We start from the raw sequence: 64,227 nt of genomic DNA, 5'->3' as shown, positions 1-64,227 counted from the left end.
AGCCAAGAAAGAGCGGCGTGCGGGGCCGGTCGGAGCGCACACATCTCTCGGTGGCTGGCGGGCGAGAGAGTGCTGCGTCGCCGGCATCGGCGTCGAAAGAAGCCGAGCCGAAAAAAGTTAAAGTACAAACGTGCAAGCATACTAACCTAACCCTAGGTAAGGCATGTTAGAGCGAAAGACAGTAAACTCGAATGAGCCAAGAAAGAGCGGCGTGCGGGGCCGGTCGGAGCGCACACATCTCTCGGTGGCTGGCGGGCGAGAGAGTGCTGCGTCGCCGGCATCGGCGTCGAAAGAAGCAGAGCCGAAAAAAGTTAAAGTACAAACGTGCAAGCATACTAACCTAACCCTAGGTAAGGCATGTTAGAGCGAAAGACAGTAAACTCGAATGAGCCAAGAAAGAGCGGCGTGCGGGGCCGGTCGGAGCGCACACATCTCTCGGTGGCTGGCGGGCGAGAGAGTGCTGCGTCGCCGGCATCGGCGTCGAAAGAAGCCGAGCCGAAAAAAGTTAAAGTACAAACGTGCAAGCATACTAACCTAAGCCTAGGTAAGGCATGTTAGAGCGAAAGACAGTAAACTCGAATGAGCCAAGAAAGAGCGGCGTGCGGGGCCGGTCGGAGCGCACACATCTCTCGGTGGCTGGCGGGCGAGAGAGTGCTGCGTCGCCGGCATCGGCGTCGAAAGAAGCAGAGCCGAAAAAAGTTAAAGTACAAACGTGCAAGCATACTAACCTAACCCTAGGTAAGGCATGTTAGAGCGAAAGACAGTAAACTCGAATGAGCCAAGAAAGAGCGGCGTGCGGGGCCGGTCGGAGCGCACACAGCTCTCGGTGGCTGGCGGGCGAGAGAGTGCTGCGTCGCCGGCATCGGCGTCGAAAGAAGCCGAGCCGAAAAAAGTTAAAGTACAAACGTGCAAGCATACTAACCTAACCCTAGGTAAGGCATGTTAGAGCGAAAGACAGTAAACTCGAATGAGCCAAGAAAGAGCGGCGTGCGGGGCCGGTCGGAGCGCACACATCTCTCGGTGGCTGGCGGGCGAGAGAGTGCTGCGTCGCCGGCATCGGCGTCGAAAGAAGCCGAGCCGAAAAAAGTTAAAGTACAAACGTGCAAGCATACTAACCTAACCCTAGGTAAGGCATGTTAGAGCGAAAGACAGTAAACTCGAATGAGCCAAGAAAGAGCGGCGTGCGGGGCCGGTCGGAGCGCACACATCTCTCGGTGGCTGGCGGGCGAGAGAGTGCTGCGTCGCCGGCATCGGCGTCGAAAGAAGCCGAGCCGAAAAAAGTTAAAGTACAAACGTGCAAGCATACTAACCTAACCCTAGGTAAGGCATGTTAGAGCGAAAGACAGTAAACTCGAATGAGCCAAGAAAGAGCGGCGTGCGGGGCCGGTCGGAGCGCACACATCTCTCGGTGGCTGGCGGGCGAGAGAGTGCTGCGTCGCCGGCATCGGCGTCGAAAGAAGCCGAGCCGAAAAAAGTTAAAGTACAAACGTGCAAGCATGCTAACCTAACCCTAGGTAAGGCATGTTAGAGCGAAAGACAGTAAACTCGAATGAGCCAAGAAAGAACGGCGTGCAGGGCCGGTCGGAGCGCACACATCTCTCGGTGGCTGGCGGGCGAGAGAGTGCTGCGTCGCCGGCATCGGCGTCGAAAGAAGCAGAGCCGAAAAAAGTTAAAGTACAAACGTGCAAGCATACTAACCTAACCCTAGGTAAGGCATGTTAGAGCGAAAGACAGTAAACTCGAATGAGCCAAGAAAGAGCGGCGTGCGGGGCCGGTCGGAGCGCACACATCTCTCGGTGGCTGGCGGGCGAGAGAGTGCTGCGTCGCCGGCATCGGCGTCGAAAGAAGCCGAGCCGAAAAAAGTTAAAGTACAAACGTGCAAGCATACTAACCTAACCCTAGGTAAGGCATGTTAGAGCGAAAGACAGTAAACTCGAATGAGCCAAGAAAGAGCGGCGTGCGGGGCCGGTCGGAGCGCACACATCTCTCGGTGGCTGGCGGGCAAGAGAGTGCTGCGTCGCCGGCATCGGCGTCGAAAGAAGCCGAGCCGAAAAAAGTTAAAGTACAAACGTGCAAGCATACTAACCTAACCCTAGGTAAGGCATGTTAGAGCGAAAGACAGTAAACTCGAATGAGCCAAGAAAGAGCGGCGTGCGGGGCCGGTCGGAGCGCACACATCTCTCGGTGGCTGGCGGGCGAGAGAGTGCTGCGTCGCCGGCATCGGCGTCGAAAGAAGCCGAGCCGAAAAAAGTTAAAGTACAAACGTGCAAGCATACTAACCTAACCCTAGGTAAGGCATGTTAGAGCGAAAGACAGTAAACTCGAATGAGCCAAGAAAGAGCGGCGTGCGGGGCCGGTCGGAGCGCACACATCTCTCGGTGGCTGGCGGGCGAGAGAGTGCTGCGTCGCCGGCATCGGCGTCGAAAGAAGCCGAGCCGAAAAAAGTTAAAGTACAAACGTGCAAGCATACTAACCTAACCCTAGGTAAGGCATGTTAGAGCGAAAGACAGTAAACTCGAATGAGCCAAGAAAGAGCGGCGTGCGGGGCCGGTCGGAGCGCACACATCTCTCGGTGGCTGGCGGGCGAGAGAGTGCTGCGTCGCCGGCATCGGCGTCGAAAGAAGCCGAGCCGAAAAAAGTTAAAGTACAAACGTGCAAGCATGCTAACCTAACCCTAGGTAAGGCATGTTAGAGCGAAAGACAGTAAACTCGAATGAGCCAAGAAAGAACGGCGTGCAGGGCCGGTCGGAGCGCACACATCTCTCGGTGGCTGGCGGGCGAGAGAGTGCTGCGTCGCCGGCATCGGCGTCGAAAGAAGCAGAGCCGAAAAAAGTTAAAGTACAAACGTGCAAGCATACTAACCTAACCCTAGGTAAGGCATGTTAGAGCGAAAGACAGTAAACTCGAATGAGCCAAGAAAGAGCGGCGTGCGGGGCCGGTCGGAGCGCACACATCTCTCGGTGGCTGGCGGGCGAGAGAGTGCTGCGTCGCCGGCATCGGCGTCGAAAGAAGCCGAGCCGAAAAAAGTTAAAGTACAAACGTGCAAGCATACTAACCTAACCCTAGGTAAGGCATGTTAGAGCGAAAGACAGTAAACTCGAATGAGCCAAGAAAGAGCGGCGTGCGGGGCCGGTCGGAGCGCACACATCTCTCGGTGGCTGGCGGGCAAGAGAGTGCTGCGTCGCCGGCATCGGCGTCGAAAGAAGCCGAGCCGAAAAAAGTTAAAGTACAAACGTGCAAGCATACTAACCTAACCCTAGGTAAGGCATGTTAGAGCGAAAGACAGTAAACTCAAATGAGCCAAGAAAGAGCGGCGTGCGGGGCCGGTCGGAGCGCACACATCTCTCGGTGGCTGGCGGGCGAGAGAGTGCTGCGTCGCCGGCATCGGCGTCGAAAGAAGCAGAGCCGAAAAAAGTTAAAGTACAAACGTGCAAGCATACTAACCTAACCCTAGGTAAGGCATGTTAGAGCGAAAGACAGTAAACTCGAATGAGCCAAGAAAGAGCGGCGTGCGGGGCCGGTCGGAGCGCACACATCTCTCGGTGGCTGGCGGGCGAGAGAGTGCTGCGTCGCCGGCATCGGCGTCGAAAGAAGCCGAGCCGAAAAAAGTTAAAGTACAAACGTGCAAGCATACTAACCTAACCCTAGGTAAGGCATGTTAGAGCGAAAGACAGTAAACTCGAATGAGCCAAGAAAGAGCGGCGTGCGGGGCCGGTCGGAGCGCACACATCTCTCGGTGGCTGGCGGGCGAGAGAGTGCTGCGTCGCCGGCATCGGCGTCGAAAGAAGCCGAGCCGAAAAAAGTTAAAGTACAAACGTGCAAGCATACTAACCTAACCCTAGGTAAGGCATGTTAGAGCGAAAGACAGTAAACTCGAATGAGCCAAGAAAGAGCGGCGTGCGGGGCCGGTCGGAGCGCACACATCTCTCGGTGGCTGGCGGGCGAGAGAGTGCTGCGTCGCCGGCATCGGCGTCGAAAGAAGCCGAGCCGAAAAAAGTTAAAGTACAAACGTGCAAGCATGCTAACCTAACCCTAGGTAAGGCATGTTAGAGCGAAAGACAGTAAACTCGAATGAGCCAAGAAAGAACGGCGTGCAGGGCCGGTCGGAGCGCACACATCTCTCGGTGGCTGGCGGGCGAGAGAGTGCTGCGTCGCCGGCATCGGCGTCGAAAGAAGCAGAGCCGAAAAAAGTTAAAGTACAAACGTGCAAGCATACTAACCTAACCCTAGGTAAGGCATGTTAGAGCGAAAGACAGTAAACTCGAATGAGCCAAGAAAGAGCGGCGTGCGGGGCCGGTCGGAGCGCACACATCTCTCGGTGGCTGGCGGGCGAGAGAGTGCTGCGTCGCCGGCATCGGCGTCGAAAGAAGCCGAGCCGAAAAAAGTTAAAGTACAAACGTGCAAGCATACTAACCTAACCCTAGGTAAGGCATGTTAGAGCGAAAGACAGTAAACTCGAATGAGCCAAGAAAGAGCGGCGTGCGGGGCCGGTCGGAGCGCACACATCTCTCGGTGGCTGGCGGGCAAGAGAGTGCTGCGTCGCCGGCATCGGCGTCGAAAGAAGCCGAGCCGAAAAAAGTTAAAGTACAAACGTGCAAGCATACTAACCTAACCCTAGGTAAGGCATGTTAGAGCGAAAGACAGTAAACTCAAATGAGCCAAGAAAGAGCGGCGTGCGGGGCCGGTCGGAGCGCACACATCTCTCGGTGGCTGGCGGGCGAGAGAGTGCTGCGTCGCCGGCATCGGCGTCGAAAGAAGCAGAGCCGAAAAAAGTTAAAGTACAAACGTGCAAGCATACTAACCTAACCCTAGGTAAGGCATGTTAGAGCGAAAGACAGTAAACTCGAATGAGCCAAGAAAGAGCGGCGTGCGGGGCCGGTCGGAGCGCACACATCTCTCGGTGGCTGGCGGGCGAGAGAGTGCTGCGTCGCCGGCATCGGCGTCGAAAGAAGCCGAGCCGAAAAAAGTTAAAGTACAAACGTGCAAGCATACTAACCTAACCCTAGGTAAGGCATGTTAGAGCGAAAGACAGTAAACTCGAATGAGCCAAGAAAGAGCGGCGTGCGGGGCCGGTCGGAGCGCACACATCTCTCGGTGGCTGGCGGGCGAGAGAGTGCTGCGTCGCCGGCATCGGCGTCGAAAGAAGCCGAGCCGAAAAAAGTTAAAGTACAAACGTGCAAGCATACTAACCTAACCCTAGGTAAGGCATGTTAGAGCGAAAGACAGTAAACTCGAATGAGCCAAGAAAGAGCGGCGTGCGGGGCCGGTCGGAGCGCACACATCTCTCGGTGGCTGGCGGGCGAGAGAGTGCTGCGTCGCCGGCATCGGCGTCGAAAGAAGCAGAGCCGAAAAAAGTTAAAGTACAAACGTGCAAGCATACTAACCTAACCCTAGGTAAGGCATGTTAGAGCGAAAGACAGTAAACTCGAATGAGCCAAGAAAGAGCGGCGTGCGGGGCCGGTCGGAGCGCACACATCTCTCGGTGGCTGGCGGGCGAGAGAGTGCTGCGTCGCCAGCATCGGCGTCGAAAGAAGCCGAGCCGAAAAAAGTTAAAGTACAAACGTGCAAGCATGCTAACCTAACCCTAGGTAAGGCATGTTAGAGCGAAAGACAGTAAACTCGAATGAGCCAAGAAAGAGCGGCGTGCGGGGCCGGTCGGAGCGCACACATCTCTCGGTGGCTGGCGGGCGAGAGAGTGCTGCGTCGCCGGCATCGGCGTCGAAAGAAGCAGAGCCGAAAAAAGTTAAAGTACAAACGTGCAAGCATACTAACCTAACCCTAGGTAAGGCATGTTAGAGCGAAAGACAGTAAACTCGAATGAGCCAAGAAAGAGCGGCGTGCGGGGCCGGTCGGAGCGCACACATCTCTCGGTGGCTGGCGGGCGAGAGAGTGCTGCGTCGCCGGCATCGGCGTCGAAAGAAGCCGAGCCGAAAAAAGTTAAAGTACAAACGTGCAAGCATACTAACCTAACCCTAGGTAAGGCATGTTAGAGCGAAAGACAGTAAACTCGAATGAGCCAAGAAAGAGCGGCGTGCGGGGCCGGTCGGAGCGCACACATCTCTCGGTGGCTGGCGGGCAAGAGAGTGCTGCGTCGCCGGCATCGGCGTCGAAAGAAGCCGAGCCGAAAAAAGTTAAAGTACAAACGTGCAAGCATACTAACCTAACCCTAGGTAAGGCATGTTAGAGCGAAAGACAGTAAACTCAAATGAGCCAAGAAAGAGCGGCGTGCGGGGCCGGTCGGAGCGCACACATCTCTCGGTGGCTGGCGGGCGAGAGAGTGCTGCGTCGCCGGCATCGGCGTCGAAAGAAGCAGAGCCGAAAAAAGTTAAAGTACAAACGTGCAAGCATACTAACCTAACCCTAGGTAAGGCATGTTAGAGCGAAAGACAGTAAACTCGAAGGAGCCAAGAAAGAGCGGCGTGCGGGGCCGGTCGGAGCGCACACATCTCTCGGTGGCTGGCGGGCGAGAGAGTGCTGCGTCGCCGGCATCGGCGTCGAAAGAAGCCGAGCCGAAAAAAGTTAAAGTACAAACGTGCAAGCATACTAACCTAACCCTAGGTAAGGCATGTTAGAGCGAAAGACAGTAAACTCGAATGAGCCAAGAAAGAGCGGCGTGCGGGGCCGGTCGGAGCGCACACATCTCTCGGTGGCTGGCGGGCGAGAGAGTGCTGCGTCGCCGGCATCGGCGTCGAAAGAAGCAGAGCCGAAAAAAGTTAAAGTACAAACGTGCAAGCATACTAACCTAACCCTAGGTAAGGCATGTTAGAGCGAAAGACAGTAAACTCGAATGAGCCAAGAAAGAGCGGCGTGCGGGGCCGGTCGGAGCGCACACATCTCTCGGTGGCTGGCGGGCGAGAGAGTGCTGCGTCGCCGGCATCGGCGTCGAAAGAAGCCGAGCCGAAAAAAGTTAAAGTACAAACGTGCAAGCATACTAACCTAACCCTAGGTAAGGCATGTTAGAGCGAAAGACAGTAAACTCGAATGAGCCAAGAAAGAGCGGCGTGCGGGGCCGGTCGGAGCGCACACATCTCTCGGTGGCTGGCGGGCGAGAGAGTGCTGCGTCGCCGGCATCGGCGTCGAAAGAAGCAGAGCCGAAAAAAGTTAAAGTACAAACGTGCAAGCATACTAACCTAACCCTAGGTAAGGCATGTTAGAGCGAAAGACAGTAAACTCGAATGAGCCAAGAAAGAGCGGCGTGCGGGGCCGGTCGGAGCGCACACATCTCTCGGTGGCTGGCGGGCGAGAGAGTGCTGCGTCGCCGGCATCGGCGTCGAAAGAAGCCGAGCCGAAAAAAGTTAAAGTACAAACGTGCAAGCATGCTAACCTAACCCTAGGTAAGGCATGTTAGAGCGAAAGACAGTAAACTCGAATGAGCCAAGAAAGAGCGGCGTGCGGGGCCGGTCGGAGCGCACACATCTCTCGGTGGCTGGCGGGCGAGAGAGTGCTGCGTCGCCGGCATCGGCGTCGAAAGAAGCAGAGCCGAAAAAAGTTAAAGTACAAACGTGCAAGCATACTAACCTAACCCTAGGTAAGGCATGTTAGAGCGAAAGACAGTAAACTCGAATGAGCCAAGAAAGAGCGGCGTGCGGGGCCGGTCGGAGCGCACACATCTCTCGGTGGCTGGCGGGCGAGAGAGTGCTGCGTCGCCGGCATCGGCGTCGAAAGAAGCCGAGCCGAAAAAAGTTAAAGTACAAACGTGCAAGCATACTAACCTAACCCTAGGTAAGGCATGTTAGAGCGAAAGACAGTAAACTCGAATGAGCCAAGAAAGAGCGGCGTGCGGGGCCGGTCGGAGCGCACACATCTCTCGGTGGCTGGCGGGCGAGAGAGTGCTGCGTCGCCGGCATCGGCGTCGAAAGAAGCAGAGCCGAAAAAAGTTAAAGTACAAACGTGCAAGCATACTAACCTAACCCTAGGTAAGGCATGTTAGAGCGAAAGACAGTAAACTCGAATGAGCCAAGAAAGAGCGGCGTGCGGGGCCGGTCGGAGCGCACACATCTCTCGGTGGCTGGCGGGCGAGAGAGTGCTGCGTCGCCGGCATCGGCGTCGAAAGAAGCCGAGCCGAAAAAAGTTAAAGTACAAACGTGCAAGCATACTAACCTAACCCTAGGTAAGGCATGTTAGAGCGAAAGACAGTAAACTCGAATGAGCCAAGAAAGAGCGGCGTGCGGGGCCGGTCGGAGCGCACACATCTCTCGGTGGCTGGCGGGCGAGAGAGTGCTGCGTCGCCGGCATCGGCGTCGAAAGAAGCCGAGCCGAAAAAAGTTAAAGTACAAACGTGCAAGCATACTAACCTAACCCTAGGTAAGGCATGTTAGAGCGAAAGACAGTAAACTCGAATGAGCCAAGAAAGAGCGGCGTGCGGGGCCGGTCGGAGCGCACACATCTCTCGGTGGCTGGCGGGCGAGAGAGTGCTGCGTCGCCGGCATCGGCGTCGAAAGAAGCCGAGCCGAAAAAAGTTAAAGTACAAACGTGCAAGCATACTAACCTAACCCTAGGTAAGGCATGTTAGAGCGAAAGACAGTAAACTCGAATGAGCCAAGAAAGAGCGGCGTGCGGGGCCGGTCGGAGCGCACACATCTCTCGGTGGCTGGCGGGCGAGAGAGTGCTGCGTCGCCGGCATCGGCGTCGAAAGAAGCCGAGCCGAAAAAAGTTAAAGTACAAACGTGCAAGCATACTAACCTAACCCTAGGTAAGGCATGTTAGAGCGAAAGACAGTAAACTCGAAAGAGCCAAGAAAGAGCGGCGTGCGGGGCCGGTCGGAGCGCACACATCTCTCGGTGGCTGGCGGGCGAGAGAGTGCTGCGTCGCCGGCATCGGCGTCGAAAGAAGCAGAGCCGAAAAAAGTTAAAGTACAAACGTGCAAGCATACTAACCTAACCCTAGGTAAGGCATGTTAGAGCGAAAGACAGTAAACTCGAATGAGCCAAGAAAGAGCGGCGTGCGGGGCCGGTCGGAGCGCACACATCTCTCGGTGGCTGGCGGGCGAGAGAGTGCTGCGTCGCCGGCATCGGCGTCGAAAGAAGCCGAGCCGAAAAAAGTTAAAGTACAAACGTGCAAGCATGCTAACCTAACCCTAGGTAAGGCATGTTAGAGCGAAAGACAGTAAACTCGAATGAGCCAAGAAAGAGCGGCGTGCGGGGCCGGTCGGAGCGCACACATCTCTCGGTGGCTGGCGGGCGAGAGAGTGCTGCGTCGCCGGCATCGGCGTCGAAAGAAGCAGAGCCGAAAAAAGTTAAAGTACAAACGTGCAAGCATACTAACCTAACCCTAGGTAAGGCATGTTAGAGCGAAAGACAGTAAACTCGAATGAGCCAAGAAAGAGCGGCGTGCGGGGCCGGTCGGAGCGCACACATCTCTCGGTGGCTGGCGGGCGAGAGAGTGCTGCGTCGCCGGCATCGGCGTCGAAAGAAGCCGAGCCGAAAAAAGTTAAAGTACAAACGTGCAAGCATACTAACCTAACCCTAGGTAAGGCATGTTAGAGCGAAAGACAGTAAACTCGAATGAGCCAAGAAAGAGCGGCGTGCGGGGCCGGTCGGAGCGCACACATCTCTCAGTGGCTGGCGGGCGAGAGAGTGCTGCGTCGCCGGCATCGGCGTCGAAAGAAGCAGAGCCGAAAAAAGTTAAAGTACAAACGTGCAAGCATACTAACCTAACCCTAGGTAAGGCATGTTAGAGCGAAAGACAGTAAACTCGAATGAGCCAAGAAAGAGCGGCGTGCGGGGCCGGTCGGAGCGCACACATCTCTCGGTGGCTGGCGGGCGAGAGAGTGCTGCGTCGCCGGCATCGGCGTCGAAAGAAGCAGAGCCGAAAAAAGTTAAAGTACAAACGTGCAAGCATACTAACCTAACCCTAGGTAAGGCATGTTAGAGCGAAAGACAGTAAACTCGAATGAGCCAAGAAAGAGCGGCGTGCGGTGCGGGGCCGGTCGGAGCGCACACTTTTCTCGGTGGCTGGCGGGCGAGAGAGTGCTGCGTCGCCGGCATCGGCGTCGAAAGAAGCCGAGCCGAAAAAAGTTAAAGTACAAACGTGCAAGCATACTAACCTAACCCTAGGTAAGGCATGTTAGAGCGAAAGACAGTATACTCGAATGAGCCAAGAAAGAGCGGCGCGCGGTGCGGGGCGGGACGGAGCGCACACTTTTCTCGGTGGCTGGCGGGCGAGAGAGTGCTGCGTCGCCGGCATCGGCGTCGAAAAAAGCCGAGGCGAAAAAAGTTGAAGGACTGCACGTGCAAGCATACTAATCTAACCCTAGGTAAGGCATGTTAGAGCGAAAGACAGTAAACTCGAATGAGCCAAGAAAGAGCGGCGTGCGGTGCGGGGCGGGACGGAGCGCACACGAAAGAGCGGCGTGCGGAGCGGGGCGGGACGGAGCGCACACTTTTCTCGGTGGCTGGCGGGCGAGAGAGTGCTGCGTCGCCGGCATCGGCGTCGAAAGAAGCCGAGGCGAAAAAAGTTGAAAGACTGTACGTGCAAGCATACTAACCTAACCCTAGGTAAGGCATGTTAGAGCGAAAGACAGTAAACTCGAATGAGCCAAGAAAGAGCGGCGTGCGGTGCGGGGCGTGACGGAGCGCACACTTTTCTCGGTGGCTGGCGGGCGAGAGAGTGCTGCGTCGCCGGCATCGGCGTCGAAAGAAGCCGAGGCGAAAAAAGTTGAAGGACTGCACGTGCAAGCATACTAACCTAACCCAAGACATTGCCTTCTGTTATAAGAATTAAGTTTAGCTGTGCCACTGCAGTGTGCTGCATTTTGTATTTGCTTTTTGGACACGTTTAGTGGACATAACGATCGTTTCAATATCATGTTGTTATTTTTTTTTTTTTTTTTTATAGATAAAATAATATAAATCATTACATACAGATGAGACAGTATAAATTCCATAACAAATATTGATCATTTGTATCCATATTGTAGCATATCCGTTGTAAATCCCATTTGTTGTCATCATCAATTATATGTTCCATGATGCCATTTACCATTATTTTTTTAATGTTATTGTTATTTGTCTCCATCATTTTTAAAAAATCGCTTTTCTCTTCGACCAATACTGGACCAATTGCTTTGAAATTTTCAGTGGTTAAAGATAAAATTTTTCTGCAGAAGGCTATTACTTTTTTTCCCGCTATGACGTCATCAAAATTATTGCCATTGGGTGGCGCTACGTGTACATATATTTGAGCATAGCTCTCTTGTTGTATCTTATCATTATAATTTTTTTCTTCTGTTGTGATTACTGATTATCGTTTAGCGAAAATGTGCTGCATTCGTACAACAATAATGTTACCAGCCGTTTCGGAATGGAACGGTGGTACGTTAATCGTTTATGTTAGGCTAGTCTCACTATCCTTATTTGTCACCCTTTCCAGTGTTTTGTCTATGAGTGGCTGTTTTGAGTGTATTAAAGCCATAATTTAGGTTCTTATAAATGAACAACACTTTTTTAAGGCGTTCTATGGGGAACTGCAGGAAAGGTAAGCTATATGATAAATAGATACCAGGCATAGTATATTTTCAATTAGGCAGGTCCGGAACAACTTCACTATTTCCAAGTTCTCAAACAACCATAAAGTAAATGTATGTTTATTGAATAAATCAGATGCACAAATACATAAAACCATATGATGATGCAATGTGTTTAAAAACAAGGAAATTGCAAGGCAATACGGAATGGTTCGGTTAACTCATTTTCAATTGTTTTCATTGAACTAGCTCTGTCCGTTCATCGTCTTCCCGGTTGCACCATAGTAGTCATGAGGTAATGTGTCTAAACGAAATCATAACGTCAAAATGAACAAATCATATATCTCATATGTATGCTGATTGTAGATGAAAAATAAATAATAATAATCAACAATGAGATTTTGAAATTACAAAAAACAGCGATAATCTGATAACGCTTGTCCAGTGAATAATTTGGATCCAAGATGCTTGGTTCTAATTTCTCCGCCTGGGGTTTTTCATCCAATATTTAGAACGTTTTTTTTATATAATTTGTGCACTCTTGCGTTTATACAGAAATCAAATCGAATCTTACCATTACATCTATACATGAGATTTGACCAAATCACTTTCTCTTGTGAAAAACAGAAAACACCAAGTCTTCCGCCTCTCATGGTTTCGTCGAAAATAACCCCCGAGTCAGTCACCTATAAATAAAATACATTCAATTAATTCTGAATTGTTCGATATAAATGATTCATAACGTTTCCCTATAATCAAGCAAAATAGTGCAGTGTTGGATTTCTTCAAATTTACAAAAATAAATTTCACATATTTAACTTTATTATAAAATTATCATTATAAAAACGACATCAAGTTTGTGTGCTTGTTGACGGTTAAGCACTCAAATAGTCATATAAAATAGGGTCAGTTATTTACAAAGTTCGTGAATTTTGCTAAAATAGAAATTTGCCGTAATGTTTTTTTCTGTAACTATAAATTTCAGCGGCTTCTAGCCTATAACACAGACCTTCTGGCTTCCTTTGAACATTTTCAATCGTATGTATCCAACGTCAGGTCGGTGGAGTAATTCCCATCTATATGCTGTTTGATCTTCCCATCCCATGTTTATTGGATCACTCCAAAGAAGTTTTACTTGACCGTCAGTATCGGCACTTTCCCATAATGCGTTCCTAAGTAATTTTCCTGGACCTGTCCTTGATTTGATGGCCTGTATATAGAGTAAAATTGTATTAGTATAGTTGCCACGATTTATTATCAAAACGTGTTGGTATATTTGACAGTGGTAGGAGCCAGGAGCCAGGGTTGCAAAATTTTACAAAATTTATTTTTTAGAAAATTTGGGTCGCTTTAAAAAAGGTTAGGAACCACTGGTCCAAACTATAATCAGCGTGATTGAATACCCCTGCTATAAAGAAGAATAAATTTGTCTGCAACACTGTATTCTGCTTTTCGGCACACGCTCAACTTCGTCTATTTAGTATACACTTCTTGGGAATAAAACACGACAATTTTATTATATTGAATATGCCATAAAACTTATTCTGCGTTATTGTGCGCCTAAAACAGTTTGTGTAAATAAAAACAAACTCACTTTTATCTGAATACCGGGTTGTGCTATAGCTCTGAATGGTGATGTTTGCCAGTACGTTTGTTCCGATTGTTTCCACATCACAGAATAAAAATGGCTGCTATCCTGGAAAAATATATTTATCGAAATAATTTGACAATGCAGTACAAGTTAGCAAAGGTGATATTGCATGACTGAAACAATTCTATGTGCGTAAAGTGTGATAATCATCAAACAAAGAAGGGCGCGTTGTCCTTCCGACCAGCACGTTCACTTGATTGCGTTAGTATCGCAGGTAAGGAACGTCGACTGAACTATTTTTAACTCTAGTTACCACCTCGACTGGATTGTGCTAACGTGGCGCTCTTGTTTGGTGAAAAATCGTGGATGACACTACGCTTATAGCAACGAAAAAATCTCATTTAAACCATTTTGAATATGCAACATCGGTATTAAAGCAGGATTCAATAAATGGTGTGTCTGTTTAGCTTTTACGTACCTGGTATCCAAATATGAATCCGGCATAATCATCATCTGTTTTCGTGTTAACGAAAAACGTTCCATAAAAATCCAGACCATTGAATGCAGTATACCCGATGGCCAATCCAGGGTCACTATTGAGAGTTTGTACAATTTCTTTGCCCTAAATAAATATTTGAACATGTGAATAACGAACCTTATGAAAAATTATGAATTAAATATTGTGCTTTGCAAAACCGGTACGTTGCATACTGCGGAAGCAAGAAAGGAAATATACAACTAATAAGGTACGCTTCGCTTTCAAAAATAAAAAAAAACACATGAATACTCTCATTAAAACACAGTACATTATAGCAACATGGACCAGTACTTTTACATTTCAGGTTTTATGTACATTTTGATCAGCTGCAACAGAATTTTACGAAACAACTTACGAGACGAGTAACAAATACACCAAATAAAGCAATACTGAATTATACGCAACCAGCCTGACAAGTCCTGCTTAAAACAATATGGGAATCATTTTGACAACTCATTACATGTTACAATAAAAAGTGTACCAGAAAAAAACTTGCCTCATTTTGAACAACCCAGTTTGGATCGATCTGCGCATCACCTAGTGGATCGAGGATAACTTGCTGAAAATATCGGAAATCCGTGCGTTGAATTTCCGCATTTTCCGGACAAACATCAATTCTGTCCGGTATCTTATCGTAGTCAAAATCACCCTCGCACACATCACCCACGCCGTTAGCTAGATAAAATTTGTTACAATTAGGTAATCTTGCGTGCTTCGGCGTGAAAACTTTTTATGAAGAAGATCACAGGGACCACATCCATGCCTTTGAAATTGCTTAAAGTCGTTATTATAGTATATACAGGTTTGTCCATGGAAAACGTCCAATGGGATGGAATGGGCACACAATTGTATTTCCCATGAGACACGTGGGACACGAAAACCGTATGATTTTCGGGGAAATGATGGTAAAACATTTCGTTATTGATTTCGTGTATTTGAGCATAGCTCTCTTGTCAGTTATAAAGAGCAAAATATATTCAGCATGAATAAATATACTTTGCGGGGTGGCTGATGGACACATGTATGATAGTTATATATGAATATAAAGTTAACAAAGTCCGTAAATTTTGTTGTTTTGCATGTCTCTTCGTACATGTAGTCCTATTTAGTAGACGCTAAACCTAAATTCAACAATTTTTGTTGAGTTGTATTCCAATGGGAATCTCATGGGATGGGACAGGCCTAATTGCTATGGAATGGGATGGGAATGGGACAGCAAAATATGTCCCGTGGACAAGCCTGAGTATATAGAGTCACGAAAATTACAAAGAAAATAATAGACATCAATTTTCAGAACTTTCCTTTCGTGAATACAGTTTCTAAAACATATGCCGGTCATGGCCATTGCTAGATAATGCATATTTTATCGTCTTCTGAAATGTGATGTTTTGAAGCGCAATGATACTTTTATAAAGATCCTACATAGCTAATTATATTAAATTAAACTATATAAGCTAACCATCAGTGTCGACTTGATCAGAGTTTGGTACTAATCTGCAATTATCTGGTCCAGGAAGTGTAAAATCCGGAACACCGTCACCATCGTCATCTTCATCACATTGATCACCTGGTATTTAAAAGAAGGTTATTTTGAAATAGTTTATGAATTTTAATACAGGCTTGTAGGTAGATTTTAAAACCGCTTTAAACTTGACTAGCACAGTAACATTCGATACGTAAAATTTATACACACCTATTCCATCATTGTCGGTATCAAGTTGCCCACTGTTAATAATATCCGGGCAATTATCTTGATCATCTTGAATGCCATCACCATCTCTATCCTGAGGTTGAATTAAATGATTTGCATGATAATTATTAGCAAAAAACTAGCAAAAAAAATTGAACGTGATAACTCTAATTTGATTTGGTAGTTATTTTTTTGACAGGATTTATCACCTACACGATCTAAAAAAAAATTCGGTCAGTGGAATAGAAAAAGAGAGAGAGAGAGAGAGAGAGATTTATTTCCGAATATAATCTATCAAAAATGTACAGATTACAATGGATGGAAAAACCAATCATAAAATATACTCAGAAGAGGGCGGGCAAGACTACCAGGTCAACTATGTCGGCCGACCCTCAAAGGAAAATTCCTATTGGGACAGGACATTCAGGAGTCATGAGGAAAAAAGGCTGCTCATAGATTTTAATTAATTAATATTGTTAGTCGCAGTTTAAAACTGTTTCAGGTCCTACTTCGAAAAACAGAATCTTACTTTCCCGTCATCACACAAATCTCCAGTTCCGTCATCATCTTTATCGTCTTGATTTGGGTTTTCGGTTTGAGGACAATTGTCGCAATCGTCGCCTATGCCGTCCTTGTCTATATCATGTTGATCGTTGTTTGGGAATCTGGGACAGTTGTCATAAAGGTTGGGAATACCTGACAAATATACAATTTAATTTGAGTGTCATATAATTGATCTTGAGTCTTGCTGCACATTAACACAAATATATTTCTGTAACGTTTCGTCTGACCAAGATCAAATTTCCTCAGAAATACATAGTTCAACTATAATAACCAAAAGCAGTTGCAGAAATATACATGCAACTGCTTTTCTTGTTATAGTTCAACTGTGCATGACTGGGGAAGTGCGATCTTGGTCAGGCGAAACGTCACAGAAATATATTTGTGTTAGTGTGCAGCAAAACTCTTGAATCACTTAGGATAGTTATCTTTATTCTTGCTACGGTATCTACGGCATTATATGCATACGTATCCACCGGCACAAAAACATAGAAGAAGGATAAGTAATTAGTCCCGCAGAAACCAAATCATTAGTGAAAGTTATATATATAATTGATATGTTAAATTTCACATGTGGGCAAAGATGCCTTGTAGAATACAAAGCCAGTGTCTTACCATACGGACGGACGCACTACTTATTGTTACTATCTTAGCCAATATAAGATAAATCTATGAGTGATCGTTTTGAACAATTCTGCTTACCATCTCCATCGATATCGTCATCACAAACATCGCCAGTTCCATCTGCATCGACATCTGATTGGTCGGAATTCGGGACGGTTTTACAGTTATCACATACATCTCCAACACTATCTGCATCTGAATTTCGCTGATATTCATTCACGTGGTAGGGGCAATTATCCTGGAAGTATTGAAATCGTAATATTGAAATATCGTACTTGCGCGGGAAAGTAAAGTATTGGAGTTCTAGTGAATGACTGAATGAGATTAAAAACAGTATTCGCTCATACCAAGACAGCGACACAAGAAATTATAAGAAAATCACCTATGACTAATTAGAAAACACATCAATACTTTATGAAGGTTATTATCAAATCTGCAGGGTTGCAGACACGCAGACTTAAAACTATTTTATGTAGCCTATGCTAGCGCTGCCATTATGTTCGTAGATATCAACAGAGACGTGCATATTTGTTATCAAATGTTTAATAGTGCAGTCTGTATTAAAAACAACTGAACATTATGGTGCATCTAACCAGTTTAAAAATCCCTGCGATTTTTGCGACATTTCAATAAGATTACCTCTATATTTATTACGTCGTCGTTATCAATATCTTCGTCACATGCGTCTCCAAATCCATCTCCATCTACATCCTCTTGGCCACTGTTCGGTACGTTTTTACAGTTATCTTTCAAACAAGATGCGTCAACGCAAGGCAAATCATAGTCTGGTCGTCCATCCAGATCACTGTCTTCGCCGCATGTATATCCATTACCAGCGGTACCCACTCTACACTGTATAAAACAAGAGATTATTGAACAAAAATTTGGAAAATACCCGTATAGACATACGTCGATCATTAGGGTTGCATAAATCGGTTGGATGCACATGTTTAAACCGAACAAAACTACGTCCCTGAAAAAAGAATCAAAATATATAGGTATAATAGCGCCCCATCTTCATTCAATTAGGAAGAGAATGATCAAGTAGTTGAAATAGCACCACCCAAGCAAGCTCATTTATCGGTTCAGTTCACGCCCAATAATAGACCAATCGGAATGGACGTTTGAAATAAAATTTTGACTTCAACTTTATCTATATAAATCACGCGCTACACGGATAGAACGAAATGCAGTTTATGTGCAGTGCACTTTCCTAATAAACATTGCCGTTTCTTAGAGAGTTGATGCTTCGTTTGCGTCTAAGACACAAATACCATATACATGGTATTAAAATATCATCTTGGTAAATTTAGCTTAGGTTTCATTACAAATTCTAACGTAAGTCGGAGCATTTCTATATTGAATGCGGTGTCGCATTAAATCAGGATTATAGTGCGAATCAGATACCTCACATACTGCACCATCTCGGTGGCTTTGGCATGTCGCATTGACGTGACATGAACTTTTTTTTCCGAAGCCGCATCTATGACTCAATTTGCATCCTGATTCTTGATCTCCTTCATATCCAGCTTTACATGGCCCACAGGAAAATGAACCCTGAAAAGTAGAAGAAGAAGAATTTATTTTTATTGAATCTCATTTATATCTCTTGCCAATGTGCGTTAGGTATTCAAGGCTAGCAAGTTGTAGCAAGCAGCAGCAGCTATTCCGCCATCTTGACAATGTCATTACAATAAGTAAAAACCAGAATGCACAATTTTCATTAGGTTTCCTATTTTCTCTTAGGTACACTTCCATTTGGCATGCAGATTTAAAAAAAAATAGTTGTTAGTAATATACAATTCGATGCATTGATCTGTTTAGTACTCTGCGATTGATATATATACATACAGTGGTACCAACCTAGACAAGTGCATGCATTGCTAAAAATATAATATATTTGCTTATTGCGATTTTACGAATGTGTAAATTTACCATAGAATTTATGCATTCAGAGTTGAAAACGCATCCCGCATTGTCTTCTTGACATTCGTCAATGTCTGTGCAGACTTGCCTGAAAAAATTCGTGGTTCTGGTTTGAGTTTTATGAAAAATACTATATTTTAAAACGAAGTAAATATGGGAACATAAGCGTTAAAGATACTGCAGTTGAAATTTAGATGGAATTTAAATGTCGGAGTCAACAGCATTCGCCTCCACTTTTTATCATTGTCTTGTGTGTGTACATTGCAGACTAGATATTACTCATACTGCTAAATGATCCAATACTTAAACATGTCATGCATTAGGCTTAATGAATTTAAAGGCGCAACACTTCACAGACCAACAGTTTATGGGCCCATCATGGATGATAAAGTTTGCTTATACTCTGTACGTCTTATAGTATTACTAATGCTCCTCGAAATAGCTAAGACAATAAATGATACTACCGTGTGATTTTACCTAAACTCAATGGCAACGTCTCATCATATTCCGGATGAAAAAGCGAATAACACTCGCAGCTAATGAATGACTTCTTGTCACCAGAGAAAGGTGGAGAGATAAGCTAATTCTTATCGTTAAGTCTTAATTTTTACCGCCAAAATTGGTAATTAAACACACTTTTTTGTCTTATTTCTCGCTTCTTCTAGTCCGATGCCCTCTCTGCCTTGGCCAGTATATCCAGGCGGACATGGTGTACAAGTAAATCCGGGTACGTGGTTTAGACATTTTGCGACTGGTGAACAGGGTTCTTCTTTGCACTGGAAATTGTAAAAGTTTGTAATAAGATTATCCGGAGTTTTTATATTGACTCGTTATCAAGGTAGTGGAATCGGATAGTGAAAGTTTCGACTCATATTGTTTGTATGATGAAAAATCCAACAAAGAATTTGACATCTTAATATATCAAAGCTGGCTTAGAATCGGGACAAATATATATTTTGGGAATACCAAAGGATTTTCATCACACCAAATTAATTAGCACACTTTATGAATGAAATAGGAAATGTTGAGTATCCCACGACAAATAAAAATAACGTCTTCGGTTAGATTCGTCTTCAACATATACCTTCAGACGTGCTCGGCCATGGTCTTGAAAACAGGCTTTAAACATTCACCAGAGTTGGTGGAGGTGGTAATGCCGATTGAGAATACTCATCAGTATAAAATTAGCATTTCAATATTTTCCTCAGAAATTCTGATTGGTTTATAGACTTAATGGCAATGGCTTAAAATGTTAAAGTGTTTTAAAATGTTTTTAGACTTCGGAAGAGTCAGCATGGACCCAACTTCCAATCTTCTCAAACCACTGTTACTAAAAAGACTCCGACGTGTACAAATTCCTAAATAACTGATAAAACCAGGGCGTTTGAGAATAACTATTTTAATAGCAGAACGGAAGATACCTCATCTATGTCTTCGCATATCTTCCCGTCGCCCGTATATCCCTCAGGACAAGGTCCACATTTTACGCCACCATTCGCCCCATTATTGATGCATGCAACGCCTTCAAAGCAGGGGTTGTTGAGGTCACATTCATCTTCATCTATTAGATTATCCGGTTGAATTCCTAAAATGTTTCATAAACAAATGAATGCTGATGGCAAATTGACAGAAGGGTTCGTGTAATTTCAGACTGGAAACCGATGTAACAGTATCGCAAGTGTTTAGAAGAAATTACATTGGCCGCAAACTATGGTCTATTACAATACTAAACTCATTTCTTTACATTTAATTAAGACTTACCACACGCTTTACACTGCATCATTACATTTTTTAATTGTTGCGCCTCTCTTGTCATCATTATTATGCTTTGTTTGAGTTCAGCTACAACTCTTGTAAATTCCTGTAAATCTTGTCGATTCATTCCTCCAGTATTCGATCCCCCATACACGTCATCACCTTTTAGCAAATAAAAGTAAGTGAAATCTTGTTAGATTATCAAGTAAATTTCACTGTATTCTATTTTGGCATATTGTCATGGATGGCATGTGTACCAAGATGACGTACAACCCTAACCTGGTACACATACTATGTTCAGGTTGTGCGCCTTCTTGGTACACATATTACGGCAGCACCTGCAAAACTTTCATGATAATTGTTGTATACGAAACGAAATCCAAAACTATATCTGTTGAAGAGATCCTTATTAGTACTTACTTGGAAACTCATAGGATTGAGCAAAAAATGAACGATAAATCAAAAGTTAATTTATTAAAGTGAGAGAATGATATCTGGCATAGAGATACTAGTTGAATTGCGATGCAGATATTTAAATTATTACTCGAAGTTCAATAGTTTCGCTTTGTAAAACCCATGAATGAATATTATTTTCAGCTGTATTTGTCTCATATCTCGGACAGATATGTCACTTACATATGATTCGTCATGTTGCGTCACGAATTGTATCGTTTCATATGCTTCCGATTAACATGTTTATAAATATTTAATAAAAATGTAGTAATATATATATATATATATATATATATATATAAAATATTTATCAAAATATAGCATATATTCTCTGTCACATATCGGCATTCCACTCAATATGCATTTCGTACCGCTTTGGTACGACTTGATAAAGACTTAAAAAATGGGATATTTTCGATTATATATAATATATATATATATATCTTACAAACTCTACATGGGAACGCACTTCCAGCTCTATGTTCGTCTCCTTGCACCTTACAGCCCATTTGTTCAGAAACAGTTGTAATATCTGTATCGTAAAATAACAGCATGCTTCTGGCCGTAAATCTAGCTTGTCCGATCCTATCACGCGGCCCAACGCGGACCTGAAAATATAATAATTAATAATGGTTGGTATGACTTACAAAGTCTTTTCGAATTCTTGTAAACTACGTCCTGCTTTGTTGCAAAATTAACATACGAAGAACTAAACGAAATGTGAACACTCGAACGAGGAATAAGCAATTGTTAATCTAATATAGAATCTGGTGCGGTAACTTAAGAATCTGATCTCACCTCAGCTGCAATACTTTCGGACGGTAGATTAGCTGCAACAGATGGCACATTCTCTGCATTATGACTATGCTTGCAATTAATGTATAATTGGATGCCACTGGTTGAAGATCTCTCTTTTATTGAAGAGGAAATCGCCAGAATGAAACTGTAATATCCAGGTTGATTGATGCCGACTTTACGAAATTTAACAGACGTGTATCCACCGTGGTTGTTCAGATACCTGACTGAGACTTTAAAAACAAATCTGGTTCAATTTTTCTAATTACAAATAAAGTAATACGTAGTTGTGGAAACATAACGAACCATAATGCTGTAATACACTCGGATATAAAACTGCTATAAAATAATATTCAAATACCGGCAGATAAAATATACTACTGTCGTCACTTCTATTTTCAAACCTTTGACGCGAAAGCCTCTCAAACAAAATACTTTCTTACGAAAAGATACAACAAATTATAGTAGAAAGGAAAAATTATACAACTAAATATTTTAAAATCATAGACATGTCGTCAGATTCTACAACGCCTTTCCGGAGGTATACAGCATTTGGGTCACTAAATAAAAGTATTGTAATGTCTTTTTGTTAACAAAGAGATACAATAGCTTTCCCAACGTATTGTAATACCAAACAACTACACCAATCACTTTTCAGCTCTTCTCAGGATGTTGTCAGACATCTGGCCGTTTGAGCATTTCACGGCATTTACAATACATTTGTAATTGTAATAGAAACTTCCATTTACGATGGCCGAAGGAATGAGATACTAATTTCGGCTGTAGAATTACTGTCTCGTACTTAGTCATAATGAATGACCAAGTTTCTAAATTAAAATAATATTTCAAAATATTCGATCAGGCCGAATGTCCAGAATGCAAGGCCAGCCACTGTAAATCTTACCCGCATCTGTTCCTGCGTCTACAAGGAGTTCAAAGTAGATTATGCCTCGGTTTTGTGAAAAATGTCTCGAAGAAAAGACTCCAATACGCTCCATTTCGTCAATGGCAAAAATCGTAGTTACATTTTTGTCGTGAATCTGAAAGCGCAAAATGGAAATCGTTCGATGCTCAAGAATATGTATGGCCATTCATGAACATTCTCGTTTTGTTTGTTATTGTCCAAACGTTGAAGATATATACACAGTACTAACGGCGTATGCAGTGTGAGCAAAACGACATAATTATAAACGATGAAATTTCAAATTTCTATTGCGAAAAACGTCTTTAGGACATGATATGATAAAGACACTAAGGTATGTATGTATATATATATAGTACGTGGTAAAGGCATGATGTATAATCAAAAGCAAAATAGACTCATACCACATATATTAAGAAAAGTGTCTCTAACATATCAAGCACTGATGAAGTTATCTGGCAAGAAATTCCATAAGTTACCCTACGCCGTTGTTCTCTATATCTTCATCAATTTATCCGGTGACAATCAACAAAACTTTTCATTTCACTTTCATTTTCATTCATTTTTACCTCTATTGATTCGATTTAACGCAACTACTAGTCACAGCAGTGCAGCGACAGATTGGGAAAATGAGAACTACACATAGCAAGACTATTTATTATTGAAACGGCATTGTGTAAACTAACCGATTCAAAGTATAGTTGAAGCTTCTAAATATCATTTTTGTAAATTAATTTCTCCATTTACCTCAATATCACCAACTAGAAAAATGCTATCATATTGTTTGAAAACTTGGATTACTTTTCGAGAAATTGTAATCTTCTGTGCTGGACGAGAGGATGATGTCATCAACAGGTCGATCTCTGCAAATGAACAATAGCAAGTTGACACTGTCGCAAAATTATAATTTCAAGATAACATATCCCGTTTCAATTATTCCATTACAACTTTTTATTAATCTTATGAGAGAATTTTTGCGTTAAAACATAATATTAAACCGAACTCAAATGAAATATACCGAGCGAGGTTTAAAATACAGGCTAAGACGCCTATATGACCTCGATCGTTAATCTTTAATAGTTTCCAGCAAAGGAAGGATAACAATTTAATAATCTTTTCTAATAATTGTGTAACTTGCATCCTGTCCAACACAGTGCTATATTAAACACTGCCTTATTACGTTCTCGTCGTGAGACATATTTCAACTCGCTCCCTACTGGATCCGGAGAACTTTCTTACCAATATAAATCTTGGTAAAAGACAAATACTACACGATACAAGCAGGTGATGTGAAAGGTCGCCAGAAAACATAGTATCGTAGAGGCTCAAATCTAGTTTAGATTTGTATCAAAGATATAGTCAACGTTTTCTAGTGATTTTTTATGGGATTTAGACTATCATAGAGTTATGGATATTTTCCAAGCACAAAGATCTATACGTATTAAACAACAGAAAACGCCCCAATATTTTGTTCTTGTTTAATTTTAGGAATACATCACATCCCACTCTTTAAATATATATCGTACGACGTCATTCTTTGCAGTTTGCTATAAATACCGTGTCTTCGCTTGTATTGAGAAATATAATATCAATCGGTACCAAAGTTTCTCCATTGGGCTATTAAAAAAGGCCTCGGTTTCGTTCTATCACTCGCTAACCAGACTTTAGTAGTAAACGAAAAAATTAGAATTGTTGTTGAGATTATGGAAAATGTATCAAAGTTTCAAAACTCACCGGTCAAACTTGTTGGAATGCCATATGACGCTTGCAACCAACAAAACATCAAAAAAATCAAGTACATTTCGCCAAATCCTTCGCTAGCTCAGGGTACAAAACAGTTGTTGGCTGTATTTGAAGTCAACTCTAAAAGTGCCAACTTACTCCTTTTGAAATGAATATATACTGCATGTGGCTGTCTGTCAATAAAAAAAACAAGGTTTCATTTGGTGCCGCACCAAGAAATTGATTATACGGAGAAATTTTTACACCTCCTTGTAATTTTTAGCATAATGTCGCCGCGGCCATTAATATGAATTTATTGTACGCTGCACAATAGCTCAACATGCTTTATTAAGCCCCCTGCTGATAAACTGTGACACAAAGTCGTAAATAAAGTGAGGCGTAGCGGGCTAATAAAGCCGCAATATAGTCCAATATTCTGAAAGTCTTTTCAGTATAGTCGATCCATTTCGATCTCCAGTGCAAAACTAATATATATATATCTGCAATAAAACCACAATAATCATATACTTATGAATGCTGGGGAGAGTCCATAATTCCGGAGGAACATAGATAAAACTAATTCTACCGCTATCTTGAAATTCGACAAGCTTAAAAACAATTATGGGCCAATTGTTACTCTAGTGAAAGTCTATGAGTCTTTATTGTACCAACTCATAGTCCAACTAGATAGTATATATATATATATATTATTTGTGGTATATAGATCTTCGCGGAATCGACTAGAATCGATTCCGATGCATTGGAATCGATTCTCGAAGTTAAAACTTGTATTTCAAGCAATGAGTAACGTTTTGTGGCAACTCTTTTACATATATATGTATAGGTATAAACTGCTGTACTGCTATGTTGAGTTGCTACGACGCCACAAGCTTCACGATATATATATATATATATTGCTAGAAGGCTTTGACGTTTATTCATTTATAAAATCTCCGAGGGATTCTTTTTTTATGCGATTTAGTCTCCTGTGACAGATTGAATACCCATACTTCTTAGTTTTGGCATTCTTGTCCGTCCATATATTCAAAAATCGCTCTCTTGTTTGATTTCATATGGTATAGCTTAGGTGGGTATGTTTTCTCGGAAAGATATGTCGAGGAATCGAGAATCGGATGGGAATCGAATACTTGAAAGTAATCATACATAGCATCCTTACCCATGACAGAGAAATATCATTTGCCGGTTTCGAAGTCTGCAATCTACACCAGGCGTGGTTGGGGCTCCTCACTAGGGTTTTGGTTTTTGCCCATTCTAAAAAAAACATTCTGTTTTAAAACAGGGGATCGTTTTAAATCAATTTTTTCTGTATTTTTTATTGAAATACCATTTGCAACGCCGCGAAACTATGCCAAAACGTTGCGTTCTGGCATCTGTACCCGCTGCCGGAATTATAATTTCAAAAATGTAAGTGAAAATTCTTGGTTTGACTTTCACTTCTATCGCGTACATTTATCGCCAAGTTTGTATCTACACCAAAGTCATGAGATTTAATGAGAAATGTTATCCGAGATACCAGAGACGCGTTTTAGGTAAGAAAAATCATGAAGCTTAGCTGACGAGCCTAATACAATTCAAAAACATTTGGATCAAGGACAGCCTTCGACAAAACAAGTGCGTTACGACAATAAAGAATATACTTAGATCGACGGAAACCTACTGATTTGAACGATGAGATTTAGGCGATGCTAATTGTAACCTCTCCGATGCAATGACGCCACAACTAATCTTTTGTGACTTAATAATAAGGATTTTGAGTTTATGTGTTGACAGTTTTTCACTGAAGCAATATTATTTCAAAAGCAATATTACGGTTAATACCGTTCGGCTAATTTATGCTTAGCATACTTTGTTCTTAAGGTAAAAGTGATGAATTGAACTACAGCTTAAAAAGGCGTGTATGGGCATCGATATTTGTGACGTTTCAGAGGCTTTATTGCGAATGAGAAGCGCTTGGCAAGTTTTTACATTCATTTTTCTTTAACCTATTTAATACGAAAAAATCAAATAGTACAGCCATTCTGAACAAAACAGGCAAAAGAAACTTGATTTAAAACAATTGTTTTTTCTCTCGTTCAGATTCAACTCATTGCATCCTGTCAATGCTGTTTAGTTTTATTGAAATCGTTTCTGTTTAAGGATATGGTTGCTGTATATAATTTCCTTCTACATTTTTTGAATGGAATGGTGTTGGTAGATAAGAATACTTACGTATAATTAAATCTTATACGCACGTTCCTAATTACCATTTTGTTTTCAAGATATCGGTTAACTAAGACAGTACTTTGTTTTAATTGACGATGTTCTTGCTCTGCGCAACACAAATCTTGACTCTATGATTCGTCACAAAATTTCAAGGTTGATGGATATTTTCTTTGATTATTCGCTGTTTGAACCAGATCTACAGATTGAAATGTACCTTAGAATAGCAAAATAGTCTAACTTTACAATCATCGCCAATTTAACAATCTATCTATGCCAGAGGAGATCGAACACAACTGTGTTACCGAAAATTGAACATTGAAAACCATCAACCACACTATAAAGATTGAGTTCAGAGATGATACATCCATCTCATAAAGGATTCGAAAATTGTACTTTTGGATATACCCAGTCATGATTGCTAGCGGATTCAATAAATTATTCTTAAATCATTGCGGAATTCCTCGATGATCTATTTTATGACCTCTTGGTCTGAATTAACGATTTGTCTGATTGCTCAAATTTTTGACCAAGCCTCTTCCCGACGTAGCATGGCCCTAGTCACGTGAGTTTCGAATATTTTATTTTTGAATAGAATTTCGAACCGTAATGCTCCGATTTGAATATTTCCAAATATGATCTTATTCAGTATATATAACATCATATTATCGCTAACTTTCTTTATATTTGTAAGAGCTATAGTATAAATCGTGATTAAATGACAATAGTGAACTCAAAGAATGATTCAAGTTAGTAGAAAAACACATTGAATGGATGTATCTACTACCTAATATATTAGGGCTGAGAAAATATATTGTTTGCTACATAGAGCTGCACCCAATTACATATTTACTATATCACATGAATCTATGTTTGCAAACGATACCATGTAAATGATAAACGCTAGGTAAATGTGCGTTGATACAGTTTGCGCTGTTAAAAAAGAAACAATGATTACAGAGGAAATAATTTCGTAGAATAGGATTGATTCTTGATTGCGATTGAAATTATAACGAACTTTCCAGAATCATTTCCGGTTAGCTACTTCACCGCGCTGCGAAACCGAAATGTAAATGAATTTATATTAAGAAACTATTTTAAAAGAGATCTTCTGAAGCGCACTCGGCCATGTCCCCCGCAAATAAATCAACTGCTATCTTGACATTTCATTAAACGCTCATTGGGTAAATTTGAAATTTTTCAAGGGCTAATAACTACAAAGTAAATCAAATAATAGTCTTGAACGCATCCTGATTTGAAAGATATCCTGCAAGCTTTAACACCCGTTTCAATTTACTTATTCAAGTACTTGAATTGGGTGGTAACTGACTCAGATGACCGTATATGGTCGTAACGTTATCACCAAGTCATATACCGAAAACTGCATTATGTGTTGTTTTGTTATTGTATCATTAGGTTTTCTGGTTTGACAAAAAAATAAATTCTCTCTCCCTCTCCCTTCAAAATTATTCATTAAGATGTATATTTCAATTTTATTATTAAGGCACAGGACAAGTGTCATGATCTCTACATTTTTGCACATCACGTTAATGCATAGATGCCAATATTGCCTCCCAATTAAACATACATAAAAACACTAATATTTCAAATTTTGATTCACCCACAAAAATGTGCAACTTTCGTAATTTCGCCTGATGTCACCTAGATTTTTCTACTATTTATTGTTCTAATAGTTTCATTGCAATTTATAACAAGTCATAGAAATAATCTAGTCCTTGTCCAATCTCCCAAATTGATATACCAGTTCCTAATGTCTTCTTGGCTAACTTTAGACGCTCTTCAATAGACTGAAAACAAAATTTTAGATCACGTTTCAAACAACTGTATCGAAAAGACAACGATTTTATCTTATGTGACAAAATTAAGAAGGAATCATGATACTAACTAGTATTGATCCGAACGGTCATTCAGAAAAAATATTTAATTTCTTTTGATTGTATAATATTTTTCAGCGTCTTGAAGGAAAACGTTCCAGTGGTCACAGGCTGAATATTAAACTATCACGTAAAGATAATTTGGGGAATATTAAAAGATGAATATCTTCTAATATAAATGTCTTTATCAACTGAAACAAGGGGAAATAAAAACAAAAACATGTTTGGCAAGTTTCAAATTTTCTCAAGTGTATTTGGGGTAATTTAATCAGCATAATGTATGTGCCAACTAAACCAGATAATTTTTATAATACAGAATATATTACATTGCTTTTCATTTTAACATCGCCTACTAGGTAGCTTTTCTCTTCTGTATTTTTTTGTTTTTTTTTATAAAGATAGAATGGATAATACGCTATTTTAGCGTTGCAACTTACCTTCAGAGTTGGATAAAATAAAATTCCTTTTCCCGTCTGTTCATTCCCAAAATGACTGTAATGTTCGGATACTGACTTTTCCCATATAAGGTCAGGTTTAAATTGATTCAAAAATTCTAAATATCTGTATAAAATATAGTTGCTTTTTGTAGAGAAGATTCTCATGTGACAAGACAAAGTAATAAAACAAGAGAGCAAGGCACAAATATATGGACTCAAAGTGGATTTCCCTTGCTTACTTTCAACAGGGAAATCTACAACGAGGCACATTTTTATGTCAGAAAATCCGAGCATAACAAACAGGCAATCTTGGCGTATATTGTAATAACTATCCAGAAGACAGTGCCATCTTTAATTAACAACTAAAAATTTGATAGTCACCAATTCTAATTTGGGAAATTTTTGTCCAAAAAACAGCATAAGCAACAGCAAAAGTAGCTACCTTAAACAAAGTCACAATAGTAACTCAAAATTCATGAGAAACTTTGGTACATAAGAAAGGATATTTAATCAATGTTTCCATAACTCCTGGTTATAAATTTATATAAAAAAAACTCAAACTGCAAAGCAATGATGATATTTGTTCAAAATCCAACCAAAAATAAATTAGATTCTAAACACTAAATATCATATATGTAAGACAGTGAGGGATGCAGCAAAATTAGTAAAGAAAAATTAAGAATACGTATACAATAATAATACTTACTGTTTTCCGACAATAGGTGATGAACCACTGGATGAATACATATTGCCATAAAAATTTAAACCCAATAAAATTTTATTTCTATTCTTCGCTTCAGGATCAAGATATTCCACACAAGCCCTCACCCAAGGTAGAGGGGATGACGGGCCTGGATAACCTTGATTGACGGAGAAATCATATGTCATCAAACTGAAGTAGTCAACAACACCAACAAGGGAGGAAAATTGTTTGCTATCGAAGTTAGTTGTCATCTTTTTCCTGTATAGAAATACAACGAAGGTTTATTTTGTAACAAAAACAGTTATATTTGCCTATTTACACTAAAAAAAAACAATAACAATAATTTTGGTTATCTGAATTCTTAATATATACCTCCATTGAATAATATTAAATTAAAATTTGCTTAAACTAAATGCCCACAACATCCCTAATCAAATGATAATATTGTACTGTTATTACTTAGTCTGCACACCGCTTGAATTGATTTATATACCATTTCTAAATAAATTGTTGTGAATGACCAGAGTTCTGGTGTAAGGGGTTTATCATTTTCCACAGGGAATGAAGCTGGAAACAAATTTTGAAATTTAGAAAAAAAATCGAAGTTCAGTCTAAATTTCCAATCAGAACTAAAAAAGGTTTACAAATGCAAAAGTTTGAAGTTGCAATGAATTTTTTCAAACGGGAGATCAGGAGTATAAATCTTCATTGAATCTACATAATGGAGTCAAATGATAGATCTTTCCCATAGCACTAGTAGAAACTTCAATTGTCTTAATAAGACTTTAGATTGGTACCTCTGACCTGTAGTTGAGAATGTCAAATACACCAATTACAAAAAAAAGATTGCTGAATAACTCACTCTTTATTCAAGGCAGCAGGGACCACTAGAATGAGTATCATGTTGTTTTTGTGGAACATTTCAGCCATGTGTGTGACAACGTGAACAACTTCCCTGTCAAATAAGCAGTTTGCAGTTGACAGTTTTGCATTTTTGTGAAAAATTCAGAAAATTTATGCAATATAAATATGATATATGCAGGTCAAATATCTGTACTGATTTTAAAACTTGACAAATGGATTTTAAAATACCAAAAATGATAGGGATTTTTTTTAAAGATAGTTATTAATAAAATACATTGTGGGCTTTAGGTACAGAAATTCGAAACTTTGATTAGAATTCAACCCAAGTAACCCAAAAATGCCATTTTTACTATTTATAAACCAACAAATGTCAAAATTCTCACTTGGGATTTTTTTCCCCTATTTGGCTCCATAATTCTATCACTGCACCATTCATTTCATTCTCTTGCAAAACGTCAATTATTGATTTTGACATAGATTCAATTTCATCTTCGCTTTCAAACAGTGAGTCGTAATCAGACTGTGACCACTTATCAAACAACACTCTTGGCACTGAAATGAGTATGTTTATTAAATTTGTTTAATAAATTTCCAATGCAAATTTAACCCTCTAATTAATAAGAACTCATTCCAAAAACTTTTTTACTTAAAAAAAACTTTTTTACTTAAAAAAAACATTTTGCAAGCAATGTGAACTTAAAATGGTAATACACCAGAAAGGCATAAGTAGAGCAAAACTTCAATTATTTAGTTTACGCCAAACAATGGCAATAAAATATTGATAAAATAATAACCGTATAAATGTATATTCATTAGTGCTAGTTTTCCCTTCTAATACGTACGAAGAGGAATCTCTTATTACCGGTAAGTACTAAATGAATATTCACCAATTTTGGGTGGACTTTCTTTTTTTCTAAGTTCTGTCAACCAACCTGAAAAATATAAGAATGAAAATATACAGTATATTATTCTTCATACAGTGATACCTTGGCAGTCGAACGACTCAATACTCGAACAATTCGACAGTCGACCGAAAACAAGAGCGATGCTCATATATAAAAACAAAACGCCAAAATAAAATTGTATGGGTATGTTATATGTTGCAATAGACTACCAGTACGACAATCTTCTTGACCAATGCGAAAACAGAACTTCCACAAGTTCCCAATTTTTTGTGACTTCATCGCACACACAACGAATCCCATAGAGCCCACAGAAAATTGCCCAAACATATAGTAAAAACTTAAACGAAAGTGTGTGCTTGATGCCTAGCATGAGCCAAGTCTGAACGAAACACATATATCAGACCAATTGTCATAAAAGCAAAAATTGGTACCTAATATATAAAATGAATTTAGACTGGTACAAGTAACTGACTAATTGGTTGCTGCTTACTGGTATATATTAATGAACTACATACCATTATCAATATCATGAGTTCCTTCAACATTGTAAATTCCTCTTTGTTTACGTTTGATTTGAAGCCAGACTGGAGATATCATAGTAAATTTCCCAAATCGTTTTGCCACATCATATCCATGGTTGTTCCACTAAATTTGAAAGCATGATTTCTAAATACAATAAATTAAATACGACTTTTCCTAATAAAACAAATTGGCTAGATGAGCACATAATAATATTATACTTACGGGAGTAACATAGGCAAGCACTTCCCCATTATCAAATCTGCGTTTATTTACATGTTCTGTTGAATATTTTTGATGATTTTCAAGAATATCATAATAATTCATATTTTCATCAACCAATTTTCTTTGTAACACAGTGGTCGTTGGCAATTCCTCTGTCGTCACCTATGAGCAAAGTTGGATGAAAAATTGATAAAAACTTTTGTACCTTGTAGAACAATAATGATTTCATACATAGTTATCAGTGAAGGGCTTATATAGGAACTTATCTTAATTGATATAGATTGAATGAATGCAAATCAGAGTCGACTTTCATTCACTATTATTCATATCCAGATCTTGTGTAGGAAAATTGCCAAACATAATGAAGGATACAAGCACACCCCAAACATAAATAATAAAAGAGCTGAGAAGTGCCAATTTTAAATGGCGTGTGACCTGCAAAGCAAGTTTTTAATTTAGTTAAATATGGTTAGTTCGAGTAATTCCAATCCCTTTGCGTTGCAAACCTATACCTGAGTCCAATTTATTATGTATGCCATGACTTTACAACAGCGAAGCAAACAACGCGATTCACAACGCCGTCACTTGCTGAGCTGCGAGCAATTTGAGGAAGTGCAGATCAGGCGCTTATAAATTAGTAAGAACGAGCAATTGAAGGTAAGGCAATTATATAGCAGTTTAGAGAACTTTACCATTAAGACATACAGAATCTGAATGAGTTTGGGCTCCACATATCAGTAAATTTTGTCTAAATCTAATCTAGAATAAGATAGATTTGACAGCAAACTATTCGGAAATGAAACTTGGTGAATTTTCCCAAAAACATCTCCAAAAAAACTTTCCACATTTGAATAAAGTCATGGCACTTTTTGGCTCAACATATTTGTATGAACAATTTTTTTGGTAGCACTTTCATTAAAGCAAATTTGGAATAAGGAGCCGGGAAAGAAGCAACTACAAATTTCTCACTGAATTCGTTTCGAGTTGACAATAAATTTGAACTGTTGTCTTCAGAAATTTATGTGTCTTAACTCATAATTTCTACAAGGATCCCCAAATAATGCCATAATATCAAGAAAGAAATGGAACTATTTTTGGAAAGCCTATGTTAAATAAAGGTGCAGTACACGGTTTCACCCATTTTTTTATCTGACCCTTCTGTAATACAGTTTGCACAACTCTGGTCTAAATGACAATTTGTTTTAGAAAATCGAGAATGAGAATCATAGTTTTTCCATGGTTTGAATGAAACAAATAGGCTATGAAATTTGTAAACGTATTTATGACAATAAATAGTTGCAATACTGATTTTGCAGCATAGCAGAAATATATTTGTGAAATGCAAGAAAAATTTAATTTTGCAGAGTAACAGAAAATAAGAATATTGCTCAATCTGAAGATGATTAAAATAGAAGGCTATATATCAGTGGTTCCCAAACTTTTTAGAGTTGGGACCCACTATTTTTTACCACAGCTTATGGCGATCCACTTAACTTTAATAAATTAATAGAACATTGGAGGAAACAAATTTAATTTCTCAAATTGAATTTTCAGTGAAGCTAGTGAGAAAGATGAGATTGTTTCTTGCTATTTTCCATAATAGACTTGACATTTATTTCAATTTCATATAGTTTTAGACGTAAAAAATTGAAAAGTTGCAGTTTATTTTGAAATTTGCTTTGCCACCGATCCTAATAACCAGTATAACTGATCAAAGCTTTCTACATCTTTTCACGACCCATTGAGTTTCCATTTGCGACCCACCAGTGGGTCACGACCCATAGTTTGGGAACCGCTGCTATATATAGTCTTTCGCTCCACCTAAGCAATATCCAACCTGATTACCTTATCAAATGTCTGTGTTTTCTTTTTCTTCTCCTTTGTTTTTTTTGGTTTTGACAATGTTGCATCACCATAATTCTCCAGCAGAAGATTCAGCAAAAGCAAATGGAAAATAAAAAATCTCATGTTTTGTATCAAGGCTATATATATGTTAAAACAAATCAAATGAAAAGAATACTCGTCATATTACCAATCATTAATTGTCACCATCCAATAGCATTCCCATTGTATAGTAATAGTAGCAGTAATATACAATTCATTCGGATACACATTATCCAGTTGGTTAAGATTATAAAATTTTAAGATATTATTAGAATCATAAATGTACAATTGTTACAAAGAGAAACAAAAATAACAATTAGAAAATGAATAATTTACATTGTATTTAGTCGCCCGATAAATATTATCTACGATGCACGTGGCCGATCCTAATATTAAATCAACTGATGACTATAGTCACTTTGATTTAAAGTTAAACGCCAGTCGTGTACCGCCATTTTATTGCCAGTTGTATTGATTAAAATTTACAACAGTATTCAGGTATTGAAACAATCTAGTATGGTACATACCGATAGAACATTTATGACAGTATGAGAAATTTGATCGTCTTTCTAGAATTTTATGTTCTCTTCTATACCGAATGACTTCAATTAAAACCTACGTAGGCCTACCGGTACACTTGCTCTCATAAGACATTCCGTCTCATACCGGTACGGTACTATCTCTGCATCTAACAGATGTTACTCTTGCCTCTTGGTCTCATTAAACATATCTGCACCAACGCACATTTATCATTTTCACCCGTATTCGCATCCAGGACCGTTGCACCTGAATACTTTTGCACCCACCTGCCCACGGACATTTGCACCCATGAACAATTGCACCCGCAGATTTGAGCACACACATACATAGGCTACAGATACTGCACCTCCGTACATTTAACCCCGCGTACATTTGCGCACGCGTACAGTTGCACCCATTATATATTATACCGCGGTTTAGGGTGGACGTGTCACGGCTCTGAGGCGCCGTAGAACGAAGATAACAACTCAGTTGGTGGACTTGAAACATCGAATCGGAACAGATTGCACTTGAAATGATGGACAACGAAAGAACAGGATTCGAATAATGTGGTCTACGTTGGCAGCTGTCATTCAATATTCCGAAATAACTAAGGAAGTATGAATAGTTAAGTATTTTATATGAAACTACGTTGCACCTACAACAATTCTAAGAATTTGATGCAAAGGCCATGTTAAAACAACACACGGTACACACCACCCAAATCGGATTTTATTAATAATATAGAATTTATTTATTAATCTTGCTGATACTGTTTTTTTAACCCAACACAATATTTCGCAGTTGTTTACCTCAATCAAGTTATTGATTTGCTTCAAATGGGGTTGATGTAAACTAATCGCAGACAATAAGCATGGTCATAAACAGTTTTATATTGAAACTCACTATGTCTGTAGTGTGTTTATGTTACACAAGTTAGACGCCCAAACGATACACGCTCGTCTTGGCGCGGCGGTGTTGCTCAAGTGGCTAAGCGTTAGGAATACGCTCGCCACCGCACCTCTAATTACTCTGCGTGGGTTCGCAGGTTCGAATCCCATGCAGGGATGGTTATGTGCAAGAGGATTGCTGGACTCCTCGCCGTCGTTGGGTGGTTCACGCAACCGCTGGTCGGTTACGGCTTCCTCCACCACCAAGTCCATGCTTCCGAAAACAAACAATACAAGAGAGCTATGCTCAAATATATGGACACGTAGAGTCACATAATTTTGATGACGTCATAGCGAAAAAAGAAGTAATAGCCTTCTGGAGAAAATTTTTATCTTTAACCACTAAAAATTTCAAAGCAATTGGTCCAGTATTCGAAGAGAAAAGCGACTTTTTAAAAACGTGTCAAGCGGTACTGAGTTAGCAGTCAGGCAGCATCTTACCTGTACCGGTACACTGTAGGCCATATACGGTAATTGATCACAGAACAGTTGTTCCCTTGCAAATTTTATGTTGTTTACACTTTAGGACAGATAATTGATCACAGAACAATTCTTCCCTTTCAAATTTTATGTTGTTTCCAGTAGACTCTCATCAAAATAAACAAATATACTAGGCTACAAGTGCTACAACGCTTGCATTACTGCACTGGTAGGACCGTGAAAGAATAAGTTCAGAAGTTACGGTAATTTCATTGTGGTAAGACACCGGTACCGGCACCAGTACCAGTATCGTACTTACGTACTGAGCTACCAGTACCGGTACCGAACCTGTAGGTCTGATATTCCGTTCCGCATACGATAGGCTATAAAACTTGCATTGCAGCATTAGTAATACCGCGGAAGGAATAAGTCAATTTCACTGCGTTACGGCACCGGTATGGCAACTTACCAGTACCGACCTACAGTAGCTGTAGTACTGAGCAAGACAATCGATCGCGAAACCGCTTGAAATAAGTGTAAAACAGTGTTCCCATGAGTAAAAATAAATACCGCGAAATTTTGTATGAAATATCATATCTCATAGGATTCATATAAAATTTAAGAATAAACAAAAGTAATAGCCTTCTAGCGAAAAAATCAATCTTTAACCACTGAAAATTTCAAAGCAATTGGTCCAGTATTCGAAGAGAAAAGCGACTTTTTAAAAACGTGTCAAAGAACAAGAACAAGAACAAGAACAAGAACAACAACAACAACAACATAATATTGAAACGATCGTTATGTCCACTACGTGTCCAACAACAAGAACAAGAACAAGAACAAGAACAAGAACAACATAATATTGAAACGATCGTTATGTCCACTACGTGTCCAATAACTAATCCCATACCCGACTTGGAATGGTAACCGGACGAGAGGCGTGGTGGATAAGCCGTCGGCTTTCCTCTCCCCGGGGATAAATATGTAAATCCTATTCTATCCTTATCTTTCCTTGTACATGTTTGTGTGTGTACACTGGCTGACTGGCACATGTAGGAACTTTATTAAAGGTTTTGTCAGTTTTCCCAATCTTTTGCGTGTCCATTGTTTTTCGCATATTTCTTTGGAGGTAAATCAAAATATACTTATGAAATACCCAAAATATACTTATGAACTTACCCATGAAATTTTGCACGCGTAACCAATTACACCCATTAATACCAGTTTTATTGTCATGTGCGCCAAAACAAGGACATCCTAATATATATTATGAATAGTAATGAAGACGAACTCTGCAAACCCAAACGCGATTAATTCTGATTTTCATCCATTTAACTAAGATCGAGGAAAACAACCCGCATCGGTAATATCTAACTTTATAAACGAATGCGCTCCTATATTACCGGTACGTAATACACAGTTGTTTCGAGTATTTTGTGTTGTAATGGACCTTTCCCCGACATCAAAACATCCGTATTCTCAACCAATCACAAGCGAGCAGATGTAAACAAACATTCTCCGCTGAAAAGTCATTAGTGGTGGTAGCCTAAAAGTTGGGGGTTCCCGAAGTATGCGAACCAAGATGGCGGACATCGGAATGTAACATGTGTACTAGGTTAGGGTTAGGCCATAATTTTAGGTATAAATACTACGGGAGGCTCTTGGCTAGTCTTCGAACTGATAATAGGACTAAAATAAGGAAAATTGGAAAAAAATTATCGCCTAACCCTAACCTGTTACCCATGTTACGTTCCGATGTCCGCCATCTTGGTTCGAATACTTCGGGAGCACGCACATTTGCTACACTATTTAGGCCAGTGATTCCCAAAGTGGGCGATATCGCCCCCCAGTGGGCGAAAACGATAAAGAGGGGGGCGAAAAAGTCGAAGGGGGCGATAGGGGGGCGATTTCGCGGAACCCGTTTTATGTTCGGCGCTTTTAATTCTGTACTCTGTGTGTATTCGCAGGCTTGAATCCTGTGGGCGATTATCACACCCGAAAGAATTTCTAAACTAGTCTTCGCAGTAAGGTGCGGTAGGGCAAAATACGGCCGGAGTAAAATAATCTGGCCCTGGACGATTTACTGAATGGACCTTTCCCCGACCTTTGACCGCGGAAAATTCTTCCCATACTTTACCATTATAAAATTTTCGGTGCTTATTTTAAGAGTGGTTTCACGAGTTGTTGCCTGTAAAATGGGGTATTAGTTTCAAACTATCTTTCTAATACATACCATTATACAATCTGTTTTTTTAAAGTACCGATAAAGAATTTTAGCCTAGTCTATCACAGCTATTTCTACACTAACTTTTGATTGCTGTATTCAAACTGAAAATCATAAGAAGACAAAGTAATCATTGACTTGTTTGATTTATATATTTAAATTTTCGAAAAACAACTAAAAACTAACGAATATAATTCAAAAACGCGAAAATGAGGTAATGTTCACGACCACGCCTGAAAATCTGTCTGAGTGAGCGTGCCTGAGTGGATGCGAAAGGGGGCATTGTTACGTTTTTTGCATTTTGCTGATTGGCCAATGTCACGAAGTAAACAAGGAAGTCTATGCCCAAGGTAACATCCAAACGGCGGTTTTGACGATAATTTTTTTTTATTTATAATCTACGCTCGAGGAGTAAATAACATTTTTTTACGTAACAGAATTTATCGTGAGACACGTTTAGACTACATTTCATTATATCCTAAAATTTCTATTGAACAGCTACTCGTTTAACGAGCCTACAATTTAAATATAATTAGACAAATGGAAACACGAAGAAAAGTTGATGCTGAGGGCAGGGGTTTAATAGCGGAGTCGATATTCGAATAATATATTGCAAAGAAAATAAAATTCATATTCTATTCGAGAGATTCATCACTGCTTAATTTTTGTAAGAATGTATCTTCTTAAAGAAAATCTTTATTAAAATTCCACAAATCATGCCAAAATATTTACTTCGATGTTTGGAAGTGCATATTTGTGCGAACAATTATTTTCGAAAATGAACATTACAAAGAACAAGCAAAGAACTGGGATTAGTGATGCCCATTTAGAAAAAGTTCCTTGGCGTCGTAAAGCTATCCAGCGTGATGCAGCAACAAGACAGTGTCACATTAAATGTCACTGTAATATTTTTTCAATACGACTGAGTTGAGTTCACGAATTGTCGCAGTTTTCGCGCGCTGTTCCGTTTTTAACTTTCAAAAAATATATGCGACCCGCAAAAGCCTAGCAACCCTGAATTTTGTCCTGCAAGCAACATAAAATTTGCCGACCCCTGGGCCGTAGCCGATAGTCGGTCACGGCTTCTTCCACATCCGAGTCCATGAATCCAAAAACAAATGGCTGGGTAATTATGGACTGGTGATCGGACTGGAGGCCGTGGTAGGATGAGGAATCGGGGATGAATTTCACCGAAGTATTTTGGTGCAGGTCATCAGGCTGTACGAATGAATGAGATGTACGAAAATCATTATTATAAGTTTGGGAAAATTAACTTTGTTTTCATTATTTTAATGTGAAATGGGGTGAATTTAGGAAGTGAAATGCTTATAAGGCAAGAGTACACGGCGGTTTTTGAGGAGGTAGAATCCTGGATTCTTTCATTTCTGACCTATTATATGGGGGAAGGGGGTTTTCAGCCGTGCTACTATTGCTATCAAAACAACGAAATCGCCTTTCCACCAGTAAACGGGGTAATTTTAGAAATAATAAAAACTCGCTGAAGAACACCAAGCTCATCTATCTCATTAAAAACACTATAAACTATGATTTGTCTTTTTATTTGGTCTATAATATATTCGTTTCTGACTTTACATTTTTTGTATTGCCGGGGGGCGATGAAGTTGTATAAACTACTTTAGGGGGGCGATGGACAAAAAAGTTTGGGAACCACTGATTTAGGCTACAAGTCGAGTTCCAATTGTTTCTCGACATTATAGATTATTCCATAAATAATGGTAGAATGGATGGGTAAATTGTCAATCTGAGGGGGCATAATGCGCTGCTCCTAATACGACTATGCATTGTGCCCAATGCGCTGCTCCTAATGCGACCTCACTGTGCCCAATGCGCTGCTCCTAATGCGATCTCGCATTGTGCGCAATGCGCTGCTCCTAATGCGGCCTCACTGTGCGTAATGCGCTGCTCCTAATGCGCTGCGCGCAATGAGACTTTTAGGCTACCAACCCCTCTCTAAAAAGTCGCTCAGACAACTTTGGACGCGTTCCGCACAGGTTGCTGGCGGTTTAGGCAGATCTTTGTCCTTTTTTTTTCGCTTTTTGTTTTCTTCACAGGGCTGCGATAATTAGAAAGCTGTAATACTGTATGTTACTTGTTGCAAATCACGTTTACGAAATCTGTATATCTATACTAAAAGGCTGTACCCGTTGCATGGGCTGACGGCTAACTCGTTCTAACCTCCACCCGTTGCATGCACCTTACTTACAGGTACGGTACCGTACAGGTCAACCAACTGCTATTTCGAACCAAAAAATAGTAGACAGTCATGCTGATGCAATCAAGAGTACCGGTAGCCTGCCGTATGTCAGTACGGAAGAATTTGCCTTCAATACGATGTTGCATTTTTAGGAAAAACAGAATCTATTAGTGAATTATTTTTGTAGACTAACTATGTGTAAACGCTGCGCATATGGTATTTGCCAGTCTGACAACCTGTACGGTGCCCCTGCCGTTCAAATGGAGTAAGATTTGTGCCTTTTCCGAAGCCACATATTGACCGCCAAAAAACAATGAGGTGGATAAAGGAATGCAACAGGCCTCACAGTCAATTCAACCTAGGAAAAATTACCTATGATATATATTCAATATGTTAATTCTTATATGAAATGAATTTTCATACAAGCACTGCGTTCCATCATGCATTTTCATGGAGGCGATTAAGCAACTGATGAATACCTTGACCCTATATCAGATTCTTGTCGCCCAACAAGAGCACCATCAAATTGTGAGGTAAGGATTACTTATACCATAATTTAAATTTGGATCATAATTTAACAGGATCTATCACCAGATACCTCATTTGATACAGAGACATGGAAATCTGACGAAAGTGAGAAAGGATTGTCAAGGATCCAACCAGATCTGCCCCCAGACTCTTTAGTTGAAACTACCTCAAGTGCCGCTGATGAAAATGACAGCGCTTTGTCAGACAGCAGAAAAATGTAAGCAAGCATCATCATCATTTTATTTTGGTTCTCTGGCATAAAACAACACAAAAAGCCAACATACAAACAAAATGCAGAGAAAACTGGAAGTCGAGCATAACTTAAAATAGATTTCAAAAAGTACGCGGCTACCCACCAGAAAAAGAAATAATAATAATAAAAGGGCACGAAAGAATTAACAAGATTCAGAATCGGGCAACACTTTTAACGTAATTCAAAATGAGAAAACACATACTCCTTCCAGCATTGGTGCCATATTTGCTAACTGTAAAAATGATGAATAAAGAAAGAAAATCAATATTGAAGACTTGGGACTTCATGCAGAATCTTTTACAATCCATTGGTGATAAAATGATGTTACTTTATGGAGTATGCTCCGCATGCATGCCATGTCCGGTGTGACCCTGGTGATCGTAATATCATTTTTTGTGCGGACTGTGGTGTGTGATATATACTTATTTTGCATTTATCACTGTCATATAAATTGCAACTTGTTCATAATCATCTGATAACTTTAGAACCGAACCAAGTGGTGGGTGTTTGCCCATCTGACTATATAACAATGAGCGCAGTTCTTCCATATTATCAGGAGATGAAACCAGACAGCTTTAATAAAATAACTCAGCAGTAAAATCATTGTGATACATTATGTCTGTCCATGGAATTGTGAAATGAATTTAATTCTATTATTTTGACGTTCCATTGTTGTGCCTAAAAGCATATATCTGGTGTGTATTTTTATCCTATACAACACAATATCTGGAAAACTGTATAATTTGTAGTAATTTTCTTAGATTTACTTGCTTGTTCCTTCATCATATTTTTTTTATAATCTGTTATATTCTATTTCTACACTGAATGAATAAACTATAGTGTAAAACCTATGTTTCAATAGTATATTTGCACCCATCAGGCTGAGCTAATAAATCTGTGTTTCTATGATAGGACATAAACTTAAGTGCCTTCACTGTGCCTAGGCCTAGCATGTACAAATTGCATCAGAGACTTGGTGACTACCCAGCGACACCACTATTTGAAGATGATGTGGTGGCAGAGACTCCTGAACTTATCTATAGCACTTGGCTTTGAACTCCAGCGTTGAACCAAGATTGACGATTGAACGAACCATCATGAATGTATCTGAAAAAAAATATTCATCTGTTCATAATTACAGATTGCTGTAGTTTGTGCAATGTTTCTAGAAAATGTATTTAAAAGACTTTTTTAAACTGCCCCTGCATTTCATTTGTTTCTATACTAAGCCCACAAATTCAGTCCTAACTTGGACGCTAACTATTAGTCTATGAACCATGGGATACGGTACCGGTAGTCACGCAGGTCTCTCAGTCTTCTGATATTCTTCAACCATATAAGTTTAAATATCACCTTTCAATAAAAAGTTTTGTATCCTTCTCCGGCTCCGGCTGAAAGAAAAGTTCTTGTGGAATCAAGTCCATAGAAAAGTCATCTCTGAGTGATTCCATTTTTGTATGTTAAATAGGCTTTTGGAACTAAGTCAGGTACGGTAACGGCAATGTGAAGGCGGAATAACGTTAATAATAGATCACTTGACAATATGTTATAACTTCAGAAGCACGAAAATACCGCCATCACCAGTGAAATGCCATTCGAAGGCCTTTAAAACTCTATCGCCCTACGCAAGCCTGAATATTTGCAATGTTTGTCTGAGCAATGTCATTGGTCTGAGCAATGACATTAAACAACATGATAGGCAACTCTGACGTCACTCCATAAGACTACAGGCGAAACATTATATTTCATGATGCGCACCAATGCACGTATTTCTCGTCGCCTTTCGCGTCCGTTTTCCGCTCGCTTTTGCTACTCGGCGTCTTTTTTACGTGTAGTACCTGTCTTTTTGCGCCTGTAACGAAACAAAATAATCTCTATATCTAAGAAGTTTTGCTTACTTGGAAAGCTGGAATAAAAGGCAAGCTGTAAAGAGCAATTTGGACATCATAGACGTTTTTTTTTTATCAGAGAAGATTACAAACGCGATAGCGGAAAGATTTGTGTGGAACATTGTGCAGATAATGACAAAGTTCAAAGTTAGTAATTTTAATGTTTGCGCTTAATCATTGAAATTTCATTTAAAGAGGGTGTCATACAAAACTGTGCTGCGATACAATTCCATAACACAAAGTTTGCACCTATCGAACTTGCTTTTGTAGGTGAATTTATTAGACATATTACATATTCAGTTAATCGTAGGTAACATTGCTGGTACATAATGCATCGTAGATAGGTTTGTTTAAATTTAGGAATTTAGCTCATAGCCCACTAATTAATATTATCTTCTATGCAGGAGGTTGCAGGGCTGAATTCAACTTGCAGCCTTACCGATCACCTGACGATGCTCATTTAGTTTGGCTCGAGCAAGTCTTCTTGAAATGCTTGTGTGGATGGAAACTACCTATATTTTTTGCCTTCCTCCGATTTTAGACAAATTTATTCTGAGGGATTTCGCATATAATTCTCACCGATTGTTGGCTGTTTATAATTCCTATTGATTGTGAATTCTGATTATAACAATGAGTTGAAAATTTTTTTACCTAATTTACTGGCACCTTTTTCTTGTCAATACTCCAAGCTGAGGTAATAAACATGACAATACATTTATGTCATCTGGAAGCAAAATATGCACACTAATTAATAGTTTGGCACATTGAGATAATACATCATGACAGAAAATACAAGTTAAAGATATGTATGACCATCACATGGTAATTAAAATTAAAAAAATTAACAGGGGCTGTGGAGTATGAAAAGTTCAAGACAAAGAAAAGAACAAATGTTCATAGCTCATGAACTCTCAATTTTGCCTCCATTGCTTTGTGAAGGCCAATATATTTCGAGTGGCTGAATTGGTTTACCTTTATGATAGCAACGATTTTGTATTTAATATAGCGAGATTATTTCAATTTAATTGAAGTGATATAATTTCCCAAAGCAATGCTTGAATCGTCTAGAATAGATCAGTGGTGTCAAACTCATGGGTTTTCGAGAGCCGCATTGCATTTTGAAAATTGTAAAAAGAGCCGCAAACAGTTTTTGATAATGTATACTTAAAAGATATTTTAAAGATAGTTTTAGTTTGTGACATATATTGTGATGCAACTAAAGAGTTGGATTAAGTTTTATTATTTTCTTCAATTTCAAATGCAATTACATATTAATATTTGCATTCCACTATTATTGCAACATTTGCAAGTTACAGTATTTATTATAAAAAATCGTAAAATTCTATGTACAACCATCAAAATCATTTTTGAACAAGCTTTGAATAAGGAAAGAATAATACATACACTAAAAATAACTTAATCTAAATATATGAACCTAAAATTAACAAAAATACTACAGTATAAACTCAATGTTTTAATAATTACATTTGTCCTGGCGTTTGGCATCTTTTTTGTGTCACCAGCATACTAAGGCCAGTCTGAAATGATTTTATAGTACCAACTCTAACTAACGAGGCCACATGATCATGGGTTTATCTGGATCTTTACGAATGTTTAATCAATTCCAGTAATGTAAAAAAGTTACTTTTATCATTTCATGTATAGATCAGTAAAAAAACAAATGACAGATTTTTTCGACAAGACATTTCGCACTACATTGCGTGGCATAGGATTGCTTGAATTATTATTGATATTGATTTTTAGTAACTAAGTCGTTGTATAATTATATTAATATACAAACACATGGAAATTTTCTGTTCGAAGTTGGTCTTCGAATTTGTCATATTGACTGCTGAGCTTATTGTGTTTTTTGATTGTTTTGATGGAAATATGACAAATTAAACAATGTGCTTCAGAATTTTGTGAAGAGCAGAAATGTTACAACTCCCATTTTCTTCGAAAATGCCACCTTCTTCATGTACTTTGCGTTTAATTTAATCACTCAAGTGTTTTATTCAAGTATTCTTTTGCTAGCTTGATGTGTATTCTTAATTGGGTCAAAATGTGGACAAAAAAATTAATATTCCAAAACTACTTTCAGTAAATTGTTTTCTGTGTGAATAATCAATTTCACTTTAGAAGGTTTGAAAAATCTATTACATTTAGATAAAAAAAAAACTTCCAAAATACTATTACAATTATTGTTAAGCGTTCGAGGGCCGCACTGGAAGTTCTCTGGGGCCGCGAGTTTGAGATCCCTGGTCTAGATTGAAGTTGTTCAAAAAATATATGATAGTATTTTATCATGAATGATGATTATACCCCTTCCGGAATTTCTTCTATAGTACTACCAAAAGTTGATGAACCAAATATAACACAGGTGCAGTGAGGTACCCGTAATCCTCATTTCCAAAGCTGTTTTAAGTATGTCTGGCGTGTTTTGTGCCTTTTTACAAATAAGACCGCTTATGCAATCTTACGCTTTGGAATTTTTAGTTATTTTCCTCAAGCCCTGCAGGATGTGGGGGCCATAAACAACTCTACCGGAGGGTCAAATGTCTTTGCATGCCCCCATAGGTTGTTTTTCTATTGCAAACATTATATTTCTTGGAATCACACTGTCACTGATATGTCGCCAGACTTCTGATATCTCCCCGTCTGCTATAGTTGTCCTGTGAATAAATAATAGGAAATTGAGATTAGACGAATAGTTGAAAGTTTTGCTTTATGTCGGCTTAATTTCTTGATTGATATACTTACTATTTCTGCTATTGCCTCTTGTACTGCAAGAGTCTCACAATGCTTAGACAGGTTTGTCCACAACTTTCACATCTGAAGAAAGAGAGGAGATTTATTAATTTTCGTTAAGAATAAATGAAGCAGTCTATATGATTTAGAATGGAAAAGCTAATAAATCCAATATTTCATGTTTTATGTAAAAAATATTTTACTGAATTTGGTATATAAACCAACTAATAAAAGGGTTTAGTCAGAAAATTACAAGCATTCGTGGCTCCAAATACTTGAGAAATCAGACTATACAATATAGACCGGTATGAGTGAAATGTTAGGTGAACTTGTTAACACTTTGATTCAATACGCAAATAAAAGTGAATGCACAATAGTATGTTACAATGAGCAGCAATCAACAATGAGTATATATCCTCTCTGATTAAAAAAATCTAACTGGAGGTGCATGAACTATTTGAAACCATAAGGGGTAAGTAAATATGTAATTTCGGCAAATGGGCAACTACGTACCGTACTGAATTAATAACTTCGTAGTATTTGACAAAGGCTGGCTTTCCCACATGTACTTAACAGTGCGATGCCCGGGTGTGATATACAACAATAGTATTCACCTTACCTTTTACCGATTTCTTTTTACCCCAACTTTCAAAAATATCATTAAAATCGACAACAACTGTCAAAGCAGGCACGAACACCATTCGTACTACGCCTCGAAAGCAGCACACATCCGATCGTTTTCGTCTCGTCAAATATGTGCATTGGAGCGTGCTATCGAATACGATCTTCGGACAAAAATGCCGGAGTTGCGCATCATGTTGTTTAATGTCATTGGTCTGAGCGACCAAAATCAAAACAATAAAGGTCAATGGTCGGGGAAAGGTCCATAGTGAAGTTCCCTCCAGCATTTTACGGATGGCTAAAAATAAGGAGTGTGAATGAATAATAGTTGTTATTATTATGCTCTTGGAGATGTCAGGCGCCAGTTAATAACAAAAATATCAAAATGTATTATTTGGGCTAATTTATTATCCGGTTAACCGTCACAATAATATCTGGATAACAGATAATAGAAAAATACTTCTCGGTTATCGGGATAATCCAAACCTACTTGACATCACATCAGGTAATGTGAAATTGTAAGTCTGAAAATACTTTTATTCCAAAGTCATCATTTGATATTGACAGGAATATAGTAAGACTGCTCCACTGCTTGTTCTGGTAAAATGACATTATCTAGGATGTTTTTGCGACACATTTAGTATAAGTATTTCTGTCACAGAGCAAATGTAGGGTAGTCCAAATTTATGCCATCTTTATCTCATATTGGTTGCAATTCAAAGCATATACTTTTCGCGTAATCTTGACGGATTTTATTCAAACCAAAGAATTGCAGGACAAGACATTTAGAATTTATTTATTACCTCTTCTGACACTGTTTTCTTAAGGTAACGCACTACCTCAATCTTTGTTTACCTCAATCAAATTATTGGTTCGTTTTGAATGCGGCTGGTGTAAACAAATCCCAATAAACACAGCCCAATGCTATCCACTATATATAAACGGTTTTAAATTGGAAACCATCGTGTCTGCCGCGTGTTTCTTTTTTTAATATTTGTTTATGTGTGTAATATGGGTAAACGGGCACATGTATTTCTACGTGTTTTAAACCTTATCAGAAGTTTTGCCAGTTATAAGTAAGTAGGATACGACTCGCATATTTATAATATGAACTTTAACGAAAGTGATGGGGGCGATGTTGTTTCATCAAAAATATTCCATCTTGCACTACAGTATAAATTGTGACAAATGTTTTTCAGCCTTGCTTTGAAGAGCTGATCTGACATGATTTATAACTCACCCATGTATCCCACCCCACCCCTCCTCTTGTATCGAAGACAATTTTGGAATGTGACAAATGAGGTAAATACATGAAAAAGTGTGCTGCTGTTGATCTTATGTTGTAGGCATGGATGTTATACTCTGTCTAGTAAAATAGCCATCAATAGGTAGATAACGATTGTGATATATGTGCATGAGATTACAGACCTCTAATTTGTAAATATCTTCAAGCTTTAGAATGGTGCTTATCATGTTTAGGTTTGAAAGAGCCGGAAAGGGATTTTAACGGCCTTGTTCTGAAGCACTTTAATTCTATGCAAAATTGATTTGTCTCTGTGAGGTAGCTTAGTCTTTAAATATGTTGTTTGCTCATCCGCGGATACCATAATGCTGGAGCTTATGCTAACAGTGTCGAAACTTTTTTTCAGATCTGAAGAAATCAACATATATGATCTCCGTCTCCCAGTTTTTCATAGATGTATTCAACCAATTTAATAATTGCATGATTTGTTGAATAGTTGTTCTTGAAACTGAAATTTTCAGTGGTTAATGATTGTATTCGTCCCTAAAAGGCTATTACTTTTATTTATTACAAAAATTTCTGTGGGCTCTATAAGATTCCTTTTTTTGTGTCGATGACGTAATCGAGATTGTGCATCTTGTGGCGGGCCCGCGTTCGGTGCTTTTTGGTGGTATAGCGAAGGCGGTCATACGGGTTGTCGACTGCCTAAGATTGCATACCCGTACCACTTCATAGTGTCCATATAGTTGAGCATTGCTTTTTCGTTTTAGAATTGCGAGTCTGTCGCAATACTGATTAGATTACAACTTTCCCAATATACTGTATCTGATCAGAAGATGTTTTCCAGAACATCAATTTTCTTGTTGGACACTATGGAACGTTTTTTCAATATGCTGTTATTATTTTTCTGTATTTTTTGTTGTTGTGAAAACATCTCCTTTTTCTTCAACTAGAATAGACAAATTGCTCAGTCAACTACTTGAAATTTTCGGCAGTCAAATAATATTTGTGTGATGATGAAAAGTCCCTTCGTGATCATATATTTGAGTAACAAGATGTTAATGGTGACGTAACGATTAAAATTTTCGCAATCACTCTGACACTTTTACTCCATGGTTGCAAACATTATCTGGTTTTATTGTTTTGATAGATCAGGGTTTCCCAACTGCGGTACATGTAGGCTACCCCCGGGGGCACATTTCGACCCTTAAGGGGGACAACAGCTTTTATTCAGGGATGTTTTTTCCATAACTCCTAATTTGCCTAGAAATAAATGTTATCACACGATATTATTAATTTAAATACCTGAGTTAATGACTGCCTAAGAAGTCACATTTCCACCAATAGAAGCTTTATTGCAACCACAATAACAACCAAATCTATGACTTTGTCAAAAATTATTGGGAAATGATTAGTTACAACCAAGCCTCTTCAGTCTTCACTAAGGATGCTAAGTATGATTACTTACAAGTATTCGATTCTTATCCGATTCCTAAATTTTCGATTCCGATTCTCGATTCCACGACGACATATTACCGAGAAAACATACCCACCTAAGCAATAATATATGAAATCAAACAAGAGAGCGATGTTCAAATATCTGGACAGACAAGAAGGCTAAAACTAAGTAGTATGTGTATCCAATCTGTCACAAGAGACAAAATCGCACAAAAAATCGGATCCCTCAGAACCCACAGATATTTTATAAATAAATAAACGTAAAGCTTCTAGCGAAAAATATATATATAATGAAGTTTGCGGCGTCGTAGCAACTCAACCTAGCAGCAAAGCAATTCATACATATACATATATATATATTGCCATATAACGTTACACATTGTTTGCAATCTAGAACTTTTGCACTTAGTAACTATAGCTAGTACATCAGGCACATGATGCTGTAGCCTCTAACGCTGTGGTAATATGGATTGTTGTTGGAGGACATACATTCTTACGGACTTTTGCTTTATTCTTGAACGATTTAATGATAACCCGATGTTTCCTGGCTTAGGCCTGCTGGTATCATTGGGCCGCCTTCGATTGTCGTGTAGTATAGCCCCACCCCCGTAAATTATTATCACCACATTAATTCAGCTTCTACTACACGACAATCGAAGGTGGCCCAATGATACCAGCAGGCCTACTATCAATAATCTTTTCTCCTAATGAACCAACCGAGATGAATGAAATTGCTTTAGTAATTTCGACAGCAAAATAAGTCTGTAGAGAGATTCTTCAAGTTTTTGTTAGATATCAGTGGCTGCTTTTATCTAGCCTTGTTCGGAGCAAAGGGCACGGAATAAGCGTCTTATTACGTCATCATACAAAAAAAATTGGCCCACCTTCCCAATTTTGAGCTGGCTTGCGCCTGCTACATTGCCTAATGCTAAATCCTGCACTTCTCACTGGTCATATTCTTACTGAACTTCCAAGGAGCTTTAGTTTATTGAAATTGAGTTCCCATTAAGTCGCGATAAAGTAGGCCAAAAATCGGCAGTTAGTTGAATGTTGTAAATCACCATAATCAGTCGTTGCAACGACTAACATACCGGTCGTTGTAAGCACCTACTATCATACATATCCGGTTCAGTGGCGCGAACTCGCAAAAACGGGAAGAATTTTCCTGGGGTGAAGGGTCGGGAAACGTCTATTGATTTTTTTACATTGTGTTTATGCAGCGCCGTAGTGCAGTGACTCCGTGTATTGCAGCTGTGATTTTGTTTTAATACTGTACCGCCACCGGTAATAGGAGTGATGCTAAAATGAATGCTTTAGCTGGACTGAGAAAGATGGAGGAAATTGAACAAAAAGAAGAAATCATAGAAGAGAATGATATTTCTAATGCTTCAGATAATATTAAAGAAGATGAAGACGTTAAAGAGCAAGAGCCAGTCACAACTTCCGAAACAGAGACTCAAGATTCAAAAACTGAACTACCACCAGCACCAGGCAAGGACCGGCAATTACAGAAATACATTTTATGAATTTTAACTAGGCCTAGTCTATATTCAGATATTAGTATAGGCCATCCTCTGTCAAAGGAAGCTGATAAAGTATTTTAACAGATGGCAGATGGTGAGCCTTAACCAGACGAGAGGTTATGGAACGCCATATGACTGTGATTAAGCCGTCATACAACTTTCCTCTCACTCGGACTAAAAATGACAATTTATTCCAGTATCCTTCAGATCAACGCAGCAATATTAAAATCTAGACTAAATCGAGCTGCAGTCAGACGGTATATAATCTTTAATGCGAACTTATATTGTTATGAAATTACTTGTTTTGTCAGTTGGCATTATTATTCTAATGTTATTTTTCTGGTTCATATCTGTGCTAACGATATATTCTAGTATTACATATCAGCATATACTGATATAGGCCTACCGCAACGTTAATTTTCTGACTATGTAAATATCTGTTTTAGGTACAGATGATGACCTAGTTGCGTCGTTATCTTCAGTATCAAAGCCTTTAAAAAGTATTTTAAAAAAGAGAAAACCAGAAGAATGGTAAAGTTAACTAAAATTTATTGTGTATAGACTTTTTATAATGCCAATTTATATTGAATACATCCTATTTTGACAGCCCCGTTTCATCGGAAAAAGGAGATGTAGATAAAGATGGTAAGTGACTAATCCCTGAGCCTATGTTACATATACCACTGTTTCTTGACTTTATTACATTATTTTGAAGAAAAAGAAGACGTTTTTATTGAAAAACCCACTTTTGTTGGTGGAAGCATAGCAGAGGCACTTCGAAAGATAAAAGAAATCAAGCCAACTAGTAAAAAAAATATGTCAAATGTTGAGGATTCAAAACTAATAGATGACAATGAACCAAAACCTAGTGCCTTCATACTTGAAATGGAAAAAGAAAAAGAGAAATTAGCTTTGTTACCGCAAGGTAATTTTTATATTCAATATTCACATCACTATTAAATAAACACTGATAAAAATTCTCAAGGACATAGGAATTCCAAGTCTCAATAAAATAGTTACTCATAATCACTCTAGTGGTCTCTCATTGAATATTAAGTCTGCGTATTTTCAGTATCATATAGTCAGGAATTTTTATTTTTTTTTCAATTTTTCTGCTCTTGATGTAGGCTAGTATTGAAATATAAATCCATAGTCATGTACTAAAAGTTGATTGATACGAAAGCAATTGATACGAAATATTACATACTCCTTGCGTTGACATATTTTAATAGTTCATATCAGAAAGGTAGGAATAAGGTAGCAAAAATCATTTCAGGAGTAGGACAAATTTTTTTTTATTTCATTTTTTGTTTTAATTGACAGTCGGGTATTGTCCATTAAGTTGGCTGGAAGAGTTTGCTACTTTTCTGTTAATATGCTTTTCATGATATATAACCTGCATATTCTAGGTCTCCCATCTTATCCTACTACTACAAACATGCCTAACATGGATTGGGAAGGAAAAGAAACAAAAGTTGGAATTGTGCAAAATTCTAGTTTCGCAGCATCTTATACAATAGCTAAACCTCCAGAATTGATCAAAACTGGCAAACAAGTTACAACCAAGGCTTCTCAAGATAATGATGAAGATATAGAGTAAGAACTTTTTAATTTCTGCATTTCAAAACTATGAGATGTTGGAATGGGATAGAATATTCTTTGTTTGTACACACACTGATATGAAGATTTAATCGAAACTATTTACCTGGTTAAACCTTTGTGCGCCCGACATTTGCTGATATTCACTGATCCACTATCATGAACTCCTGTGGTATGGCTTGCAAGAAAAAATGCCCAGATCAAGATTATAATTTTGCTCTATGGAGTCATAAGTGCATCATAGGAAAATTACAGCACCCAATTTACTGTCAAACCAATTACCTCGCTGGGTTACTGGACTTCCTATCTTGGTTAGTTCGATTGTAGGCGCCCCAGAAGTTTGTTTAGGTAACTAATTTTGTAACAGTCCCCAAGCTCATAATAGAACTGAAATATAGAAAATCTGAATAAAATTATGGCCTAACCCTGACCTGGTACACACACTACGGGGGTACCCAATTGCCACTGGTCGATTCCGTCTCTCTCCACCAACCATGTATGCATCTGAGTGATTAAAGTTGTTTGTTAATCTGTAACTGCTAGGGCTGAGAATGGTTAACTGGTTAATCGATTTTCAGATGGTTAATGGTTACGATTTTTTGACTCAACTGTTTTCGTGGAAATTTCCAGCTGTAGTAACTGTATGATAAAGGCAAGATTTGTGATATGTTAAAAAGTACCACTACCATTTCCACAGTCTGAAATTTTTACTCGATTTGATCTTAGGAGTGTTGTGCTGATGAGCAATATACCATTCAAAGTGACAATCTCGGAGCTAGTTCTTATTCTAGGAATTTGGCCTAAAGGAGGGTACAATGGTGTAAAAATTATCAAAGACAGGTAAGGTTATATTTTGTTCATAACAAAATCAAAAATATTCATCATGACTGTAAACTGTTAAATTAGAAATCATTGTTTTGTAATTCTCTCAGCATTTACCATCAGAATAACAGTTGACTTTAGTTGGATATTTTGGCAGTTTATTTTTGCATAACTTTGTAAAATATTGTATATAACTTTACATTTCTCAAGTATTGGTAATTCCCGTGGATATGCATACGTCATACTCGATCGTAAATCTGACTTGATGGATGTTCTGAGGATGACAGGGCTCGAAATGAAAGGCAGAAAACTTAAAGTATCTAAGAGTTGTCGTGAAGAACTAATTTCTGACTGGATAATTACAAAGAAGGCAAATGCTATGATTAATCACTCTAGGGTGAGTTTGTTCTAATTGATATAACAGGGCAAAATAATAAGATTTGAATGTCTGATTAAACACATTCTTTGGCATTATTTGAGTTGTTATCAATATCTCATCAATAATATCAGTAGGCCTACTCCGATAATCAAAATGTTAGAACTGTAAATGTTTAATTAGATGCTCGAACCTTGGGTGTCGCTGCCTGATAACCAGCTTTGGTTCTTCGCAGCCTCACCTGCCGCAGTGAAATTTGTACTCAACATTATTCCTTTGAACTTTGCATGTTATTTTATTATCGGATAAGAAATTAACCTATGACTGTCAAAGCCAGCGTGAGAATTTCTATGTAACACTGAAAAATCAACCCCTGTTGCTGCATGGACTATCAATCCCAGCGATTATGCAGTATTAACATTTGGGGTTTCTTATCAATTTATGTACACTTTGACAATCTTGTCAACTGAGATATAAATGTATGGGTGTGGAGATGGGACTAAAAAGGAAATCATCAGAGATGGACATTGATGTTCATAAATTATTATTACACATTCGGATTGGAGTATTTCATAAGTATGGGATGTGGGTCCCGAAAAAGTGTTTTTAATCATGTCATCCTCACTGAAATATTTTTCTAGATCTGATTCTGTCTGTTATAACATTCTATTTTTGGTAAATCTACTCAAACTTTGGAGCATGGAACCACTTTGATAAAAAGGCTGATGTAATTACATAAAAAGCATTTCGAAATTTTTTTTTCACTGCCTATATTCAGATTCAGAATGTTTTTTGTGACTTAAGAGCGAATGCAAAGTGCTTGTTTACTTCCAAAATATACCTTTAAAATTTCATTCATGGTCTATTTGATATTCAAGAAGGTAAAAATGTGCTTTAATACAATATTACATTATGTAATCATAATGAGAAATGGTCTTATGGTGATAACAAAATACTGCGATTAAGTTTACACAACTGGATATTTTATACATAGAATGATCTAGTTGTTGAGATTCTTATTAACAAAGTTACCGTTCTGTTCAGAACTAAATGAAAGCTGAGATTCGCTCAAAAAGTAGCTGTAAAAATGACGAACTTATTGATGCTTGCGTCAGGGGGCAATTAATTGATTGCACTGGCATGGATTTAACATCCAGACTATGTTAGATGTGATGTTTTGGGGTAGCAAGAAGTCAGACAAATAGATTTTCTGTAGATAACGGTAATGTCATGAATATGTCTAAGATAGTCGATCGAGTGCCCATTTCACGGCACTGATTTGGTAGAACAAAATTTTGTGTCCTCGACATATGTTATTGCAGCCAAGATCAATTGGGGGGAAATCCACGAATTAGAAAAAAAAAACTGGCTAACTAATCCTATACCCGAGATGAACTGGTAACTGGGCGAGAAGCCGTGGATTGCCATATGATTAAGCCATCTTATGGGTTTTCCTCCCCTGGATAAATATGTAAATCCTATCCTGATTTTTGAATCTTGGACAATTGATGATATTTGTCACTTTTGCCGAAAATATTGGCATGGCTATCCTAAATATTATTTTAAGTGATTTTGATTCATGCAGTATTGCATTATGTTGATTTTGAGAAATTATTCCCACACATTTACCGTATATTCTCTCTTCCGTGCACCTGGAAAAATATTATTCTCCATATTTCCTGGTTCTTCTGCGCTTTGTACAGTAAGTGTGCCTTAACATTGAGGACTCGCCCCACACTTATATCAACTACCAATAGATTGTTAGAATCGAATGGGAAGAGATTACTAAGTGTACTAGGGTTTGTAAACAGTAACATATATTTTCTCCAATGTGATTTAGTCGAAATAATGCGTTCTGTGGTTTTATGGTGATACTTATTTACCAGTAGTAGGCTACGCTACATATAGGGATGGGCAATGTAGAATAATTTACTATTCTAGAATATTCTAGAATAGTTAAATCGAATCCAGAATACCGAATCCTATTCTATTTTCATATTTATTCAAATAGTGGGAATTTCTACATTGCTGGATTTAGATGGTAAAAAATTGCAAATGTATTACTTACTATAAATGTATTAGGCTATCTATTTGAAAATGTCCTGAACATTGGATTTCATTTGATACTAAACAGGCAGTTCCCAGGACAATAAAATTTAGGAATATCACAATATTTTTTGCCTTCCAATTGTTCCAAATGTATGTAATCCCTAAATACTAATAAATACTGATATGCTAAATTAAGACACGCTTTACACACTTTAATAGTAAGCGGTTAAATACAAAATAGACATGAAACGGCGTTAAATCATTATTAATGTAAGTCTGCCAAGTATACTAAAACATACCCGCTGAGAACCAGCGTGTGGCCACTGCAACCTATGCGCCGTTGTAAAATATTAAATTTAACCACTATCAATTAAAATCAACCATTTATTCTGTGAGAGCAAGACACGTAAAACCAAGTTCCCGTAAACGCGATTTCGTACTTAGTTATTAGGTAATAACATCTGAAGACGAACTCATTTTCTATGATTATCGTTACATATCATTATCTACCCAGACATGGACCTACTCAAATTCGATACGTCACTATTCTATACGTCACTACAGACTTCCGATCAAACGTGCGTCTATCTTGGACGATAGAAATGTTATCATTAATCATTATCTACCCAGACTTAGCCCCACTCAAATTCAATACGTCACTATCTTCGCCAGATGCGGCAACTTTTTTCAAAATTTATCGGCGACTAAAATGCTACAGACACTCGATCGAACGTGCGTCTATCTTGAACGATAGGAATGTTATCATTAATCATTATCTACCCAGACTTAGCCCTACTCAAATTCAATACGTCACTATCTTCGCCAGACGTGCGTCTATCTTGAACGATAGAAACGGACCGAAAAATATGTAATCTTTTGAGAGTGAAATTAAAGTGTGACAGTTGTTCGCGTTTTGCGATATAACTTTGTATTTCGGAAAATGGTATAATAAAATTATTCGTAAATAATATTCGATCTAAATTAATGGCGAGTAATGTTATAACATTTAACGCCTGGCTTTTGGTTTACGTGCATCATTTTTTTGGGAAAACTCGTAGGTCGCGAAAAATCATTTAATTTAAAATGAGGCAAGGCACGTCTGTAAACAATTAAAGATTGTTGCATTCAGATTATCGGAATATCACCAGTAAGTCGCACAAATGACGCTAGCTAGATAGCAAAGAAGGAAAACGCAAAAATGGTGCAATAACGAGTCCTCGCCGTGAGGTTATGTTACCGACTCCTTGTCCTGAATATGCCGATTGATATTACAGTGTTTGATGTTTACCGATTTACGGGTTCTTTGCGAGCAGACGCAAGTTTAATTAAACGAGAGAGATTTCCACGCGAGAAAAACGCTCGTCTATAATTGATAAATTAGAAACCCGAAATACAAAAATTGACGCTTGGCGCCGGAGAGGCGGAAACCGAATCCTGTTATCGGATCCCGTTGGATTCGAATACTTTGGGATTCGAATCCTCCGGATTCGGTATTCTATATTGCCCATCCCTAGCTACATATACAGTTGTATGTCCATTTCATATTATCTTTGACGAATGATGGGGCATCGAAGTCATCGATTCGAATTCTACTCGGTATCGAGTTCTTACTTTTCAACGATTAGCTTTGAGCTACAGGTTTAAAAAAAGGTTCTTTTATGATCATTGTTACGAGACTTGGGGTTATTGTATAATTTTACAAATTACAAATGTATTACGTATTACCGGTACCAGTTTAGTTTTTTCCACAATCACTGTATGCTGTAATTATGAAATATGGAACCAAACCTATAAAAAGTAAAATTAAAGGCTGCTGAAGAAATGTTTTGCAGCATTATCACAATAAGGAAAAATGTGATTGTGCACAATACTGTTCATTTATTACCGTATTACTGTCAGTGGTGGAATATCTGTCCAATCATTTAATGAAAATAATTTAGTGATCACATTTTTGTGGATGACTTTACAGGTTAAGGTAGATTTATTTAGTAGAATTTGTGTACGAGGGCTAGTTACCAATAAGTATATGCATAGTCATGTTACTTGTAGGCATAGTTTTATAATGTGTCTATGTAAAACTATTTCTAGAAATAATTTCTCGTTTCTATGTATTACCGTATTTGTATTTATTGTTAGGCTAAAATGATATCTAGACACTAATTATAGGAATACCATTATTAACAAGTAGTTATCAATAGTACATAGTGTTATTTAGTTTAGCACATATTGCCAATAGTCAAAGTATTTGTTAATATTCCACAGGTTATCAAGGTCTCTAATCTCGGTTTTCATCTCAGAAAGTCTGAACTATTGGATGCAATTCAGGAAGTTAAATTCTCCAGTAATGGTATGTTTTCGTATTTTGATGACCTATAAATTACCATTACATATTAAGTATTGTTGTGGTAGGCTATTCTATTTACGAGTATATTGCTGTAATTTACTGAATAGTCTAATTATGTTAGTTCTTATAATGTTGCTTCTTAAACTAGTTCATAGTTTAGTTCATCCATAATTAATGTTTGCTCAGTTGGTGGACTACCGGTACATGCATTCACAAAATATGAAGTCTAATAAGTCTTCAGTTCTGTGGTTAAGAAAATCAAATAGTTAAATAACCAAACCAGGGTTAGGATGTCGAGGATGCCAGGATGTCAATTTCAATGACATCTGTTGGCCTAAACATGGAAGATGAACCATTGAAAGGTAAATTAGTGTCTGAATTGGGTCGTCAAGTCTACTGTATCATATCGTTTCATATTTACTGGTATATTCTGTATTAAAGTCTTTTACTTGTTATTATATTTTTAATATTCATCTGTCATTATGATCTTATATCAGATGGACACATCACATGCCGCTTATCAGTGTTTTTTCTTCTACATTCCTCTTTGAAGTATTATTGTTAAGTGCTTCTGACGATGACCACATTGTAGGTTGTAGCAGTACTAACGTATGCAACTCTGTCAAACCACGTGATTCAACCTTTTCTAATATTTTCATGATAAATAAGAATTTATAGTATAGATGACAAGTGTATTTGAGTTATTGTTAATTATACTTTCATCTCTTTCTATTAAGTCTATTCATATATCCTTGATGTTTGGATGATACAAAATTTTCACAATAAATTCTACTGATACAATCAACAATCAATTTTGATATTTCATCAGTGATATTCTTCTGTAATCTGGTCATGTTTTGATGGAGCAACAAGTCTTTGTATCTGGGAAATTTCTCCATAAAACTTTTGATTTAAGATGTTTAATACTAAGCAATATGGCAATTGAACTAGAGCTTATTTTTCGTTATCGCATATTTTTTTAATAAATGATTATTTGAAAAACTGTAATCTTTTGCTACATAGAGTGTCATTGAAACCTGATGGAGAGTGTCTGGCATTTTCACATTTCTATTGGGAACAAACTGTTTGCTGCATACTCACTAACCGTATCTATAATCTTCGAGTGCCTGGTTGTCCTTGTACACATTGAAACAAGAGTTATTATTTTCTATTGACTCAAAATGAAATGCTCTGCTATGAAAAATAAATGTATATGTAAATTTGAAAATTGGCTGAAATACGCTCAATGTAGAAATGCTTAGTATATAAATTATTAAATAAACCTTGTTATATATGAAAGGTTGTGTGTCAAATAATATTCTTATGGAAATCACAGATATTTACTGGAAAGCACTAAAGTCTGGTCAGAGTAATTCTGGCCGTGGATATGTTGTGCTTGAATCAAGTGATGATGCAAAATTGGTGTCTGGAAAGAGTTACCAAGTCCAAGGAAGGTTTGATATTACTTTAAACTTAGTGAGAAATTTGTTTGTAGTAGTGTTAATGAGGCAATTAACTCGAGTATGTAAAATATATTATCTGTGAATCATTGGTATTGATATATCAAGTGAATTAGATAAAAAGAAATAATGAAATTTAATCTTTGCCATAGATAAAATGACATATGCAACAATATGAAATTGAAAATACATAAATATTGGTAACCTATTGACATGAGATGTAAGTGTTCGCTCTGATTTCTTTTTCATATTCAAGTAAAGAGCATTGGATAGAATTATGGTGACTGTCGAATTGTTTGTGCTTAAATTTTTTCTCCAATTGTTCCTATTTTTTGTTGTGAACACTGCAAAGGTTGTAATCTGGATAGATTTTGAAAAAAGGTAAATATTTTTCATTAATAATTTTTTGTAATTCCAAACAGAAAAATTGAAGTCGCTCAAGTACACCCGGTGGAAATGAAACGATTCTTGGAACAATGCAGTTTGAAAGTTGAAGAATATCATATTCTGAATGATTCGTTCGATGAAAAGGAATATGATAATTCTGATGATTTACAGCTCAGTCCAGAAAGTAAGTGCACCTGTAGGGTTGGATGAGGCATGCTTTTCAATATCTGAGAGGGTTGTATGTGCATATTGCTGTCTTGACTGATTTGTTGGCACGGAAATATGAGATGATGAATTGATAAAGGTCACATACGGCTCGGCGGTTTGGCGCATCATGCTAAGCATTAGGAATACGCTCGCCCCTGACCTTCGATTACCCTGGGTGGGTTCACAGGTTCGAATCTCATGTGGGAATAATATGTGCGAGAGGTTGGCTGGACTTCTCGCCACTGCGGGGTGGTTCACGTAACTGCTGGTTGGTTACGGCTTACTCCACCATCAAGTCCATGCTTCCGAAAAAAATAACTAGCTAACTAAGCCCATACCTGACATGAACTGGTAACCGGGCAAGAGGTCGTGGTTCGGCATATGAATGAGCTGTCTTATCGGCTTTCCTCTTCCCCAGAATAAGTATGTATTAATCCTATCCAACATTCAGCTCATGGCATTGTTCATGCATGTCGAGTTGCATCCCTCAACTGAATAGGAGTGAATTTTTGTCTTTTTATGCACAACCAGTTAACCACCTCTGGATCGTTTACTTTTATCACAGCATCGCATGGCCTAACCACAAGTAATATTTTTGTTAAAATAAAGATTCATTTTTAAAAGGTGCTATTACATTTGCCTTTTTCTTTCTATGTAATAAAGTACTTGCCCTTTTTTTGTTTTCCAGAAGCAACATCTGAAGTTGTACAAGATAAGAATGACAACTCATTTGTTGTTGTAGATGAGGTTGGTGAGATTACAAAGCAGGTACCGGCAAAAAAGGTATAATATATTTGTCAATTGTATATATAGATATATGAAAAAACTGTTAGAAGGTAAATATGAATTTATGGAAATTAGTTACAGTCACTGGATTCGTATCAAGTAGAGCTAGGATCTGAAGCCCGGGCCGGAAATGTCAATCATTACGTTCGGGTCGGGTCGGGCTTCTCTATCGCTCACTTTTTTTTTTAAAGGCGTTTCGGCCGTGTTTTGGCCACGAGAAACCGTGGTCTGCAAAAAAACAGAAGTTGCCTCATCAGCACGACACATACTGTACTAAACTCTTGCAATGACAATTCAAAAAACTCCTAAATAAAATATGAAATTTCGGCTTTGTTTGGGACTCAGGCCTGCAAACCCAGTTTATTAGTCGGGTTAGGTTTATTACCCACGGGCCTGGGTCGGGCCGGAATTTTGGGCCCGATCTTACCTCTAGTATCAAGTACCTTCTTGAATATCAGTCCATGAATTTTTGCATGAAATTTGGTAATATTGTCATTTTCAGAGAAAAGTACAGCCTGATGTTAAAGAAAAAGGGAGAAATATGCCTCAATTACCGTAAGTGAAGAAAGAGGTCGTGTGTGTTATTTTTATTTCAACTTTTCTAACGAGTATTACATGTATCAGGCAACCAACAAGGTACAGTAGAGAGCGTGATCATCATGTTGGGGCACAATCACCAAGGCATAATTTACCTCCATTTCGACCCACTGTACATGTTCGCATGTATGATGTACCAGATAAAGCTACAACTGCGGATGTCAAAAGTTTCTTTGAACCAATACCACCTGCAAAGATTGCACAAGTACTGTTCAATTTACAATCACTACCTTCTTAAATATTGTTTTGTTCAAGTTTCTGTACTCTAAAATCATGTTTGTTTTACAGAATATTGGTTATGACATTTATGACATCGAGTTTTATAATCCTGGTGATGCCATGCAAGCAATGAAGAAGCATTTATTACTTTTAAGAAAAAATGTTATCAAACTAGAGATGCTTCCTGGACCACCACGTCCATTACCTCCCCGCCATGCTCCACCTCCACGATTTCGACCAGGTGGCCAAAATCCAATGACAATGCATGTTGACATGGTTCCTCTAGGAATGAAACCGGGCCCACCTGGAATTGGTTCCTTGTCTATGCCTTCAATGGAACATGGACCATTTCCTATGGGTGTGGATCCTAGATCAATGCCTCACCATCCAGCTCCACCACATGCTATATTTGGGCCTCCTGGCATTCATCCAGGCCCAATTCTGCCTGTGATGGGCCCTGGTCAATTTGTGCCAATGATGGTAGACGTACCTAACAACGCTGTGATTGATCCAAATCAGATGCCGGAACCAATGCGTAAAAAAGAAGTCGAAGGTAGTTAGTTTTATACAAAATTGTTCTCAAAATCTTAATCTCAAAATTTCTCTGACAATAATTTTCTTTCACTAACAGACAAACACAAGAAGCTGTTGGGCACTGTTGCTGAAGGTGTGATGCCAGAGCCTCAGAAAGAGTATATTCCGGTACATATTATTTCACACAGAGTTTAACCTATATTAATTATTGAAATTCGTTAACAATAATTACCTTTGAGAGTATATTCAGATCTCAATATTGCTTTTGAATAAACATGCTCATTTATATGGAAAAAATATTTCAGATAAACCTTGCTCCGGATTTTCAGTTTAATATTAATTTCAATTTGTCTGCTATTTTTGATCCATCGTGTAAGCTACTAGACACTTATATCGATGCGTTTATTGAAGGTTCCCCCGCTGCCAGAAGACTTCTCCACATATGAGGTACCAGCGTTCAGGAAAGACACGCCAGTCGGACAAGGAGTTATAACACAAATGCAGGTATTATTATTCACATATTTCCAGCCGGGATGAAAATAAGCTACATGTGTGTTTTCTTCATGTGCTAGGTCATTATACAATACTGTTTTATTCAGGGATTTTTTTGTCAACTCTGCAACAAGTTTTACAGCTCTAGTAAAAGTGCAAAAGTAGTTCACTGCAAGTCTAAGGGTCATTATGACAGATTGAAACAATATTTGCAAGAGAAGAAAAGATTAAGAAAACTGGCTGAATCTGAAGTTATTGGGACATAATTTTACCACAAGGAAGACGATATGTTATCAAATTTGATCATATGAATAAAAAACGCCATTATTTGTATTGATTATAAAATGCTTCTTCCATTAATAGTTAATACCTCATTCCCTGGTTATCTCGTAAGTTGATTCTGAGTATTCTTGAAGTTTGCTAAGTCATTGTGATATTTTCAATCATTGTCAAATAGGGTAGAGTTTTGAGGACGGGGCGATAAAACCTCTCACGTTTTTAATCCCAGCATGGATGGAGGGCGTTTTTAGCCAAACCTAACAATTGCTTGTATGCCACTTTCATCAACGTTGACGAGTAATCATACTTTTTAGGATTTGATCCGTCGCGAAACATCTTTGTTACTTATCTCGAGTGTATAAAATCTGCAAACATGCAAATACGCGTTTTAGTCCACGGTGACCCGCATAAAAAATGAACAATGTTGCATGTTTGCAATGTTAAAGCAAAATATTGCGTTCCCAAATTCCTTTGTCAATTATCGGACTAAATTAAACCAGATACCAGTATTACTTGTTGTGTGCGAGAGGGTTGCTGGACACCTCGTTGCCGTTGGGTGGTTCACATAACCGCTGGTCGGTTACGGCTTCCTCCACCAATTCCATGCTTCCGAAAACATAACTAACTAATACCATACCCGACATGGAATGGTAACCGAAGTCCGTGGTTCGTCATATGGTTAAGCCGTCTTATCGGTTTTTCTCTCCCCATGATGAATATGTAAATCCTATCCTTCAAAAATCTCCAGTAGCGCTGAGTACAGAAAGAGAGATTTTGTTTCCACAAAACAATGTTTTAATAAGAACAATAGTACAGATTTTTATAGAAATGCAGTGCCGTGAATATTTAAACATTGAATCGTGTTGGTCAGTATGCAAGACCTTCACAAGTCGGAAAGATATATAAAATATTGTCGAATTTTTTTGTTTCAAATAAATGACCCAGATTTGTGTTTGGTAGCAGGAAACTCCAATTTATTTGAATAGCGTTTAATTTTTTTTTAGTTTTAAGTTTATTTCGAGTACTGTCGCATGATAATAGTACCAAATTACATGCAAAATGTTATGTAAATATGATTACAAGCATTCCTACGAGCTTCCAATGTATACTACTTTTCAACACGACGTGAATATTTAGAATAAACCTGAATAAAAAATATCTAGGAAGTATTAAACTGACATTATTGTGGAACAAGCCTTTACAATTTAAAAACTATTCGAAATGAATAATAGTACAAAATTGATTGTCGAGGTTTGAGGCCCCTACTTTAGCCTAATGGTATAATAGGCCCTGGTTCGAATTTCATGAGTGATGTGGCAATTTGCAAGAGGATTACTGGACTCCTTTTTCTGCCTCTGGATATTATCTTACCCAAACGCAAAATGCATGCTTACCACATCAATTTAAAATCACAGAGAGCTAATTAGAACTTAAAAGGGAGAATCCAATATAGCAGGGATGGCGAACCACTGACCCGCGGGTCACAAAGTGACCCACCGCGTTTTATTTGTGACCCGCCAAGCGAAGGCACGAATAAAAGAAAAAAAATGCTAACATATCAGTGATAAAAATTGATAAAACCGGCCGTAAATTAATCTAACAATAACTGAACTATTATAATGTACCGTCAGTTGGACAGTCAGGAAGGTCTGCGATCACTCATGTTCAAAATGTTGATTTTCGGGGCCGGTATGGTAATTTTCAAAACCCCTAATCTTGTACCATGTATGCACCGCTGTGTACCGTTATTCAGCTATTGGACCTGACATCGTTTATGACATAACAATGCAAT

At 38.8% G+C, this 64,227-nt stretch overlaps 3 protein-coding genes and 2 long non-coding RNA genes across 7 annotated transcripts; 2 read left to right on the top strand and 3 right to left on the bottom strand.

Moving 5' to 3' along the window:
- Positions 1 to 11,568: 11,568 nt before the first annotated feature.
- Positions 11,569 to 24,214, bottom strand: LOC144420948 (cartilage oligomeric matrix protein-like). Of its 2 annotated transcripts, none has more exons than XM_078110833.1 (21): positions 24,054 to 24,214; positions 23,067 to 23,182; positions 22,302 to 22,437; positions 21,401 to 21,630; positions 21,051 to 21,210; positions 20,156 to 20,311; positions 19,816 to 19,979; positions 19,031 to 19,170; positions 18,404 to 18,482; positions 17,876 to 18,025; positions 17,108 to 17,320; positions 16,547 to 16,706; positions 15,813 to 15,979; positions 15,287 to 15,377; positions 15,053 to 15,160; positions 14,090 to 14,268; positions 13,534 to 13,677; positions 13,059 to 13,160; positions 12,474 to 12,674; positions 12,039 to 12,150; positions 11,569 to 11,768 (listed from the first exon to the last, which is right to left on the bottom strand). In XM_078110833.1, exons 1-21 carry the CDS (start codon positions 24,118 to 24,120, stop codon positions 11,710 to 11,712), a joined length of 2,934 nt encoding a protein of 977 aa, XP_077966959.1. In that variant the 5' UTR covers positions 24,121 to 24,214; the 3' UTR covers positions 11,569 to 11,709. The 2 variants fall into 2 exon arrangements, with proteins under 2 accessions (XP_077966959.1, XP_077966960.1); XM_078110834.1 differs by having other exon boundaries at positions 21,072 to 21,210.
- A 3,526-nt stretch (positions 24,215 to 27,740) lies between these two features.
- On the bottom strand, positions 27,741 to 36,207 carry LOC144420949 (chitinase domain-containing protein 1-like). The gene is made up of 9 exons (XM_078110840.1): positions 33,655 to 36,207; positions 31,810 to 31,971; positions 31,581 to 31,710; positions 31,048 to 31,092; positions 30,544 to 30,712; positions 30,159 to 30,251; positions 29,300 to 29,554; positions 28,594 to 28,717; positions 27,741 to 28,069 (listed from the first exon to the last, which is right to left on the bottom strand). The coding sequence occupies exons 1-9, from the start codon at positions 33,775 to 33,777 to the stop codon at positions 27,968 to 27,970; spliced, it is 1,203 nt and encodes a 400-aa protein (XP_077966966.1). The 5' UTR covers positions 33,778 to 36,207; the 3' UTR covers positions 27,741 to 27,967.
- Positions 36,208 to 45,244: 9,037 nt separating this feature from the next.
- LOC144420950 (uncharacterized) lies at positions 45,245 to 46,181 on the bottom strand. The gene is made up of 3 exons (XR_013474799.1): positions 46,059 to 46,181; positions 45,452 to 45,523; positions 45,245 to 45,363 (listed from the first exon to the last, which is right to left on the bottom strand). It is a non-coding gene; the product is annotated as an uncharacterized LOC144420950 (long non-coding RNA).
- An 833-nt stretch (positions 46,182 to 47,014) lies between these two features.
- On the top strand, positions 47,015 to 48,784 carry LOC120342129 (uncharacterized). Its single transcript, XR_005569474.2, has 3 exons — positions 47,015 to 47,136; positions 47,260 to 47,362; positions 47,710 to 48,784. It is a non-coding gene; the product is annotated as an uncharacterized LOC120342129 (long non-coding RNA).
- Positions 48,785 to 49,931: 1,147 nt separating this feature from the next.
- Positions 49,932 to 63,529, top strand: LOC120342122 (uncharacterized). Of its 2 annotated transcripts, none has more exons than XM_078110838.1 (17): positions 49,932 to 50,252; positions 50,731 to 50,815; positions 50,892 to 50,929; positions 51,000 to 51,209; positions 51,694 to 51,880; positions 52,610 to 52,723; positions 52,985 to 53,102; positions 57,393 to 57,477; positions 58,811 to 58,928; positions 59,357 to 59,505; positions 60,217 to 60,311; positions 60,817 to 60,869; positions 60,939 to 61,116; positions 61,200 to 61,683; positions 61,762 to 61,832; positions 62,076 to 62,168; positions 62,264 to 63,529. In XM_078110838.1, the coding sequence occupies exons 1-17, from the start codon at positions 50,066 to 50,068 to the stop codon at positions 62,420 to 62,422; spliced, it is 2,424 nt and encodes an 807-aa protein (XP_077966964.1). In that variant the 5' UTR covers positions 49,932 to 50,065; the 3' UTR covers positions 62,423 to 63,529. The 2 variants fall into 2 exon arrangements, with proteins under 2 accessions (XP_077966964.1, XP_077966963.1); XM_078110837.1 differs by having other exon boundaries at positions 52,916 to 53,102.
- Positions 63,530 to 64,227: the final 698 nt, after the last annotated feature.

The sequence above is a fragment of the Styela clava genome, chromosome 3, assembly GCF_964204865.1.
Source record: "Styela clava chromosome 3, kaStyClav1.hap1.2, whole genome shotgun sequence".
NCBI classification, from domain to species: Eukaryota; Metazoa; Chordata; class Ascidiacea; order Stolidobranchia; family Styelidae; genus Styela; species Styela clava.
The sequence above is the reverse complement of the archived record's forward strand: the minus strand, read 5'-3'. Positions and strand labels throughout refer to the sequence as shown.

Coding starts and splice junctions, on each gene's coding strand:
- LOC144420948 (XM_078110833.1), bottom strand. CDS start 24,120: ATGTACTTGATTTTTTTGATGTTTTGTTGGTTGCAAGCGTCATATGGC. Junction 22,438..23,066: donor TTCTAGTTGGTGATATTGAG/GTAAATGGAGAA, acceptor TTGCGCTTTCAG/ATTCACGACAAAAATGTAAC. Junction 12,151..12,473: donor TGTTCAAAGGAAGCCAGAAG/GTCTGTGTTATA, acceptor TTTTATTTATAG/GTGACTGACTCGGGGGTTAT.
- LOC144420949 (XM_078110840.1), bottom strand. CDS start 33,777: ATGAGATTTTTTATTTTCCATTTGCTTTTGCTGAATCTTCTGCTGGAG. Junction 30,252..30,543: donor ATAGGGGAAAAAAATCCCAA/GTGAGAATTTTG, acceptor CTTATTTGACAG/GGAAGTTGTTCACGTTGTCA. Junction 29,555..30,158: donor CCTGCTGCCTTGAATAAAGA/GTGAGTTATTCA, acceptor ATTTCTATACAG/GAAAAAGATGACAACTAACT.
- LOC120342122 (XM_078110837.1), top strand. CDS start 50,066: ATGAATGCTTTAGCTGGACTGAGAAAGATGGAGGAAATTGAACAAAAA. Junction 51,881..52,609: donor GATAATGATGAAGATATAGA/GTAAGAACTTTT, acceptor ATTTGATCTTAG/GAGTGTTGTGCTGATGAGCA. Junction 62,169..62,263: donor GAGTTATAACACAAATGCAG/GTATTATTATTC, acceptor TGTTTTATTCAG/GGATTTTTTTGTCAACTCTG.